A 72,089-nucleotide genomic window follows, 5' to 3' on the forward strand; every position below is an offset into this window, starting at 1 on the left:
TTTTTTCATAAATGACTCATCATCATCATAATCATCTTTGTTTAGATGCAAGAAGAATCATATAGAAATGAAAAAGGTATAAATCTTCTGATCAAACCTGCTGGGACTGTGTGAGGTCCTGAGGCTAAGAGTAAGGATTTATCCACAGGAGAGCTGCGTTCTTACAAACCATCCCACTGTGTAAACCTGACATCTGTGGAACAGCTGAGCTGTATGATGTATACAAGGACACAAAACATTATTTACCATCAGATCCCGAGCCCTCCATGTGTTAATCAAGAAACTGCTGCTATGCTACATCCATAAATAATGAATAAATTAGGAGCTAAAGCTAAAAGGACAGTTTATTTGTACCATCTTCATGTGGACACATTGAAGAACATCACAGATGAAAGAAACATTAAAAACTTCCACACTACATAAAGCAAGAAAAATAGTTTTTCTTTCAGGTGGTTTCAGAAAAAACAAAAACATCAAACAGCTCCAAGACTCTCTTTGAAAGAACTAAAAACCTTTATTCTCATGGTCCAATCATGAGTGAACTCCCCGATGAAGCCTTGTGTGCTAAAACATGTCAGAGTTTTAAAGGTTAAACATGAGTTTCCAAAACGTTTTGCTGGCGAACAATGAACTATTTGACTGAGTTTCAATTATTTACAGACGAGCAAAACCAGGACAGAGAAAAAATGACAAAACTGACTCAGTAAAACGACAGAAAATAAGATCCCATGTAAATCTGTATTATGTAGAAGTTCAGCCCAGCAACCAGTTCAGTTCAACACAAGTTTAAATGATTCTATCTGAACTCTGTGGAGCCTGATCTCAAGCTTTTTGGGTGTAACACTGAAACCAGAGGATCTTTCTGTCTCTTCAGATTCACTGTGATCCAGTGATGGGAGTGATTTCAGCCCTGAGTGATCACGCTGATGTTTGCACAGAGCAGACAATGAGGTGAATGTTTGGGCACATTGGTAACAGTGAAACAGTTTATTAGTAACGTGGGATCGTTTGTGTTCAGAGAATGAACTGAGATTCCTGAAGCTCTTGTCACACTGGTCACAGCTGTAGTTTCCTTCCATGTGTGTACGTTCATGATAGTTACGACTACTTGATTGTGAGAAGCTTTTGTCACAGTGTCTGCACTTGTATGGTTTCTCTCCTGTGTGGACTCGTTTGTGTGTTTTAAGCTCCCATGCAGAGGTGAAGGATGACCCACACTGATCACAGAGGTGCTTTTTAACCCCACTGTGAATCAGTTCATGTTGTTTTAATCTACTTGATTTGGTGAAGCTTCTCCCACATTCTTTGCAGTATTTCAGTTTGTCTCCAGTGTGTCTACGTTGATGTATTTTTAGGGCGGCTTGCCGACTGAAAGTTTTTCCACAGAGGTCACAATGAACGTCTTTCCCACCACCACAGTGATGACAGGGTTGAGAACAGGATCCATCTGTGTCTCTCTGCTTCTAAACAAAGACACAAAGACAGTGTAAGTCAGTCCTTCAACATTTTCATCCTGAACGTCGCCTGAAATAAAGAGCATCTCTGCAGACGTCCAATTACATTTTACTGTTTCAGTTAACACACTCAGTTTACTGGGCTGCAATAACTACAATACTACCACCATAATACTACAGTAATACTAAAATCATAACTGACATGAAAATCTGAATAATCACTCAGAGCTGCTTTTCCATGCAGTAGAATTGCTAACATGCTAACACAGTTTAATGAGCAGAGTTGTTCCAAACAGTCAGGCTAAAATGACAAGATAACAATATAAATACATACCTCACAGTAACTGCACTTGTAGAGTCTCTTTCTGGTGTGGATCTGTTGGTGTTGTCTCAGGTAACGTGGGGCTTTAAAAGCCTTCTCACACAGGTCACATTTATAAGGCCTCTCCTCAGTGTGGGTAAACATGTGTTGTTGTAAGCTTGCGTCTGTTATAAACTCTTTGCCACACTGTTCACAGCAGTACACATCATGTCTGGTGTGAATGCGTTGGTGTGTATTTCGGTACCTTCTCCGGCTGAAAGTTTTTCCACAGATGTCACAGCTGTATGCCTTAATTCCAGAGTGGGCAACTAGATGACTCTGTAAGCTGCTACTTTGAGTAAAAGCTCTGCCACACTGATCACAGCTATATGCTTTAACTCCACTGTGGACGACTTGGTGTTTTTTTAGGGAACACTTCCAGGGAAAAGACTTTCCACACAAGTCACAGCTGAACGGTCTCTCTCCAGTGTGGATGACCTGATGAAGTTTTAGTGAACCCTTCAAAGTAAAATCCTTCCCACACTCGTCACAGGTGTATGTTTTCTCTCCCTTTCTTCTGTGAGGTTTGTCGGCCTCCTGAGAGCGCTGACTTCTCGCTCCATGTTGGTCCTGCAGTGACAGAGATACAAACAGAGGCAGTGAGTGAAATGCAGTCGTGGAACAAACTCAACCTTCAAACTCCCTCCATTAACACTAGTTTTAAACCTGAAGGTGGAGCGTGGCACCAAACACCTTAAAGGTCTCTTATCCCCACCTGCTGGTAGTTCTAACACATTACATCCATCCTGGTGGTAAAAATAATTCATGACTGTTCAAACACTAAAATCATGCCCTTCCCTCCTGATTGTGTACACCCACACACACACACACACACACAGTTCTTGTTTCTAATACATATTTCTATAATTTTTATAGATTTATCCATAACTATAAATAACACCTCCTACAGGGAGGAGGTGGATCGTCTGGCTGAGTGGTGCGACACAAACAACCTGCTGCTTAACACTGAGGAGACCAAGGAGCTCATCGTGGACTACAGGAGGAATGCTGACCCACATCCACCCGTCTACATTAAGGGGACGGCTGTGGAGCGTGTGAGCAGCTTCAAGTTCCTTGGAGTCCACATCTCCCAGGATCTCATCTGGACGACCAACTGCTCCAAGCTGGTCAAGAAGGCTCACCAGCGCCTCTTCTTCTTGAGGACTCTGAGGAAGAACCACCTGTCCTCAGACATCCTGGTGAACTTCTATCGCTGCACCATCGAGAGCATCCTGACCAACTGTATAACAGTCTGGTACGGGAACTGCTTTGCCTCGGACCGGAAGGCGTTGCAGAGGGTTGTGAAAACTGCCCAGCGCATCGCTGGAGCACCACTTCCTGCCATAAAGGACATCTACAGGAAGTGGTGTCTGAAAAGGGCTGGGAAAATCATCAGACCCCAGTCACCCATCACATGGACTCTTCACCCTCCTGCCCTCTGGGAGGCGCTACAGGAGCCTCCGGACTAAGACCACCAGGTACCGGAACAGCTTCTTCCCCACAGCTGTCAGACTCCTGAACTCTGCCTCCTGACATCTGACCCACGTTAAACTCATGGACTGAACATACACACAACCACCTACACACACACACAATGGACAACTGTACCCTCAAACACACAATAATAACATGGACTGAACCACCACTCACAACCACTAGCACTTTATATAGCCTCTGTAGAAATTATCCACATATCTCACTTATCTTAACTGCACCACTGTATAATTCTGTGTAAATAATCATTCTGTATAATACGATAATTTTTAATTCTACAACTGTTTATAACTTGCATATTTCCCATTTCTGTATAGCTGTATATCTCATATTTCTGTATAGTTTTTTTTATTTCATATTCTGTATAGTTTTTCATATTTATATCCTGTTCATAGCTTGTACTCACTACAGCCTGTACATACTTATAGTTATAGCATATTCATAACATACTTCATATCGTGTACATTATAACATACCATAATAGACCCATTTCTGTAATATACTTACATATCTATTTTATTGCTAATTAGGGATGGGTATTGAAAACCGGTTCTTGTTGAGAACCGGTTCCCACTGTTTCAATTCCTTGGAATTGTTTGTCATTTTTGCAAACAATTCCCTTATCGATTCCAGTCGCCCCGAATGACGTCACCACGTTGCGGAGCGTCATTTACCTGGCAGGAAACATGGCGGCTCAAACGCTCAAAAGTTTGGTTATACTTTACGAGAACGGATGGCAACAGGGCAACTTGCAGTACTTGCAAAGTAGATATTTCATTTAAGGGAGGAAACACTACGAATATGCAAAAACATTTGCTCACAAAACACGCGATAACCTTAAATGAATGTCGTGTTTTTAATTCCGCTCCGGACTCGTGAATCTCAACCCAGCAGCAGCGGTAACGTTTGCACGTCCTCTCCCGTTAATGCGGCAGGTAAATAATCAATTAATGGTGCATATTATGTTAGCGCGATCTGCTTTATTACAAAACCTGCCATTACTGTGCATTTAGGTGACCGTGATGAGAGAGACAGACAGAGTCTGGCTGGCTCAGATGCTGGCCGTTCTCGCTGCAGTCTACCGGTAGCGTCTCCTTTCAGGCCAGGATAGATGAATGTCACCGAGCAGTGACTAAGTTTGTGGTAAAAGGCTTGCACCTATTTGCCACAGCAGATGCCCCCGATTTTCGGTAAGTGATTGTGTTTAATTGTAGGCAGGAACATTACTGGACATTCTTGTGTTATTGCTACAGAAGAATATTTATTTTATTGTTTTACATTTAAAAATTTTTTTCCTGGGGAACCTGTGACACCACTTTGAAGAGCCGTAGGCTGTGGATCTCTTAAGATCTCACTGTTGGGTTTGTAAGGCCATGTTACTCCTAAATTTCTATCTTGTTCAAAGAGAAGATATAAAACAAAGTTCTAAGCTAATCGACCTTAGTGTTCTCCTTTTAAAAAAGAATCGATAAGAGAATCGATAAAGAATCGAATTGTTAAACAGAATCGAAAATGGAATCGGAATCGTGAAAATCTTATCAATACCCATCCCTATTGCTAATATATATTGTTATACATCTATATCATAGCTAAAGCACTTCTGGATGGATGCAAACTGCATGTCGTTGCCCTGTACCTGTGACATGTGCAATGACAATGAAGTTGAATTCTATTCTAATCTATTCTATTCTATTCAAATATTTTATAGTTCAGCAACACACATCAATCTAATAAACTTAAAATTGCACCATCCTTCCTATTCTGGTATTTTAAAGAGTACTTATCAGAAATATTAAACAACCCAACTAATAGAGTTGCCAACTCCCAGCAAAAATCTCCCAGAACCACCCCCGCCCTCCACCTCATGATGCTTATTCGACGTAATCAACTTTAATTTAATGCACGTGTACATCAAATGCACAGAAATAATCAATTATGTTTCTACAATAATTAAATACATTCAATATCTTTCTTCAACAGAATTGCAGACTGCACAGATGGTACCTATAGCTTACCAGGGTGTAAATTAGACTTAATAGTTACCATATACAGTAATGGATTTCTATACATTTAATCAGAGGACCACTTTGGTTGTAACATTCAGATAATTATTTATTAAAAGTTAGTCCTTTAAATGAAATAACAAAGAAAAGTATTTTTCGTGCCTCCCTTTTCTTGTTAATGCCCTACCTGCCCCCTGGCAAAGCTTTGCTAGAGCCGCCCCTGCACAGTTACCAGCTGTCAGCTACTTAGAAAACATGAGAGAAGAAGAGGCAGCTGCAGCTTAAGGACACAGACTAACTCCAGTCTTTTTTCCTCCATTCTAGCTGAAGTACGGGACAAATCGCTTCCTTTTCGCCTCAGTATGGAAGAGATTAAGATTAAAAATGCTGCGGTTTGGAAGCATGTAGTGAGGCTCCAAATGCTCCACCAGTTCGCCGACAGGTCTCGCAGACAACAGCCGCTCTATCGAGTGATACATACTTCTCTGATAAGCAAAGCTGGGTTACGCCAAGTAGCGCGTAGCGCACTCCCACATAAAAAACAGCTGCTTGTTTAAGTGAAAATACATTGATGGGTTTTTTTAATAAAGTTGTGGAGTTGTAAAGTATTTTGTCTAGTGTCAATTATATCGTCAGTTATATTGTTATCGCAAATTTTCAAATGTATATCGTGATAAATATTTTTGGTCATATCGCCCTGCTCTGTCTGTCACCTTCTGTGTTGAGCTCATTGTTTTCTCTGTAGCGGCTGAGCTGAGTCCAAGTAGCTGAAAATGTTCCTCTGCTGCTCCGTCAGACTCTTCTCCTCCTGCTGATCAGCTGGGACACAAAACAGATCTTTGTTAGGCTCCACACTGCACTGAAGAGTCAAAGTGTCTCATATGTTCATCTTACAAGAAAAAGAACACATTTTTGCTTCCCGAGGTGGGCAACTTGTTGGAAACAAACACAAAAGGTTTGAGCACTGATACAAAATTTAGCAGTATAGCAGGAGAGACTATATATATATATATATATATATATATATATATATATATATATATATATATATATATATATATAATAGCTTTTTATTGTCACTGTTACAAGAACAGTGAAAGGCAGTTTGGCATCTCTCCATGTGTGTGGAGTACACGATAGCAGACAAATTTACATTAACACAAGAGAGACATGTACAAGTTATACATACACCTGCAAACATACATGCACATTAGGGCTGCACGATTAATCGTTAGAAAATCGCAATCTCAATTCATACTTATGTGCGATCTCATTTCCAAATGACAACGATTTAAAAAAAAAAAAAAGACGCCGACGATTGTACCGCATTTTGATCCAGGACGTAATCTGCATGAAAACAAGCGCTCACTCTTCCTGCTCATTGTTTTCTACAGTCAATGTTCCTGCTCAACAAATGACAAGGGCGGAGCCTTATACCACGTGATACAGAAGCTGTGCCGTGTGATGCTCAAATTGGCAGGAAAAAAAACAACGGAGAACACGTCAGGGATGACGAGAAAGTGATAGGAGAAAATCCGTCCCGGTCAACCACCCAAACATCAATAACGGGAACCTTCTACAGTGCTTCCCTATACACGTCGAACTCCCGCAGGCACAAAGAAATTATGGAGGCTATTACTTATCACCTGACCAAAGATATGGCTCCCATCAACACTGTGCAAAACGAGGGCTTTAGGAAAATGATCAACACCCTAGACAAACGCTACACAGTGCCATCCCGCAACTATTTTTCTATTGTTGCACTACCTGCTCTATACACGCAGTGTCGAGCAACGGTGGAGAAGGAATTTCAAGCAGTACAACATTTTGCGGCAACCACAAAATGTGAGGCATTTATTGTTTTTATGTTTATTTATTGTTTTTATGTTCAGTCTCAACTGTTACGAAGTTGATGTGCAGTTAATAAGTGCAATAAATATTTATATTGGAAAAGAAAATCGTGAGAGAATCGTGATCTCAATTCTAAGCAAAAAAAATCGTGATTCTCATTTTATGCAAAATCGTGCAGCCCTAATGCACATACATACATATATGTATATATACATACATACATCCGTACATACATAGAGGAGACCGGGGATAGTTGTAACGTGGGTCAGTTGTAACACTTCCAATTTCTCCAATTAGGGCTAAGTTTCAAATGATGTGACTCATCCTGTGCGTGCCCAATTCAGTTCTGCTATCACATGTGAAAAATCAGCACATTTTGTCAAACACAGACAATTTAACACGAAAAAAAGTAATTTGTATGCCAAAAAGTAAGTTTTTCTACTTTATTTCAATTTGTAATAGCATTATCTGCTTTGCAGTTAAACTCATCAAACTTAAATTATGTTATTTGTATGTCTATGGGGATATATTCTGTGTAGGTCTTTAGTGCTAATGTTTTAGCTGTTGGCTGTAATGTTAGCTAGTTCATGGCTATAGGAGTCTGGGTCAGTTGTAACAGCAACAGTCTGGGTTAGTTGTAACATAATATATATATATATAATAATGCAGATGTTACTACTTACCACACTATTACTTTAACTTATATTAAACAAGTTGGGGCAAGGACATCAGCAGAGAGAGGTTCACTAGTCACCTTTGTATATGCGGTTAATGCCATTGGCAACACAATTCCTCCACTGTTTGTGTTCCCACACATACATTATGCAGACCACTGTGTCAGAGATGGACCAGTAGGAAGTATTGGTAGTGGAAATAAATCAGAATGGGTGCAAGAAACAGATTTCCTCATCTTTCTGAAGCATTTTGCAAACCACACCAAGGTAAGCCATGATAAAAAGTAATGGAATTGCGATGCTGGTGAACAACTACATTTTTTAGCTTCATTGTTATGTTCAAAATTGGTGCAAGAGTTTTAGGTTACAATGCCCACTGAGCCAATGAGGCCAAACTCAAGGAAGACCAACCAAAATTAATGAAATATTCAGTTGCAGAAAATTCCATAATTTGTCTTTTTGGGGGAGTTGGAATATGTGCAGAAGCTAGATTTCTGCATTCTGTCACACACACACATAGCTACATAAATGGCTCTAAGTGCATTCATGTGTTGAATAAACAAAGATTACATGCTGTTGGAACCAGTGTTGGGTAAGTTACTTTAAATTAGTAACTTAGTTACATTACTAGTTACTTCTATAAAAAAGTAACTCATTTACTTCAAGTTACTCGTTACTTTCAGAGTAACTAGTTACTAGGGAAAGTAACTTTGGTTTTACTCAGAATTCTCTTGTTAAGGTGTTGCTTCCGTAACTGGATACCCAGCAAGATTGCCAGTCTTCTAGCTTGCTTACTTGGCACAAGTGCATTGTGCCACCTACCAATAGAAAGGAAAAAATAATGTGCACATTTCCACGAGAGAAATCCCACGCCTGGACCGTTGTTGACCGCCGCCATGATTCTAGCCTGCTTTTTACATCCAACACAAAAACTGCAGTCGTGGTGCTTTTGATTGTACTCAGAACTTGGAAATTCTGCATTCTGAATAGGAAGATGTAGGCAACACTAGACTGCAGATGAGCTGCATACAGAGCTGGACTGGGACAAAAAAATCGTCCCCGGCATTTTGACTAGAGACCAGCCCACCATTATAGGAAAAATCATAAAGCCTTTGAATGAAAATAAACACTGTTGTGACAGTGATGTACACTGTTCTGATGGTATATATGTATCAATCTATCAATTGTTTGTTGTAAGACTCAGATAATTATTTTTTTAAAAGCTAGACATTTTAAATGAGAATAAGAAAGAAAAGTATTTCTTTGTGCCCCCCTTTCCCTGTTAATGCCCTACCTGGCCCCCTGGCAACACTTTGCTAGACCCGCCCCTGCACAGTTACCAGCTGTCAGCTACTTAGAAAAGGATCCTGGTGTTATTTGTCTCTCAGAAACAGTTCATAACTTCCCTTCAACTCATTCATGTCACCTAAAAGGTAAACCTATTTCTCCATCACCTGTTCAGCTCTGATGATTCAGTAAGGACATCTCCTGGTTTCATCTGCATGTTTCCCTCTCACCAGATAACCAAACTGATATCATGACCAGCAGCTTTACAGCTGTGGCTCCAGCAAACATCAGCTGATACTAGAAATTAATATTAAATAAATTCTAACAACAGCTGATAAAGCTTAAACGTGCTGCTGTTGTTTAGCGCGACATCAGCTGGTTTCCTCTTTCTGGCGCAAAGTGGGCAATAAATAAACAAGAGAACAAAGCCGATCAGCTGATCATTGATCAGTTTCCTGATTGAAGTAGAAACAGGAGGGGAGAGAATGAGAGAGGAAGAGGCAGCTGTGCAGCGTAAACACAGAATAAATCCAGCTTTGTGTCTTTTTCATTGTAGCTGACTGTGTTCCTTTTCAGCTCAATACGAAACGCGTAATATTTTCTCTGAATACGAGACAATTCTGTTTTTTACGGGACGGTTGGCAACTCTAAAAATTAACCTTATGAACAAAATAAAGTTCAACATCAGTAACATAGCACCCACCCAGCTGTATAGAAACTCCGTCATGCTAGCTAGCACGCAGTACGAAAATGTCAGCATAACGAAAATAAACTCCACCTAAACTTGGTTTATATCTGACTCAGACAGACTGCAGGTCATAACTTCTTACCTGAAGTTCACCTGACACGCGGACCGGCGGCCGCTTCGGGTGTCTCCTCTTGCCTCCCTTTTCCTTCATCCACCTGCTGGCCTCCACCACTTGCTAATGTTACTGAATCTGTGGAAGCTCCGTGATAGCCACCGCAAGAAGTAACGAATAACGAGCCTATCTAAATCCCAGTAACGAGTAACGCGTTCCTGGTTTTGGCATAATAACTAGTTACCGTGCTCGTTACCACGATAATAACGTAGTTACTGTAACGCGTTAGTCCCAACACTGGTTGGAACTATACTATTTAATGTTATAATAAATACAGTTTAAAGAGGTAAGGGTGTTGGTTGCATTGAAGTATAAACAGAAATACGATTTATAAAAGAGGTGTAATGTCCATGAGCATTGGCAGTGCAGTATATACATCGATCGATCGATAGATAGATAGATAGAGAGAGAGAGAGCCCTTTTGAATGTTGGCAAGTATGTGTATGTGGTGTTAAATAGGCCTATACTACTGCGCTTTGATGTCGCTCGTAAGAGTGAAACTCATTGTGAAACGTTTGAGAACCACTGCTACAGAACAATGGAGATTTCCATTATATGGTAACACCTGCAACTCACGTGACGCCCAGAATTGTACAATACTGATGCTTGAAAGCGCGCGTGTGATGCAAGTATGTGTAGAGTGTTGAGCGCGTGATCAGTGGTGAGAAAAACAACTCACGAAACTTGACCTTTCTATACTCGTGGCTCACTTGCACTTCTAATCTATTCGTTTGCACACTTACACACACACAGCTGTGGTTTCCTGTTTTGCTACACTCTGGAGAGCCTCGCCTTTAACGGTCTTCTCTCACAGAGAGCAACAGAAAACTTCATTCAGAAAACTTTGAAAAACTCGAGATTGACTGAACTCAGTTCAAAGTTACCTTGACACTTACCTTTAGATGTGAGAGGTAGTGATGGTCCGCTTGAAGCTGACGCTCGGGTGCCTGTGTCAGAAAGATTAACTGCTTCAGAAGCACTGTGTCGAGGCTTGATTCGTTTGGCCAGAGTCACGTGATTAGTGACGTCTGAAGCTTCATTTAGAACGTACCTTTTTTTTTTTTTTTTTAAAGTTTGACGAGCATCTTGACTTTTGGTCTTTGGATATTAACAGTCCTGGGTATGTGACTTCTTGTTTAACAGAAATGTTCAATTCAATTCAATTCAATTCAATTTTATTTATATAGCGCCAAATCACAACAAAAGTCGCCTCAAGGCGCTTTATATTGTACAGAAGATCGCACAATAATAAAGACAGAGAAAAACCCAACAATCATATGACCCCATATGAGCAAGCACTTTGGCGACAGTGGGAAGGAAAAACTCCCTTTTAACAGGAAGAAACCTCCGGCAGAACCAGGCTCAGGGAGGGGCGGCCATCTGCTGCGACCAGTTGGGGTGAGAGAAGGAAAACAGGATAAAGACATGCTGTGGAAGAGAGACAGAGATTAATAACAGACATGATTCGATGCAGAGAGGTCTATTAACACATAGCGAGTGAGAAAGGTGACTGGAAAGGAAAAACTCAATGCATCATGGGAATCCCCGGCAGCCTACGTCTATTGCAGCATAACTAAGGGAGGATTCAGGGTCACCTGGTCCAGCCCTAACTATATGCTTTAGCAAAAAGGAAAGTTTTAAGCCTAATCTTGAAAGTAGAGATAGTGTCTGTCTCCCGAATCCAAACTGGAAGCTGGTTCCACAGAAGAGGGGCCTGAAAACTGAAGGCTCTCCCTCCCATTCTACTTTTAAATACTCTAGGAACAGCAAGTAAGCCTGCAGTGCGAGAGCGAAGTGCTCTAATAGGGTGATATGGCACTACAAGGTCATTAAGATAAGATGGGGCCTGATTATTTAAGACCTTGTATGTGAGGAGCAGGATTTTGAATTCAATTCTGGATTTAACAGGAAGCCAATGAAGGGAAGCCAAAACAGGAGAAATATGCTCTCTCTTTCTAGTCCCTGTCAGTACTCTTGCTGCAGCATTTTGGATTAGCTGAAGACTTTTCAGTGAGTTTTTAGGACATCCTGATAATAGTGAATTACAGTAGTCCAGCCTGGAAGCAATAAATGCATGAACTAGTTTTTCAGCATCACTCTGAGACAGGATATTTCTAATTTTAGAGATGTTGCGCAAATGGAAGAAAGCAGTCTTACATATTTGTTTAATATGTGCGTTGAAGGACATGTCCTGGTCAAAAATGACTCCAAGGTTCCTCACAGCATTACTGGAGGCCAAGGTAATGCCATCCATAGTAAGAATCTGGTTAGATACCAAATTTCTAAGATTTTCAGGGCCGAGTACAATAACCTCAGTTTTATCTGAATTAAGAAGCAGAAAGTTAGCGGCCATCCAGGTCTTTATGTCTTTAAGACATTCCTGCAGTTTAACTAATTGGTGTGTGTTACCTGGCTTCATGGATAGATAGAGCTGAGTGTCATCTGCATAGCAGTGAAAATTTATGCTATGTCTTCTAATGATGCTGCCTAGGGGAAGCATGTATAATGTAAATAGAATTGGTCCTAGCACTGAACCCTGTGGAACACCATAATTGACCTTAGTGGGTGAAGAGGACTCTCCATTTACATGTACAAATTGGAGTCTACTAGATAGATATGATACAAACCACTGCAGTACAGTACCTGTAATACCTACAGCATGTTCTAATCGCGCTAATAGGATATTATGGTCAACAGTATCGAACGCTGCACTAAGGTCTAGCAGGACAAGCACAGAGATGAGTCCACTGTCAAAGGCCATAAGAAGATCATTTGTAACCTTCACTAAAGCTGTTTCTGTGCTGTGATGAGCTCTGAAACCTGACTGAAACTCTTCAAATAAGCCATTCCTCTGCAGATGATCTGTTAGCTGTTTGACAACTACTCTTTCAAGTATTTTTGATATAAAAGGAAGGTTGGAGATTGGCCTATAATTAGCTAAGACAGCTGGGTCTAGAGATGGCTTTTTAAGTAAGGGTTTAACCACAGCCACCTTGAAGGCCTGTGGTACATAGCCGATTATTAGAGATAGGTTGATCATATTTAAGATTGAAGAATTAATTAATGGCAGGACTTCTTTGAGCAGTTTTGTAGATATGGGGTCTAAAAGACATGTTGATGGTTTGGAGGAATTAATTATTGAAGTTAACTCAGAAAGATCAATTGGAGAAAAAGAGTCTAACTTAACATTGATGGTATTAAGAGTAGCTGTAGACGATATTACATCTGTGGGATGATTATTGGTAATTTTTTCTCTAATGATAAAAATTTTATTTGTGAAGAAGTTCATGAAGTCATTACTAGTTAACGTTAAAGGGATGGTTGGCTCAACAGTGCTCTGACTTTTTGTCAGCCTGGCTACAGTGCTGAAGAGAAACCTGGGGTTGTTCTTATTTTCTTCAATCAGTGACGAATGGTAAGATGTTCTGGCTTTGCGGAGGGCTTTCTTATAAAGCAGCAAACTATTTCTCCAGGCTAAATGATGATCCTCTAAATTTGTGACACGCCATTTCCTCTCCAGTTTACGAGTTATCTGCTTTAGGCTACGTGTTTGAGAATTATACCACGGAGTCAGGTACTTCTGATTTGAGACCTTAGTTTTCACAGGAGCTACAGTATCCAGAGTCGTACGTAGTGAGGAGGTAAAATTTTTAACAAGATAATCGACCTCTGTTGGGGTAGCGTTCAGGTAGCTGCTCTGCTCTATGTTGGTACAGGGCATTGAAGATGATAACAGTGGGTGGATTATATTCTTAAACTTAGTTACAGCACTTTCAGAAAGACATCTACTTTGATAAAGTCTACTCTCCACTGCTGTGTAATTAATTATTGTAAATGTAAATGTTATCAGGAAATGATCAGACAGCAGAGGGTTTTCAGGAAACACTGTTAAATGTTCAGTTTCTATGCCATATGTTAAAACAAGATCTAGAGTGTGATTAAAGTGGTGGGTGGGTGCTTTTACATTTTGACAGAAGCCAATTGAGTCTAATAACAGATTAAATGCGATGTTGAGGCTGTCATTTTTAGCATCTACATGGATGTTAAAATCACCCACAATAATTATTTTATCTGAGCTGAGCACTAAATCAGATAAAAAGTCTGAGAAATCAGAGAGAAACTCTGTGTAAGGCCCAGGTGGACGATAGATGATAACAAGTAAGACTGGTTTCTGAGTTTTACAGCTGGGGTGGACAAGGCTAAGCATCAGGCTTTCAAATGAATTAAAAGTCTGTCTTGGTCTTTCGTTAATTAATAGACTGGTGTGAAAACTTGCTGCCACACCGCCCCCTCGGCCTGTGCTTCGAGGTTTCTGGTAGTTAGAATGACTCGGGGGTGTTGATTCATTTAAACTAACATAATCATCGGGCTGCAACCAGGTTTCTGTAAGGCAGAGTAAATCGATTTGTTGATCAATTATTAAGTCATGTACTAACAGAGACTTGGAGGAGAGAGACCTAATATTTAATAATCCACATTTCATTGTTTTACTCTTTGGTTCAGATGTGGATACTGTATTGTTCTTTCTTTTTGATTTTTTATGTTTAAATTGTTTATTGCTGGATTTTAGTTTGTTTTTTGTCTTTTTGGGAGCTGACACATCCAAATGGAGATGGGTTTTTGGGGGGGTAGCAGGAGGAGAGAAGCTGCAGAGAGGCGTGTAAGACTGCAACTCTGCTTCCTGGTCCCAACTCTGGATAGTCATATTTTGGGGGGTTTAATAAATTGGTCCATATTTCTAGAAATGAGAGCTGCTCCATCCAAAGTGGGATGGATGCCGTCTCTCCTAACAAGACCAGGTTTCCTCCAGAAGGTTTGCCAATTATCTATGAAGCCCACATCGTTTCTGGGACACCACTCAGACAGCCAGCAATTTAAGGAGAACATGCGGCTAAACATGTCACTCCTGGTCTGATTGGGGAGGGGACCAGAGAAAACTACAGAGTCCGACATTGTTTTGGCAAAGTTACACACCGATTCAATATTGATTTTAGTGACCTCCGATTGGCGTAACCGGCTGTCATTACTGCCGACTTGAATTATGATCTTACTGTATTTACATTTACCCTTAGCCAGCAGTTTTAAATTTCCTTCAATGTCGCCTGCTCTGGCCCCTGGAAGACAATTGACTATGGTTGCCGGTGTCTCTAGCTTCACGTGTCTGCGAACAGAATCACCAATTACCAGAGTTTGACCCCCGGCGGGTGTGTCGCCGAGTGGGGAAAAACGGTTAGACACATGAACAGGTTGGTGGTGTACCTGGGGCTTCTGTTTAAGACTATGCTTCCTCCTCACCGTCACCCAACCGCCCTCTTTCCCCAGCTGCTTGGGGTCTGCCGGGGAACAGCTAGCGGGGCCTACGCTATCTTCGGCTGCACCAGCTACAGGGGCCTGGCTAGCTACGGGTGAATGAAGGGTGCGAAGCCGAGTCTCCAATTCAGTAATCCTGGCCTCCAGAGCTGCAAATATGCTACATTTGTTACAGGTATCATTACTGCTAAAGGAGGCCGAGGAGTAGCTAAACATCTGACACAATGAGCAGGAAAGTACAGGAGGGACAGGTGAAGAAGCCATGGTGCTAACGAGTCGGCTACGAGCTAAGCTAAGCTAGCGAAACAGTACAGAGACAGTGAGTGAATACTTTAGCTATAAATTAGGTAGTGAGTACACAGAAAGGGTGCTTCAGATGAAGCACGTGAAGATTATACTATGAAGAAGGAATGTATCTAAAAGTTTTTAATTAAATTGCTAAGCAGAAAAGCTACTCAGAAACACCACTGTGTTTGAGCAGGAACAGGAAGTGATACTACACCACAAAGCGAGCGAACACCACGTTGTTCAGATAGTTACAGATAGTATTTGCAGTACAGCCTTTAATTGCTAGTAATTCATATTTTTTAGATTTAGACATAAACCAGATGCCTCAGAGAAATCACTAATAACACTAAGGGCTGGACGGATTTGATTTGCATTCTTCAAGAAGAGTGGTGTCATCAGCTAGCTGGCTGATGATGAGTTCCTTATCAGCTATGGTGATTCCTTGTAAAACAGGTCAAATCGGAAAAATTAAATAAGTACAACCCTAATATTCCAGACACCTGTAATAAATGTAATGAAGATAAAGGTAATTTTTGGCATTGTATTTGGGATTGCAGGAAGATAGGATCATTTTGGGTTGCAGTAACACAAATTATGACACAAATATTATCCAAAGAGGTTGTTCTGGATCCTGGCTTCCTTATTTTGGGATTGTACCCAGAAAACATGAGGTACACAAAAAGTGACAGAATGTTTATTGATATGGGGTTATTACAAGCGAAAAGGTTAATTGCACTAAAATGGAAAGACACAAGGGAACCGAGTATCACACAGTGGATAAAACAAATGATGGCGACTTTGCCATTGGAGCGGATAACATGTATACTGAAAAGGAAATTGGATGTTTCTGAGAAGGTATGGAGACCGTTTGTGAACTTTGTAGAGGGATTTGTATTATCTGAGGAGGACGAGGACTGAGGACAATGACATTTGATTTGGGATAATGAAGCTTTAGGCCTTTAATGGAGTGATAAAGGTGATGATTTTTTTTTTGTTTGTTTTCTTTTTGTTGTCTGGAGGAGTGTATGTTCATGTAGTATTTAGAGTGTTGGACTGTTTGCAAGTCACTAAAATGTAAGAAAAAATAATAAAGATATTGTTGTAAAAAAAAAACAGGTCAAATCTTGGGGTGGAGTCTTAATCATTTTAATTGAGCTATTGCTATTTGTGTACAAGGTTTTGAAGCTTTACAGAAAAATTATCCAAAGCCAAATTTTTTAAAAGAGCGGAAAATAAATTGATGTTCAATTGTATCAAAAGCCTTTTAAAAATCCAGGAAGAGAATGAAGCTATTGTCAGATACCAAATCAGAGTAATCAAGTAGATCCAAAAGCAGTCTAATGTTATTAGAAATGTGTCTGTTTCTCATAAAGCCTGATTGTGTCTCATCGATAATTGTACCCAAGAACTCTTTAATTCTGTTATCAAGTACTAAAGCCATAATCTCATAGTCATTATTGAGCAGACAGATGGGTCTCCAATTATCAATAAGAAGTAAGTCTTTGTTTGGCTTTGGAATAAGTGTTATGAGACCCTGAGTAAGAGTAGGAGGGAGGGTGTTATTCTCTATACTTTCTATGAAAACCTGCAGTAAGAACGGAGCACTTCCTCTCCATGGCCTTATCAACATCCAATCTCCAGACTTCAGACTCTGCTCCTGAGGAGAAACAGAATCATCTGGCAGATCATTTGTTCTCATGACTTCTTTACTTTTAAACATTTTGAGCATCCAATCTGCTAATTTTCTCTCTCTTCTGCGTTTCTATCATCACTACAGAAGACTAAAACTCTAAATACTCTACCATATATAATCTCTAAGAGTCAGACCGTTCTCTGTTGGAGTAATCCTCATGTACATCTTAACTAGTTCTATACAGTCTAACCATGTCCTGCCTGTCTCTTCCATTGACTTCCTAAGTCTTAGCTTTACTGTGCCGTTAGTTCTCTCTACCAACCCTGCACTTTGTGGGTGATATGAACAATGATGTTTTAGTGTTATCCCTAGATGCTGTGCCATTAATCCAATCACTTCATTTACAAAGTGTGGACCATCATCACTATAAATAGTCTCCGGAATCCCATGTTCCAGGATGATATTCTTGCATATTGCTTTGGCAACCGAAATGGCATCTGCTTCCCTAGTTGATTGATTGATTGATTGATTGATTGATATATCTTTATTAGTCCCACACGGGGAAAATTCATGTTCAGGCTGCCGACCTATTGCACGCAAGGGCGGCGCCATCTTACCCTCCAACCATACATACATTACACAAAAACATAAACACCACACATGGTGAAGACAGGTCAGAGAGGTATAACAAAGGAAAATGCACCATATGTGGAAAGATAAGGAGACACATCTGGAAAACCAAACAACCTCTGGCAAAGCGGATGGCACAACACAGAAGAGCTGCCTCGTCAGGCCAGGACTCTGCAGTCTATTCACACCTACAGGCCAGTGGACACTCTTTCAATGATGAGGATGTACACATACTGGACAGGGAGGAACGCTGGTTTGAGGGCGGAGTCAAGGAGGCCATTTACGTGAAAAGGGAAAGACCATCTCTGAATCGAGGAGGGGGCCTAAGATTATTAGACACCACCAGAAGGCAGCAGGTTCTGTAGCAGGAGTAACTGTGTTTAGAGTGTTTTATAATGTGAAAGTATAGGCAAACTTTTAACATCTCTAAAAACTTCTCCTTCTGTTATCACAGCCCTCATAGATGTCTGAATAGTCTAAACTCACAAGTAACCATAATAGACCAGAAAAAGAAATCTTATTGATGCAAATCTTCTCTAACACCTTCACGTAGCAGGTATCAAACTGATGAGACACTTTTTCTCTTCCCGTTGACAAGAACTTGAATTTTCCATACTTACTGTTTGTTTTGTTGAGGATGTCCAAATTACTAAGGTAAATGGCCTCTATTTGTATAGCGCTTTACTAGTCCTTAAGGACCCCAAAGCGCTTTACACGTTCAGTCATCCACACATTCACACACTGGTGATGGCAAGCTATATTGTAGCCACAGCCACCCTGGGGCGCACTGACAGAGGAGAGGCTGCTGGACACTGGCGCCACCGGGCCCTCTGACCACCACCAGTAGGCAACGGGTGAAGTGTCTTGCCCAAGGACACAATGACCGACACTGTCCAAGCCGGGGCTCGAACCGGCAACCTTCCGAATACAAGGCAAACTCCCAACTCTTGAGCCACAATCGCCCCAATGGGACACAGCTTTGTTTCACAAACAAGTGGAGCTGGGTACAGGGGGATGGCATGAGCTTGCTTGGGGTCAAGGGTTCTTCCAGGTCCAGGATAACAGAAGTTCCATAAAAATTCTTATCCAGTCTAATTCATGCTCCTCAAAGTCTATTGATTTATTGGGTTGTGAACATTAGAGTTCAGAGGGTTTCAGGGCTGCTGGGCATTCGTAGAGAACAAAATATTTCATCTACACTAATGAAATTTATTTTTTAATATTTGTCACATAGAGCATTGCACAGTGCTTTACATGATACACAAGTCCCCCCAAAATAGGTCCACTTGCAGGGTTGTTGTTGGTTGTTGCTGTGTGTCTGTTCTGCTCCTGCTGTCCTCTATATATCACAATGAGTACCACCTCATAAAATATATGGCTCTTGAAGTACCGCCCTTATTGCCGACATTAAAGTACAGTAGTTTAGGCCTATTTAACACCATATACAGTTTACTTGAAACAATTTCATTTCATATATGAATGTTATTCATTTTAACTGCCAGAATGTGACAGGAGTTTAATAATAACAACTGTACTGCATTAAAACTCCACAGCAGGTGGGATATCCAGTCTTTAAGTGATGACCTGATGAAACTTGCTTCCGGGTCCAAACTACATTTATAAAGGCTGTTGTGTTTATAACATTTTTTAATGCTTTGTATTTTGTTCTATTTTACAGTGGTTTGCAAAAGTATTCGGCCCCCTTGAACTTTCCCACATTTTGTCACATTACAGCCACAAACATGAATCAATTTTATTGGAATTCCACGTGAAAGACCAATACAAAGTGGTGTACACGTGAGAAGTGGAACGAAAATCATACATGATTCCAAACATTTTTTACAAATAAGTAACTGCAAAGTGGTCCAAACTGCATTTATAAAGGCTGTTGTGTTTTTAACATGGTTTAATGCTTTGTATTTTTTTTTCCCTATTTCATATGAACAAACACCTCCTGGCATTCTCCTGGCTACTGGGAGTTTCGCCTGGATGGCAAAACTCCCAGTAGCCCCAGTAGTAATAGTTTCGACTCACCAACGGTATCTCCCGGGCCATCAGCGTGACAGCGCCGTGCCGGATTTGCAGTTTTAAGGCTCAGGGAAACGCTCTTTAGCGGCCACGACCGCTGGCAAAAAGGAAAGGCTACTCTTTATAAAAAGGCAACCGTCATCACACTTTCTGACCAATCATAACAGCCCATTTCACACACATCTTTAAATCATCCTCTGCCGAGCAGCCTCCAAACCATGAAGAAACTTTCCTGAACTTTACACTGGTGTATAGTGTTACACAGCATGATGTTTCACTGTGAGTCTGAAGTTTTGATCACAGTAAACCTGCATAACTCCTGTTGTTTTTTTAATATAGAAAATAGAAGCATAGGTGGGAATAAAAAAAAGACTCCCCCCCCCCAAAAAAACAAAAACAAAAACAAAAAGACAAAACTCATCTGTTATGAAAAATTGTATAGTGCAGGTGGAGCGGTGCTGCCTTCAACATCCTCCTTTTATTATCTCACACTGTAGAGACTGTAATAAAAACACAGGGACCAGACTTGGTTTTTAGAGAGAAGTTTGGCAAACAACGAAAACTGAGAACACTTTTTATTTTCATTACTTCACTTTTGTTTCATAGCAGCCACAGGATGGCACCAGAGTCCAGTTAAAAAAAACAAAGTTTAAAATCAGTTTTTCTTCACACCCCTTCACGCTCTTCTTTATGTTTACATCCAAAATGTAATTTAAGGTTCCCACAGTTCCCACGGACAAACAAATCTAACTAAAATCTGCAGTGATGAATGAGCAGAGAACCCAACCCCAAATCCTCCAATCATGTACACCTGACATCAGAGCGGTGACAATGAACAGACCAACCAAGTTTTTTTTCCTTTTTTTCACGGATTAGAGCTGAAAGAAGAAATTCTTCTTGCTGGGAGCTATTTTCAGAAGCAGATTACATACTGCACTAAAGATTTCTTGCAGGTAGAAGGCTGGATTAACTCAAAATAAACTACACTGCATGTGTTCATTGTAATAAGACAACGTGACCACTGACTGAGCCCACTGACACAGACTGCCTAAACAAATAGTCCGTGTTTATTTCCAAGAAACCTTTTGACATAACCTCAAAAAAGCGCGAGCTGGCAGGGGACTCCATAATTGGTCATAATGGCTCATTACCTGTGTGGACTCAGACTGTGGAGGCAATAGTAGATACAAAGAGTCAGCCACGCTGTTCAGCACAGAACTTACGGAGCACCAAAACTGCACACATTCCCTTTATCATGATGGCTCATTTGAAATTTATTTAAAATAAATTATTAGTTAAAGTTTAATTTTCTGAGTTAAACTTGGCTACACCTGACCGTGTAAAATCTGACATTAAAAATCTGAAATTAATTAGATGTTAAAGATAATTTTCAAAAATGATTATCTAATAATTATCTAATAGAGGCAGTATCTTGGTTACATCTCTTGGATGAATGGATGACAGGGTGCTACAGCAGAGGCTTTCATCTGATTAATGCCAGATATTCATGGACTCATGCAGGGTTTAATTTTTACTGAAAGAATGTTAAATATCCAAATCCAGCTGTGTGGGTCTTTGTGCTGTCACTGTGAAATGTGGACTGTGCACCCCGCAGCTATGCAGGAGTTTCTTAAAGTGTCGCTTCAGAGACGTCTATAGCTTGGACACATAGTATTTGCACACTGTTATAATGATTATTTCTTTGCATCTCTGCAGTGTTTTATGGTTAAATAAAAATCAAGTGCAAAACCCTTGAAATTGATCCAGTGGTTTGTGGTTAAAAAGTTTTATAAGCTGAGGTTGTCCATTTTCTGACTTTCTTTATATTCTGATAGTTTGTAACAATCTGAAGTGCAAGAAGAATTGTGAAGTAATTTTAAAATATTGTTCCTAATTTGGGAACAACACCAGCTGCTTCCATGTCTTGCATTAATATTTTAATAACTTCTCTGCTTATTGACAATTGTTCCTCAGATAATTATATTATCTCTATTTGTACGATACGACGAAGGGAAAAACAGGGTACCCTTTTAAAGTCTTGAAACACTTATGTAATTATTTATTTTTGCAAAATAGATGCATTATACTCTGTGCTTTTTCAAAGACAATGACACTTGGGGTTCAAATGAAAGCACTGGGGTGTAACATTATTGGAGATTATGAAGATATTAACAAATTGTACAGATATGTGTGTTTCGATATCTATATATAAATTTAGATGCACAGAAATGCCTGAAAGCAGTGGAATAAAGGAATAAAAAGATTTCAGATGATTAATTCAGGGGGTCCATCTAGCCATCCATCCATTTTAATATGAATTAAAATAGAGTCATGCAAGACTCAAATGCAACGTCGGGAATAAAACACAGTGAGACATGATCAAAGAAAGACACTCTATAAGAAGTCCCACGATATGAGCAAATGTATGTAAGGAGATACTGTAGCAGGAAGGCAGCTTCACATCTTCGCCATGTTGGCGATGACTGGAACGAAAAAACAGACAAACAAGAGCTTTAAGCTTTTCTGCAAATACTTTTCATGTGTTTGTGTTTCCACGTATCTTTTATCTTCTTTACTGTCAGACAGTTAAACACCAGCGAGGCTGCAGCTGAAAGAACAAACGAGAAATGTCTTTTAAACATTATTTTAATGAAATGCTCAATCATGATGAATCAGATTCTCCTGCGTCTTAAGAAAGTAAAAATAAACTAAAAGTAAACTTACTGAAAGTAAAAAAAAAAGGGTGAAAACTAGCGTATGTGGATAAATCTGGTATATTTACACGATGAATTCAATACACATTCATATCTGACTCTGCTGCTTTGTCAACAGCAGCTGTGTTGCTTCCAGTCAGTATCACGTGCTGAGTTCTTGTGCCCTCCTCCTCCTTTGCATCTTTTCAACATCTTCATGTACAAAAACGTTGATGCACAAAATCTGCCATAAAAATCCTCATACAACAATATTGTTTTTTGCTTCTTTTTTCATAAATGACTCATCATCATCATAATCACCTTTTTTAGATGCAAGAAGAATCATATAGAAATGAAAAAGGTATAAATCTTCTGACCGAACCTGCTGGGACTGTGTGAGGTCCTGAGGCTAAGAGTAAGGATTTATCCACAGGAGAGCTGCGTTCTTACAAACCATCCCACTGTGTAAACCTGACATCTGTGGAACAGCTGAGCTGTATGATGTGTACAAGGACACAAAACATTATTTACCATCAGATCCCGAGCCCTCCATGTGTTAATCAAGAAACTGCTGCTATGCTACATCCATAAATAATGAATAAATTAGGAGCTAAAGCGAAAAGGACAGTTTATTTGTACCATCTTCATGTGAACACATTCAAGAACATCACAGATGAAAGAAATATTAAAAAGTTAAAAATATTAAAAACACTACATAAAGCAAGAAAAATAGTTTCTTCCTTCAGTTCAACACAAGTTTAAATGATTCTATCTGAACTCTGTTGAGCCTGATCTCAAGCTTTTTGAGTCTGACTCTGAAACCAGAGGATCTTTCTGTCTCTTCAGATTCACTGTGATCCAGTGATGGGAGTGATTTCAGCCCTGAGTGATCACGCTGATGTTTGCACAGAGCAGACAATGAGGTGAATGTTTTGGCACATTGGTAACAGTGAAACAGTTTATTAGTAACGTGGGATCGTTTGTGTTTGGAGTATGAACTGAGATTCCTGAAGCTCTTGTCACACTGGTCACAGCTGTAGTTTCCTTCCATGTGTGTACGTTCATGCCTGTTACGATGATCTGAACGTGAGAAGCTTTTGTCACAGTGTCTGCACTTGTATGGTTTCTCTCCTGTGTGGACTCGTTTGTGTGTTTTAAGCTCCCATGCAGTGGTGAAGGATGACCCACACTGATCACAGAGGTGCTTTTTAACCCCACTGTGAATGAGTTCATGGCGTTTTAAGTTACGTGATGTGGTGAAGCTTCTCCCACATTCTTTGCAGTTTTTCAGTTTGTCTCCAGTGTGTTTACGTTGATGTCTTTTTAGGGTAACTTGCCAACTGAAAGTTTTTCCACAAAGGTCACAACGAAACGCTTTCCCACCACCACGGTGATGACAGGGTTGAGAACTGGATCCATCTGTGTCTCTCTGCTTCTAAACAAAGACACAAAGACAGTGTAAGTCAGTCCTTCAACATTTTTATCCTGAACGTCGCCTGAAATAAAGAGCATCTCTGCAGACGTCCAATTACATTTTACTGTTTCAGTTAACACACTCAGTTTACTGGGCTGCAATAACTACAATACTACCACCATAATACTACAGTAATACTAAAATCATAACTGACATGAAAATCTGAATAATCACTCAGAGCTGCTTTTCCATGCAGTAGAATTGCTAACATGCTAACACAGTTTAATGAGCAGAGTTGTTCCAAACAGTCAGGCTAAAATGACAAGATAACAATATAAATACAAACCTCACAGTAACTGCACTTGTAGAGTCTCTTTCTGGTGTGGATCTGTTGGTGTCGTCTCAGGTTAAGTGGAGATTTAAAAGTCTTCTCACACAGGTCACATTTATAAGGTCGTCCCTCAGTGTGGGTAAACATGTGTTGTTGTAACTGTGTGTCTGTAGCAAAGTATTTGCCACACTGTTCACAGCAGTACAAATCATGTCTGGTGTGAATGCGTTGGTGTGTATTTCGGTTTCCTCTCTGGCTGAAAGTTTTTCCACAAATCTCACAGCTGTATGCCTTAATTCCAGAGTGGGTAACTAGATGACTCTGTAAGCTGCTACTGTGAGTAAAAGCTCTGCCACACTGATCACAGCTGTATGCTTTAACTCCACTGTGGATGAGTTGGTGTTGTTTTAGGTGACCCTTCAAGGAAAAAGACTTTCCACACAAGTCACAGCTGAACGGTCTCTCTCCAGTGTGGATGACCTGATGCTGTTTTAGTTTATCCTTCCCAGTAAACTCCTTCCCACACTCGTCACAGCTGTATGCCTTAATTCCAGAGTGGGTAACTAGATGCTTCTGTAAGTTGCTACTTTGAGTAAAAGCTCTGCCACACTCGTCACAGCTGTACGCTTTAACTCCACTGTGGATGAGTTGGTGTTTTCTTAGGGACTCCTTCCAGGAAAAAGACTTTCCACACAAATCACAGCTGAACGGTCTCTCTCCAGTGTGGATGACCTGATGCTGTTTTAGTTTCTCCTTCACAGTAAAACCCTTCCCACACTTGTCACAGGTGTATGTTTTCTCTCTCTTTCTTCTGTGAGGTTTGTCGGCCTCCTGAGAGCGCTGACTTCTCGCTCCATGTTGGTCCTGCAGTGACAGAGATACAAACAGAGGCAGTGAGTGAAATGCAGTTGTGGAACAAACTCAACCTTCAAACTCCCTCCATTAACACTAGTTTTAAACCTGAAGGTGGAGTGTGGCACCAAACACCTTAAAGGTCTCTTATCCCCACCTGCTGGTAGTTCTAACACATTACATCCAACCTGGTGCTAAAAATAATTCATGACTGTTTAAACACTAAAATCACGCCCATCCCTCCTGATTGTACACACACACACACACACACACACACACACACAAACTTGTTGTTTGTAATACATATTTCTATAATTTGTATAGATTTATACATAATTATTCAGTGATAATAAATCCTATATTTGTTTATTTGTTTATTCAAAAGGAACCCCATTAGCTTCCACAACAGATGTTGCTCGTCTTCCGTCAAATACAATCACATAAAATATTATACAATAAAGTGGATTCAAGATATCCACATAATTTGGCTCTTACATCCACAGTGAGGTTTGTGAGATTATTATCCTATCATTTGTTACCTTATATCTGTTGAATTAACATACTGCTGTAGGTCATATTATATCCCTTAATCTAGATTGTGTGACGTGTATGTAGTTTCGTTTCCATTTTACTTCTGAGTTAAAAGAATGTGACAGTTATTAGATTTGTTAGATAGGTGTGTATTATCCTGTACCATTGATCTGCTGTGAATGTGTTACATTGTTTCTTGACATTTCATACTGCTGAATCATGAAGAGAATATTGTGTGCAGAGGGCCTTGTTGTGCTGATAATAGAAGAGACACACAACATTCCATACCCCCACCTTTACAGAGAGCAGATAAACAGGGAGTCGAGGTCATAACTTAGGCGCCGTGTGAGAGAAAGAATGTAAATGTTTAAGCTTTTACGACTAGGTGGGGGCCACTAGAGGCTATAAGAGGCTCAGTAACCCTCCACCATTTTGAGATTTGCTGTGACCCTCTTCATGCATTTCTCCCCATCCGGATGGTTTATGCTCATAAAGTGTTGAATTGTATGGAAATAAATAATTGTTGACTGAGCATTTATACACCGAGTAATGTCCTTCCTTCAGCCCAAAGATGAAAAGAATTGGGAGATTTCAACAGGTTTCACAATTAAAATATAAGCAATCAATAATAACAATAATAATAATATCAATAACATTGAGGCACATTACACAAATATCAAAAACAAATCATCTCTTAGAATATTACAACAACTAAAAGTTCTGTAAATCGGCTTTTAAATGTTCATTGAAGTTTTGAATAGTTGCTAATTCTCTAATTTTATAAGATAAGATAAGATAAGATAAGATAACCTTTATTAGTCCCACACGTGGGAAATTTGTTTAAAGCAATTTATTCCTCTTGAAAGTTGCTCTAAATATAACAGTTTTACAAAAAGTTACTTTTAACTCGAGGATTTACTAAATTGCAGTTTGTTGAAAATCGTGTAATATGATTATGCATTTCATCTGGATACTGCAGCTGAGCAGAAATAAATGGGGTGTGTTTAACAGAATTGCATTCTTTATAACTACAAGGAAGCCATAGAATATTTGAGCCTGTACAGGAAGCCAAGAAAGTTGATAATGCATTTTATCGATATTAGTATTAGAGATGGCACGATGCCACTTTTTAATGTCCAATACCGATTCCGATATCATATGGATATCTGCCGATACCGATATGAAGCCGATAAAGCGTTTTTTGTAATCAATAAAACTGTTTTTTAAATTAATATCTTGCTGCATTTTGTATAAGTTCATACTCAAGTTTTAAAAACAAGACACTAAAGCTATTCCGTTATACCAAATGAGCCCTTTGCTCTACTCCCTCTTCACCCACGACTGCAGACTTGCTGATGGTTCTGACACCATCATTAAGTTTGCAGATGACACCACGGTGATTGGCCTCATCAGTGACAACGATGAGGCCGCCTACAGGGAGGAGGTGGATCGTCTGGCTGAGTGGTGCGACACAAACAACCTGCTGCTTAACACCGAGAAGACCAAGGAGCTCATCGTGGACTACAGGAGGAATGCTGACCCACATCCACCCATCTACATTAAGGGGACGGCTGTGGAGCGTGTGAGCAGCTTCAAGTTCCTTGGAGTCCGCATCTCCGAGGATCTCATCTGGACGACCAACTGCTCCAAGCTGGTCAAGAAGGCTCACCAGCGCCTCTTCTTCTTGAGGACTCTGAGGAAGAACCACCTGTCCTCAGACATCCTGGTGAACTTCTATCGCTGCACCATCGAGAGCATCCTGACCAACTGTATAACAGTCTGGTACAGGAACTGCTCCGCCTCGGACCGGAAGGCGCTGCAGAGGGTTGTGAAAACTGCCCAGCGCATCGCCGGAGCACCACTTCCTGCCATAAAAGACATCTACAGGAAGCGGTGTCTGAAAAGGGCTGGGAAAATCATCAAAGACCCCAGTCACCCATCACATGGACTCTTCACCCTCCTGCCCTCTGGGAGGCGCTACAGGAGCCTCCGGACTAAGACCACCAGGTACCGGAACGGCTTCTTCCCCACAGCTGTCAGACTCCTGAACTCTGCCTCCTGACATCTGACCCACGATAAACTCATGGACTGAACATACACACAACCACCTACACACACACACAATGGACAACTGAAATAACAAAGAAAAGTATTTTTCGTGCCTCCCTTTTCTTGTTAATGCCCTACCTGCCCCCTGGCAAAGCTTTGCTAGACCCGCCCCTGCACAGTTACCAGCTGTCAGCTACTTAGAAAACATGAGAGAAGAAGAGGCAGCTGCAGCTTAAGGACACAGACTAACTCCAGTCTTTTTTTCCTGCATTCTAGCTGAAGTACGGGACAAATCGCTTCCTTTTCGCCTCAGTATGGAAGAGATTAAGATTAAAAATGCTGCGGTTTGGAAGCATGTAGTGAGGCTCCAAATGCTCCACCAGTTCGCCGACAGGTCTCGCAGACAACAGCCGCTCTATCGAGTGACACATACTTCTCTGATAAGCAAAGCTGGGTTACGCCAAGTAGCGCGTTTTGTGAGGCGAGGATCGGTCCATTTTTAATTAGTATAGTATGAACATCTAATCTGGATGCCTTATTCTGGACTAACTGAAGTCTGTTAAGATCTGTCTTATTAGCTGCTGACCAAATGATTGAACAATACTCCAGATGAGACATTACTAGTGCATTAATGACATCTTTCATAATTGAAGAAGTGATACAGAAAGAGCATTTCATAGCCATAGCTATGCCTTGTCCCGTTTTCTTAAAAACAGAGTCGATGTGCTGAGACCATGAAAGGTCGTGATTTATGTTAAGGCCGAGTAGTTTAATCTGGGTGACGTGTTCTAACACTGGCGATGGAAAGACTCAGTTGTGGGTTGTTGACTAATCTGCTTCTAATTAACATAGATTTGGATTTAGATACATTTAAAATCATGTTGTTTTTACTTATCCAGTCAAAAACATTCAGCAAATTTTGTTGTGACATGCTGATCAATTCAGAGTTGTCACTGGCTGAATAAAACATGGTGGAATCATTGGCATACCCAAGATTAAGCCAAGACATATTGCAGATCGTTTGTGAAAACTGAATAGAGAAGTGAGGCAGCTGCCTTGGGGTAGACCACAGTTCATGTCGCAGCTCTCGGAGAAATAAACATTATAATAAACCTTTTGCCGTCTTCCAGACAAATAACTTTTCATCGAGCACAGAGCAGCTGGTGAAAATCAATAAGATTTTAGTTTATCAATCAAAAGATCAAAATGTATCAAATCAAATGCAGCACTAAAGTCCACGAATACCACTTTCCCATCATCTAGATGTTTATACCATATGTTATCCGTCATATGAATTAGAGCTGAGCTGGTAAAATGACCAGCTTGGTTCTGTTAAAGTGAATTGTTAAATGTTGTCATTTTTATGCTACCATCTCTACATTGTTTTAACTCTGTGGTGAAAGGAATTTATTTGTCCCCCTCCCCAGCCTCTCGAGGTTCTGGGGGGGGGGGGGCTAATGAGATTCGAAGTGCGTTTCTGAGATACCAACGAGGCCTCCCTTGCAAGTAAATCGATTGATCGCTGTTGCCTTGTTTTTCTTTCATGGGAATAAGTCCTGGAGACAGCGGGGTCTGAGTTTAGACCCAACAGGTCCAGTTAAGAAAAATGTCTGATTGTAACCTGAGGGGGTTTTTTACATTAAGAAAGAGGCACCAAACTAGAGATGGCTCGATCTGATATTACGTATCGGTATCGGTCCGATACTGACGTAAATTATTGGATCGGATATCGGAGAGAAATAAAAAATGTAATCCGATCCATTAAATATCAAAAAAGCACCTCACAAAACTTGTGACACGACGTAACTCGGCTCATAACCGTAGGGTGTCGGAGCAGTGTGCTCACGTGATAGAGCGGCTGTTTGTATTTGTAAACTCAAACCAGCATTTCATCTCTGATGAAGTTATCCCAGAGAGAAGTAAAGCAAGTGTGTAAGTTCGTCTCTGAATGTTTGTAAAGCATTCCCACGTTAAGCTTAACAACAGAGCGAGTACCTCTTCTTGCTGCTACTTCAATCGTGAAACTGCTCAATGATCAGCTGATCGGCTTTTCTGTCGCGAGTCCGTCTCTCTTGTTTGTTTTTGGCCCACTTCGCAGCAGAAAGAGGAAACCAGCGGCTGAACAACAGCAGCACGTTTAAGCTTGATAAGCTGATGTTAGAATTTATTTAATATTAATTTCTAGACCAGGATCCTTTTCTATGTAGCTGACGGCTGGTAACTGTGCAGGGGCGGATCTAGCAAAGTTTAGCCAGGGGGGCCGATAGGGCATGAACAGGGAAAAGGGGGCACAAAGACATACTTTTCTTTCTTATTCTCATTTAAAATGTCTAGCTTTTAATAAATAATTATCTGAATCTTACACCCAAAGTTTTAATCTGATGTAAAATATATAGAAGTCCATTACTGTATATAGTAACTGTTAAGTCTAATATACCCTAGTAAGCTATAGTACTTTTTCCTTTGGGAAGGTACCATCTGTGCAGTCTGCAATTCTGTTGAAGAAAGATGTTGAATCTATGTAATTATTCTTTAAAAATAATTTATTTCTGTGCATTTTCTTTTCACACTGCATCAAATTAAAGTTGATTACGTCGATTAAGCATCATGAGGTGGAGGGTGGGGGTGGTTCCCTTTTTTTTTTTTTGCTGGGAGTTTGCAACCCTATTAGTTAGTTGCTTAATGTTTCTGCTAAGTACTCTTTAAAATACCAGAATAGGAAGGATTGAGTAGGTTTAAGTTAATAGATTGATCAGTATTGCTGAACTATGAAATATTTTGGGTGCAGTGTATTTTTTTACATACAGGTATAAAAGAATAGCTTTAGTGTTGTTGTTTATTTAAACTTGAGTATGAACTTATACAAAATGCAGCAATATATTAAAAGTTTTATTGATTAAAAAACACTATATCGGATTCATATCGGTATCGGCAAATATCAAAATTTATAATATCCGTATCGGACATAAAAAAGTGGTATCGTGCCATCTCTACACCAAACATCAAACCAATTTAAGCCTAAACAGTAACACATGAAAGTAGAGCAGGGCGAAATGACCAAAAATATTAACAGTGCAAATGCAAATTCCTCGGAGCAAATGTCGGCCAATTTCCACTGGAAATGCCTTTTGGTTAAACTGTCAGCAAGGAATTTGCATTTGCACTGTGAAATTTTTATATAACTTCAATACACATAAAAAAAGCTGTTTGTTTAAGTGAAAATACATTGATGGGATTTTTTGCACTAATAAAGTTGTGGAGTTGTAAAGTATTTTGTCTTGCGTCAATTATATCGTCAGATATATCATTATCACAAATTTTCAAATGTATATCGTGATAAATATTTTTGGTCATATCGCCCTGCTCTGTCTGTCACCTTCTGTGTTGAGCTCATTGTTTTCTCTGTAGTGGCTGAGCTGAGTCCAAATAGCTGAAAATGTTCCTCTGCTGCTCCGTCAGACTCTTCTCCTCCTGCTGATCAGCTGGGACACAAAACAGATCTTTGTTAGGCTCCACACTGCACTGAAGAGTCAAAGTGTCTCATATGTTCATCTGACAAGTAAAAGAACACATTTTTGCTTCCTGAGGTGGGCAACTTGTTGGAAACAAACACAAAAGGTTTGAGCACCGATACAAAATTTAGCAGTATATATATATATGTATATGTGTGTGTGTGTGTGTGTGTGTATAGATAGTTAGAGAGAGCCCTTTTGAATGTTGGCAAGTATGTGTATGTGGTGTTAAATAGGCCTATACTACTGCGCTATTATGTCGCTCGTAAGGGGGAAACTCGTTTGAGAACCACTTCTACAGAACAATGGAGATTTCCGTTATACGGTAACACCCTCAAATCACGTGACGCGCAGAATTGTACAATACTGATGCTTGAGAGCGCGCGTGTGATGCAAGTATGTGTAGAGTGTTGAGCGCGTGATCAGTGGTGAGAAAAACAACTCACGAAACTTGATCTTTCTATACTCGTGGCTCACTTGCACTTCTAATCTATTCGTTTGCACACTCACACACACAGCTGTGGTTTCCTGTTTTGCTGCACTCTGGAGAGCCTCGCCTTTAACGGTCTTCTCTCACAGAGAGCAACAGAAAACTTCATTCAGAAAACTTCGAAAAACTCGAGATTGACTGAACTCAGTTCAAAGTTACCTTGGCACTTACCTTTAGATGTGAGAGGTAGTGATGGTCCGCTTGAAGCTGACGCTCCGGTGCGTGTGTCAGAAAGATTAACTGCTTCAGAAGCACTGTGTCGAGGCTTGATTCGTTTGGCCAGAGTCACGTGATTAGTGACATCTGAAGCTTCATTTAGAACGTACCTTTTTTTTTTTTTTATTAAAGTTTGACGAGCATCTTGACTTTTGGTCTTTGGATATTAACAGTCCTGGGTATGTGACTTCTTGTTTAACAGAAATGTTACCACTGTAACAAAAGTCAGTAAAATATACAGCAAAACACCGTCAAATTCCAACGGTAATGGAGCGTAAAACCAAAAACTTCCTTTTACTGTATTAAATAGATTGAATAACCGTTAATTGTGAGACTGGATAAAACTTTGTTTTTTACTGTAATAAAATGTTGAAATTACAAATATTGTCTGTGAAAACAAAAAAATATGCATACATTTTACAATTAAATATTGTAATGTTGAAAATGTCTGAAAAACTTAGATTTTACGGTATTATTTGAGTAAAACTACATCTTTTGGGGTTGTGCACATTGGAATTCACAGTATAAAGCTGTAGATTTTTAAGCAAACAAAAACATTCATTTTGACAGAAGCAAGATGTTAAAAAATAGGGTCCACCGTAATAATACAACCAGTAAATACCATTTCAAAAAAAAAAAAAAAAGCAAATATCAGCAGTGAAAGACAATAAAATTGATAGTATTTTTTTTTATTTTAAAATTCAGATACTGATATACACATTAAAAGTTAGGCCTGCAGTATATCATTGTTAACCTTCTGATAAAAAAAAGATGTTAAAAATAACGTTCATGGTTGTGAATAAAATTGATTTCAATAATCTTTTTTAATTATTATTTTAAAACAACTTTATGTTGTGTTTCACGCCATATTATCAGACCACCTTAAGTGGGTCCGCCTTAAATTTTGAGTTTGTGTGATCGCTGTTGATTGGTAGCTAAACTGCTGGTAAACTGTGTACAGAAAAAAAAATTCTGGTAGCAACATTGTGCAGTATGAGCGAAACCTTTCACCAAAAAAAGGGGAAGCAAGGCAAGACGTGGCTGCAGCGGTCTGCAGACGTGACTTCTGATCAAATTCGAGCCTCCTCCTAAAGAAACAAAGAGCGACATTACATTGCGGGATGACGTCACCTGAAAATGACCAATAGCGCGGCGCGCTGCTGAGCTGTGTGCCAACCGCTCTTTTTTTCATGCAGGAGACTCAAGTTGGCTAACGGACACAGTTTTGAACTCGTATATTAGCGCCATTTATTGCTGCTTGGACCACAGCATCTTCGGAATTTGTAGACATCCTGGCAGCTTACAGTTAGTTCGAGGTGAGGTGAGTACATGCAACTTCAAGTTATCTCTGTTATAAAAATCCACCAGCCCAGCGTTTATAGATAATTTTAGCAGTTCGTTTTTTATGAGTGAGGTTGTGAATTTAGTTAGCATTTGTGAGTTGAGTTAGCATTACTGTCGCGAGGGAAGCATTGCTCTGGATTAGTTTCTGTGTTTGGCGTGCTTAATTCGCTAGGGAGGAATTACCAAAGTACATGGAGTTATGTTAACCTGTAATTTCTGTGGTAAGGTAGTTCAGTCATCAAGGGGCTACATGCTTCATTGTAAATTGCATCGGAATGAGCCACGTTGTTTCTTTCGGTGTAAATATTTTACACATTTCTTTGTTGTCTGTCTCTAAATCTTATTTTGTCTTTATTATGATTAAAAAGGTTTGTTTTGTTCCTGCCCTTTTCAGACACTGAATTTGAGCAGAAACCATAAGGATACTCAAAGGACCTGTGTGTTAGAGTGGATTGTTAAATGTTTGTCATTTTTATGCTTGCCAACTTTGATGAAAGGGATTCCACTGTCCTTCCCCCCAGATTCTCGGGGTTCTGGGTAGGGGGCTGTAAGGTTTTATTGCAGATACATCCTATCTGGAGGATCTACTTCTTTTGATCTAAGCTTCCTGAGTTTATGACCCTTTGATCAGCAACACACACACACACACACACACACACACACACACACACTCCTACTTACATATAGAAGTTCACACATATACATACAATGCGGGGGGCGTTGCTTTGCTGTGTTTTGTGTGAACTGTCTCTCAATAAAAGCCAGCGAGAGGAGGCCATCATGGGGGTCATTTTCGTGCTGGACACAGATGAGGCCTCCCTTGCGCAAGTAATCGATCGAACGCTGTTGCCTTGTTTTCTTTCATGATGAATAAGTCTCTAGAACTAGCGGGGTTTGTGGGAACAGACCCAACACTGTGACTCTCAGGAAATGGTGAGATTTCAGGTCATAATCTTTTTTTCTTTTTTTTTTTCCATTAAATTCATTTTCCTTTTTCCCTTTACAATATTGCTGTTTTGTTTTTGTAAACAGCATCAAATGAGAGGGACAGATGAAACAGTTTAAAGACAATGGCAGGAAAAACATGCTGAAGATTGAAACAAACCTTGGCTGGAAATATTTGGTATGTGTTTTACCGTAAATCAAATTGTTGAAAAACATTCAGCTACACTGCAACACAGGGAAACTTGATTTGCACTTATTTTGTTACTTTAATTTCTTGTCTCATTATTTTTGTCAGTTATTATTGTTTATGGTGTATGCCCTTCTTGTTTTCTTTCTGAATGCAGAAGGTATCTAGCCAGTCCACAATGAAAGCTTCGTTGCACCCCATGAGTCTTCTGGCAGAAATGATGGCGCCTGTATTCTTTGGTTTCCCTAAACATCACACCCTGCCTGTTTATACGAGGCTCTTCAATTAAGTCTGCACCCAAAGATTCAATAAGAGGTAAGCAGTGGTATTATTCAAGTTTTGCTAAAGAAAGATGGACAGGAGACGCTAATCTTAATCAGCCGAGCTCAGGTTCATGTCCAGGTGAGCAGTTTCATACGCTATAAAATGTAGATTGAATGATAGGTCTCATCACCATGCATTCAGCCATTAACTTCAAGTTCTATGATTAGGGCTGTTCGATATAACGATATATATCGGATGATTTACGCTATCGTTTGTTTCGTGGTGTCGCAAAATAAACTGTTTACGGCAATATTTTTTCATCGTTTTGACGGTCACTGTAGTGGCTATATTAATTTCTTAAAGTTCTCTCTTTCTCTTATATTTAATATAACCACACTACAGACGGACAAGCCCCTGTTTTTATGCGTTGTGGTTAGCAACAACGACGTTAACACCATCGGGTGTCCGCTTGTTTATGTTCCACATAAACCTTTCACAATAAAGCTCAAGATCCTGTTGAGACTTTTCAAAATAAACTGAATCACGTGAAAGAGCAGATTATTCACGGATGAGAAGTAAAAAAAGAGCCGCCAGGTGTTTAAAAAATAAACCTTAGACTAAAAGGTTAGAACAGGCTTTTCCCCGCAGCACGCCGTGTAATAAATACAAAGAAAACGGCGGCCGTTACAACTTATATCTAAAAATGTATAGTTTCATGCATCGGTTAAAACACTCGACTCCAAGTACATGACGCGCAGCTGGAAACACTTCCCGCATGACGAGCTGCCCGAGATTCACAGAATTTACAGAAAATGTTACATTTTTGTGATTTATATCGTTATCGGGACGATAGAATTCTTATATCGGGATATGAGATTTTGGTCATATCGCACAGCCCTATCTATGATAAATCAATAGGAAACTTAAATACGTTTTCCAACAAATTATGATTGTGATTAGGGCTGGGTTGTCTATGTATCACTTTTACATAAGTAGATTTAAAGGATAACTATTGCCAAAACGCAACCTGGGCTGTTTTTTTTTTTACTGTATCGATTTTGATGCGCTCAAATTTATGACCCGGCCCCCTAGTATTCCCATTCACTGGCTATTGACCACAAAACAAAATCAAGGTCAATCTCAAAAACGGCTCGTTTGTCGTAATTATGCTTTTAGATATATGTTTGTCTCGTTTACAGTAAAAAAAAAAAAACAGCCCAGGTTGCATTTTGACAATAGCTATCCTTTAAGAACTGTATATTTTACACTTAAGAAATCATTTATCATTAGATCTGTTTTTGGCAGCACGTTTTGTTCATTTCTGTGCATTTTGCTCAAGCACTGATCAAACTTTGTCCATTTTTTGCTGCAGAGGGGATCCTGCCAGTCCAAAGTGAACTCCTGATGGACATTGAAGTATTCCTGTAGAGCTTGTATCTTCGACACCATGCGCATTAGAAACTCCACTGAGTCCTTTCCTTCACCAAGGCAGGACCCAGTGACTCATTACTGTTGATAGGTCAGGGGCAGGTAATATTTTGTTTCATGTTTATTCATTCCTCCATGGATTACCAGCCATATATATGGACACATGCTGTATTCTCAAGATCTATGCTGTTTTGTAGGAATAGAGAAAATGATATGTTTAGTCTGTTTTCAAATGGTATGTCAAATTTTCTCATTGTTTATCAGTAATATTCACTACCTTGGTTATATATGAGCATCTTTAGGTTTTTCTATATTTAGCGGTTGCAAATGTAAAATGTACGGTAAACCATTTATGTTCCTCATATTGTACTGTATTTTTAGCGGTAAAATACCAGCAGCTGTGGTTGCCAGGAATTTACCATAAAATGTATCTGGTCAAATAAAATGCTGTAATTTGTTATACAATTTCACTGTGTTTTTTACTGTCAAAGGTTTTAACCCTTTAGAGCCGAGCGTAGCGCCCCCGCTCCGATTTGCGTAACTATTTTTAAATCTCGGTAGCTCTGCAACCACGTAAGCTAGAGCAATAATTTTTTTTACATATGAAACTGGAGAAGTTGTACTTACATCTTATGCCATCAGCTTGTCCTAGGTCACATTTTCCTTCCACATATAGCTTTGCAAAAACTGCATAAAAAGCGCTTGCAGCAACAAAAACATAATATTCCAGAAACACGTTTTGCCGATCCGATCAGCTGTTCATAACACTTCCTGTCACGGACTGCGCTGGCAGACCGTGGGGAGATGGGGAAATAGGACCCAAACGCTGGACTCTTCAATGCGACAGTGTTTATTTACAAAGGTGGTGAAGTAAACAACAATAAATCCCCTAGTGTCCCTGACTCCCGTGTAGTGTCTTCTTTCCCAAAAAGTCCCCGTGTAGTGCTCTCTGCTCCAGTGTCTCGAGCACTCCTCGTGCTCACTGCTCTCTCTCGTTCCACATTCCTCGTGTAGTCAAACGCAATAATCCCGCGTCGGTGGAAGCTCCATCACTCCTCTAAATAGTTCCACCGACGAGCCCTGATGAGGAGCAGGTGTGTGGCAAGGGCTTCGGGTGTGGCCAATCCTCGAGCTAGGCCACGCCCCTCAGGCCTGAAGATGCCTGTAACTTGGCCACAGAAACAGCAACACACAAACACACACAAACCTGCCTACATACAGATGAGGATAGATCAGAGGCAGTGCAGACAAGACACAATAATAATAATAATAATAATAATAATAATAATAATAATAATAATACTAAAGGTCCACACTGTTCACGGACCCCGAGTCCCCGGAACCGGGTCCGTGACAGTACCCCCCCTCTAAGGGTCGACTCCCGACGACCCGAAAACAAAAACCAAAAACCACAGTACAACCAACCCAGGGCGGGCGGCGGGGGGTCCAGGACGGAGGGCCCCAAAACCACTCCAACAACTCCACTAAACAACAAAAAGGAACACCTCAGTTCAATAGTCCAACCCCAGCCCTAATGGCAGCGGACATAGTTCTGGCAACCGACCCGGTGGGCGGCAAAACAGGTGAGATCTACTGTAGGCAGGCAGAGGCAGAAAACAGTTCCGGAGGCCTACCTCTAGTCCATCGGAGGGAACGCTGGACCTCCGGCGGACGGCCATGTGTCCGGTAGCAACGACAAAACAGTTCAGGGGGCCTGCCACTGATCCAGTGGCGGCGAAGCTTCAGCTCAGGCGGCCTGCCACAGGTCCGGTAGCAGCGGCGAAAAGGTTCCGGTGGCCTTCTCCAGGTCCAGTGGCGGCGGCGGCGGCGGCACTGCTGCTTCCCCGGCGGCTTGCCCCGGGTCCAGTGGCGGCGGCGCTGCTCCAGTGAGCAACAGCGAGGTGTGGCACATGGCCGATGACGCGCTGGTCGCTGACGTGGACACGCTGGACGTGGATGGTGTGGAGGGCGCGCCGGACGTGGACGGCGTGGAGGGCGCGCTGGACGTGGACCCTGCACACTGATCCCCCGCGTAGACTGATCGGATTCCTCCCGCCCGCCGACCTTCGATGGCTGTGCGCGCTCCTCCGGCCTGCCGAGCCCCTCTCTCGATGGCGGGCACTCCTCTCGCTCTCCGAGCTCCTGCTCCTGCTGCAGCTCCGGCCCCTGCAGCTCCAGCTCAGGCGGTGCGCGCTTCTCCGGCCCGCTGAGCCCCTCTCTAGACGGTAGCCGCTCCTCCCGCTCGCCGAATCCCGGCTCCGGCTCACAAAGCTCCACAGTCGGCGAGGCGGGCTCCTCCGGCTCGCTGAGCTCCCCTGGCTCGCCGAGCTCCTGCTGCGGTTCGCTAAACTGCTCCTCCGGCTTGCTGAGCTCCACAGCTGGCGAGGCGGGCTCCTCCCGCTCGCTGAGCTGCTCCTCCGGCTGCGACGCGGGCTCCTCCCGCTCGCTGAGCTCCGCCGGCTCGCCGAGCTCCACAGCTGGCGAGGCGGGCTCCTCCCGCTCGCTGAGCTGCTCCTCCGGCTGCGACGCGGGCTCCTCCCGCTCGCTGAGCTCCGCCGGCTCGCTGAGCTCCACAGTCTGGCGAGGCGGGCTCCTCCCGCTCGCTGAGCTCCCCCGGCTCGCCGAGCTCCTGCTGCGGTTCGCTAAACTGCTCCTCCGGCTTCGCTGAGCTCCTGCTCGGGCAGCGCGAGCCTCTCCGGCTGCGGAGCGGCTATAGATGGATGAACCGGAGGTGAAGATGGCGATGCGGTAGCTGCAGGTGGTGAAGACGATGGCCGAGCGGGTGATGTGGAAGGTGAAGCCGAGAGTGCCGCGGTCGCTGCAATCAGATGGAACGCTGGTGGAGAAGTAGCTGCAGAGGGCGGAGGCGATGATGGTGTGGCAGCTACTCGTGGTAGACTGGACAGCGATGCAGGAACAACAGACTGGTGAAATAGTGGCAGAGTAGGTCCAGCAGACATATCGGCCTTCGACTGAGGACGAGGATGAAAGGCTGACTGGACTAAAGACGGTGTTTCGTGCTGGGCAGCAGACTGAGTTTCGTGCTGGGCAGCAGACTGAGTTTCGTGCTGGGCAGCAGACTGAGTTTCGTGCTGGGCAGCAGACTGAGTTTCGTGCTGGGCAGCAGACTGAGTTTCGTGCTGGGCAGCAGACTGAGTTTCGTGCTGGGCAGCAGACTGAGTTTCGTGCTGGACAGCAGCATTAGCATTCACACAGTCCGAGACAGAATTGACAGATGGGGTGTGTAAAGAAAAATTGTCCAAATGACCCACCACAGCCGACTGTTGAGAAGTCCAGAAATCCGGCTGCGGAGAAGAGCGCCGGCGGCGCGAGCGTCGCTTCTTTGACGATGCCGGGGCCGGCGCGAAAGGCTGAGATTCCACCAGTCGGCCGGGCAGGAGAGCAGCTGTGTGGTTTGGAGCAACTGGTCCTTTGTCTGCCGACTCAGCAGATGCCGCGGAGGTGAGTGGAGATGTGGTGAGGTGCAGAGGGCGTGTGAGCCGTTTCCCCCGCAATGGAGGGTCCAATAGGTGAGTCGCAAACGACGGTGGGGAAGCTATCTGCCTATGAGAAAAGAAACAGGCAGCAAGGGCTCCCAGGGAGGTCGCCACATCCTCCTCGCCCGGACAGCCCAAACCGAAAAGCTCAAAGCTGGAACTTGCCCTCAGCATGGTTATGATAGAAATTAATTTCTTAATGTCCAAAAAGCTCCCAGAAAAGGAGGTTGAAGACAGGAAAGCATCAAAAAATACGACCTGTATGTGTCTCTGATGTGGATCTGCCGCCTGGATAATGCTCCGACAGTAATTCCAGAGCTGGGCGAGCAACCCCTCCTGTGAAACGGTCCTTGAGTCCGCTGGGCCCATGATGGCGGGATTATTCTGTCACGGACTGCGCTGGCAGACCGTGGGGAGATGGGGAAATAGGACCCAAACGCTGGACTCTTCAATGCGACAGTGTTTATTTACAAAGGTGGTGAAGTAAACAACAATAAATCCCCTAGTGTCCCTGACTCCCGTGTAGTGTCTTCTTTCCCAAAAAGTCCCCGTGTAGTGCTCTCTGCTCCAGTGTCTCGAGCACTCCTCGTGCTCACTGCTCTCTCTCGTTCCACATTCCTCGTGTAGTCAAACGCAATAATCCCGCGTCGGTGGAAGCTCCATCACTCCTCTAAATAGTTCCACCGACGAGCCCTGATGAGGAGCAGGTGTGTGGCAAGGGCTTCGGGTGTGGCCAATCCTCGAGCTAGGCCACGCCCCTCAGGCCTGAAGATGCCTGTAACTTGGCCACAGAAACAGCAACACACAAACACACACAAACCTGCCTACATACAGATGAGGATAGATCAGAGGCAGTGCAGACAAGACACAATAATAATAATAATAATAATAATAATAATAATAATAATAATACTAAAGGTCCACACTGTTCACGGACCCCGAGTCCCCGGAACCGGGTCCGTGACACTTCCTACGTTGGAATAGACGTCAGCGCGAACTTTCGCATATCCGCCATTACCTGCCCGAAACCGGAAGTGACGTCATTTTCGCGGAAATGTAGTTTTTTTTACTGCCAGGGCCTCAGAGCCTATACTGGTGTTTTTAAAAGTTATCTTTGACTTTATGACTTTCTGTGTCGTTTCTGGGATGCTTAGAACTCTAATTGCACTGTTGGAAATAGTTTATTTTGATGCATATGCTGCTTTTTTGCAAATTTGCACTATAATATTTATTTTCGTTTTTCCTGCAGTATATAAAAATTGGTGTATTTCAAAAGTAAAACTATGAAGACACTTCAAATAAATTTCCTGTGGTGGGAAACTAGTTTGTGCAACTTTTTTGTATTTACAGTTTTGAGGGATAAGCCTCTTAAATTTCTCTAACTAGAAATATTTGTTAAAAAAACAAAAACGATTTTCAATTTTTTGTAGTTTATTGCACTTTTTTGCAATTTATGTAATTACTATGCACTTAATGCATACATATTATTAAAATTTGGGCTATAATGGTTGTATTGATGTATATCAACTTGAAATGCTCCCAAAATTGGCACTACAGCATGTAAAAATATAATATAAGCTCTGGCGGACTTGGTTCTATGGTAGGTCTTAAAGGGTTAATAAGGTTTAACATATTTCTGTTATTTTTACAGTTATTTACAATAATAGGGTCTATCCTATTACTGTTAAATTAACAACAAATTACTGTAAATATTATTATATTATAACTTTTTTTTACTGCAAATATCCGTAAAAAGCTATGGAAAGTTGCATTTTTTACATTAAATTGCTGTATAATTGACAAAGATATTTGTTTTTTCTATCATGATATTGGTAAAATAATACGTTGTCTACCTTAAAATTTACGGTTACAAAACCAGTATACCGTATTGTCTTTTACAGATTCCACATTTTTTTCACGGTACATTCCTGGCAACCACAGCTGCCGGTATTTTACCGTAAATTTGACAGTTTTTTTTTTACAGTGCAGATAGCATTTGCAGTGCAGCCTTTAATTGCTAGAAATTCACATTCTTTAGATTTAGACATAAACCAGATGCCTCAGAGAAATCACTAATAACACTAAGGGCTAGACGGATTTGATTTGCATTCTTCAAGAAGAGTGGTGTCATCAGCTAGCTGGCTGATGATGAGCTCCTTATCAGCTATGGTGATTCCTTGTAAAACAGCTCGTCTTGAAGCTTTACAGAAAAATTATCCAAAGCACAATTTTTTAAAAGTGTGGAAAATAAAATAAATCCAATGCATTATTATAAAAGCCTTTTAAAAATCCAGGAAGAGGATGAAGCTATTGTCAGATACCAAATCAGAGTAATCAAGTAGATCTAAAACCAGTCTAATGTTATTAGAAATGTGTCTATTTCTCATAAAGCCTGATTGTGTCTCATCGATAATTGTGTCCAAGAACTCTTTAATTCTGTTATCAAGTACTAAAGCCATAATCTCATAGTCATTATTGAGCAGACAGATGGGTCTCCAATTATCAATAAGAAGTAAGTCTTTGTTTGGCTTTGGAATAAGTGTTATGAGACCCTGAGTAAGAGTAGGAGGGAGGGTGTTATTCTCTATACTTTCTATGAAAACCTGCAGTAAGAACGGAGCACTTCCTCTCCATGGCCTTATCAACATCCAATCTCCAGACTTCAGACTCTGCTCCTGCGGAGAAACAGAATCATCTGGCAGATCATTTGTTCTCATGACTTCTTTACTTTTAAACATTTTGAGCATCCAATCTGCTAATGTTCTCTCTCTTCTGCTTTTCTACCATCACTACAGAAAACCAAAACTCTAAATACTCTACCATATATAATCTCAAAGAGTCAGACCGTTCTCTGTTGGAGTAATCCTCATGTACATCTTAACTAGTTCTATACAGTCTAACCATGTCCTGCCTGTCTCTTCCATTGACTTCCTAAGTCTTAGCTTTACTGTGCCGTTAGTTCTCTCTACCAACCCTGCACTTTGTGGGTGATATGAACAATATTGTTTTAGTGTTATCCCTAGATGCTGTGCCATTAATCAAATCACTTCATTTACAAGGTGTGGACCATCATAACTATAAATAGTCTCCGGAATCCTGTGTTCCGGGATGATATTCTTACATATTGCTTTGGCAACCGAAATGGCATCTGCTTCCCTAGTTGATTGATTGATTGATTGATATATCTTTATTAGTCCCACAAGGGGAAATTTCATGTTACGGCTGCCGACCTATTGCACGCAAGGGGGGCGCCATCTTACCCTCCAACCATACATACATTACACAAAAACATCACATGGGGAAGACAGGTCAGAGAGGTTGTCAGTGGCAAGACATTTTTAAAACACATTGAAAGAATACAAAGACAGTCAGAGTTAGTTCGCAGAGCTACGTGCACGGGTGAGTGATCGGATGATACTCACACCCTGCAGCAGTTGTCAGCCTTTATTTATACTCAAGCATGTTTGCGTCACAAACACATGTAAGAAGAACATACAACTCCTTACAAGGTGATAAGCATAAAACATATACGTTCAACTGTCACAACAGGAACTGGTCCAGCCTATCTTAAGGGAAACAGAAGCCAGTTGGTTCCTGTTTCCAACGGCAGAATAGGGTTACGTGTTTTTCTTAGAAGTCAGTAAGGGCTCACGTGCATGTGTAAGTGACAAGATACATGTAGTATAAAATATGTGAACATCATTGTACATTCACAAGCCTGTTTGGGGAAAGCATGTAACTTGACAAAACATTAAACGGTTGAATTAAATAAAATCTCTTAACATTCCCTGCTGTTGTTCAAATATTTTCTACCTACTTCAACTTCCAGTCACTTGTGTATACATTTTCAACCAGAGTATCATTTAGCAAAATTAATATGATCAACATTTAGGTTTGTTTTCACTTTGTTGACAATAATTAAAAATTGTCTTCTTCTTCAAAGTCTGTGTTTCGGTCCTGATGTGTAAGCAACATCATCGTCTCTTGGTGAAACGTAACATGTGGTGTGATGGCAGTGGCTATGAGTCTGTTGATTAATGCTCTAATGCAGGGAATACAACAACATCCACATAGAGTGAGTATTGCTACAAATACAGCCATGGACACTAGAATTGATGACACCAGATGTGTGTTTGTCTTAGTCAGATTCAGCTGTTTAGACAAATTTCTAGCAGATCCTTGTGTTGGCGTTGGTGTCCAGTCGTTTCCAGTATAGGTGAAGACTGTGTCCCAGCCTGGGTTGGTGGCATCTGAGCTTGACAGGTACCAGTCATATCCAGGCCACTGGCTCCCTAAGTATCCTCCGATATGGAATGAGTTCAGGGGAATCCATACTGTTGACGAGAAGCTAGTTTGGTTGTAGCACAGGTACAGGTCTGCTGTGGTTTTGACCTGTGTTGCGGCCGTTTCGTTACAGGGGTTGAATCCATTCACCTGGCTCTTGATGGCCACCAACCACAAGAGTGTACATAGTACTGTGATGACAGGTGTCATTGCAGCACTTTTGGTGTCTTTAGATCTTCTTTGTTTTGTGAGTGAGTTTCTTCTCGACCCCTTGTCACTCCCAGGGCCCCTGGTGAGTAGACCTCAGCCAGAGGAGTGGGATCCCAAGTGTTGCCACTGATCACCCTACTCCCCACCGAGCGAACACCGGAGGTTAGGGAGGACTGGAATCTAGGCTGTTGCTCACTTTAGGCTGACGTCGATGAATCCTGGAGTAGTTCGACCTTCTTCGTGTGGCTTTGGTGGATCCAGGAGGGGCGTTCAGCAATTTTGCAGGCTGTTGGTGTGGCCAGGAGGACTTGGTAGGGTCCTTCCCACCTCGGGGAGCTCCAGTTTTTCCTCTGGAGCACTTTTATCAGGATCCAATCCCCTGGTGTCAACCTGGAAGAGACTGAAAAAGAATCACTCGGCAGTTGATTGTTCAAAACTATTTCCTTGTTTTCCAACAGTTTTGTCATCCATTCTGCCAGCGTTGTTTCTCTTATGGATTTGTCTATCGGTTCACTTGTAATGGGTAGAGGAAAGGGTCGCCCATGTACTATTTCGAAGGGTGTTAATTTATGTGATCCTTGTGTTAGTCTCATCCACATTTTGACCAGCCCTACGCATTCGGGCCATGGGCGACCAGTTTCTTCCATACATTTCCTTAGCCTTTGTTTTATAGTGCCATTGGTTCTTTCTACCAGCCCTGCACTCTGTGGGTGGTATGAGCAGTGATGTTTTATGCTGAAACCTAGCGCTTCGGAGACTTTTGATATTACTTCATTTACAAAGTGTGTGCCATTGTCAGATCTTATTAGATGTGGTATTCCATATGTTGGGATAAAATGATTACACAAACATTTTGCCACCGAGATTGCATCATTTTTCTTCACTGGGTAGATTTCTGGCCACTTTGAGAATACGTCTATGATTACTAGTGCATATTCTACTTGTTGGTGTTTATGTAATTGGATAAACTCCATGTGTATTGTGTGAAAAGGATGTGGCGGTGTTGGGAAATGGCCTCTCTTTGGCCTTAAATTTCCCTGTGCATTATGTTTTTGGCATATCATGCATGTTCTTATATATGCTTTAGCTGAGTTTTCAAAATTTTTTGAGTAGAATTGTTTAGAAAGAATATCTACCATCCCTGCTGTTGACACGTGGGTATTCCCATGTGTCACTAATGCTGCTGTTTTATGTAGGGATTTAGGTAGAATAGGTTTCCCATTACATGTCATGATATCATCTTTCAGAATTGCGCCATCTTTTAACCACGAGGATTTTTCATTTTGCGGTGCCGCCTTTTGTTCGTCTTTGAGGACTTCTATCGGTATCAGGGAGCACGAGGTTAATGTGAGAACATTTGTTTTTTGCTGTGCAGCTTCTTTTGCTGCGTTATCTGAAAAGTTATTTCCTTTAGTGATGTAAGAGTCATCTTTTTTTTTTTTTTTTTTTTTTTCATCTACATGCACTAATTTGTCCGGCGCCTGGACATTTTTTCTCCATCCACTGTTCGTCGGGTGTTAATTCGGGTTTTGTGGATTTATTTCCCATTTCTAATTTTATTTAGTCGATACAATATTTATGTTTTATATTTTATTTATTAGTACTATTTTATTGATTTATTAATACTGCCAGCACACACTGTGAGACGTTCTGGTACTAGAGTCAGAGAAGGTTATTAAGTCAGCCTTCTACCCTGAACTAAATTCAGGGCGGACTTAATTTTATGCGTTGATGCGCAATCTTTCTCTTCCTCACCATGCAGTACTCACAGGAAAACAATAGGAGTAGTGCAGGAGCCTAGAGTTCCTATTCAATGAAGCACTTACTCCTCAGCAAACATTCAGCGCGCTTTAAAAAAATCCTATTTTTATTTGACACTCTCGTTATTTTCACTCCCAGAGTGAAATAAACCACTAGCTACCAACCTTTACTTTTGTTGCGGAATGGGCCCACACAGGGCGAATTATCCCGTCTTACACAGGCGAGCGTTTACGTGCGGGTCCACACAGGGCCCGGTCCACACAGGACGTTTTTTATTCAGACCTTTTGCCCACACAGGACACGTCTATTCTGAGTAGTGTCAAACTAAAATCGATTATTCAATCGCGAAGTATTTCTGGCTGTTTTATATTCACCTTCAATGTTGCGCTGTGTTCTTTTTTCCGGCGTCACCGAGTCCTGTCGTCGTGTACCTGTATAAGACACTGGCCAATAGGCGAATTTACGACTCTGGGCTTTTCCTCGCTTCGCTAGAAGCGGTGGTTGCAGTGCAGGTAGTCACGACGTCAGGATCCGGTGGCTCCGTCTGTGAATAGTTAGATGATATAATAATATCAATCAAAAATCCGGCTCGAAGGACCAATTAAATGTCAGTGGCAAGACATTTTTAAAACACATTGAAAGAATACAAAGACAGTCAGAGTTAGTTCGCAGAGCTACGTGCACGGGTGAGTGATCGGATGATACTCACACCCTGCAGCAGTTGTCAGCCTTTATTTATACTCAAGCATGTTTGCGTCACAAACACATGTAAGAAGAACATACAACTCCTTACAAGGTGATAAGCATAAAACATATACGTTCAACTGTCACAACAGGAACTGGTCCAGCCTATCTTAAGGGAAACAGAAGCCAGTTGGTTCCTGTTTCCAACGGCAGAATAGGGTTACGTGTTTTTCTTAGAAGTCAGTAAGGGCTCACGTGCATGTGTAAGTGACAAGATACATGTAGTATAAAATATGTGAACATCATTGTACATTCACAAGCCTGTTTGGGGAAAGCATGTAACTTGACAAAACATTAAACGGTTGAATTAAATAAAATCTCTTAACAGAGGTATAACAATGGAAAATGCACCACATGAGGAACGATAAGGAGACACATCAAATTCAGCAGGGAGGATATGAAAAGTGGCAGGTTAGCCTTCTTAGACTGTGAGATTTCCATCAGCAATAGGGGACATCTAAAAGCTGATGTGTACCGTAAACCTACACATACGGATCAGTATCTAAGGTTTCACTCTCATCATCCACTGGAGCACAAACTGGGTGTCATCAGGACGCTACAACACAGAGCGAACACCATCCCCACTGACACAGCGACCAGGGAGGCAGATGAACAGCACATCAAGAAGACCCTGAGTAAATGTGGCTATCCCAGCTGGACTTTTGTCAAAGCGGGAAAGGCACCTAAAGAAAGCTCCGGCCGATCCAGGAGAGAAGGACAACCGCTGCCCAAGCGAAAACCTGTAGTGATCCCATATGTGTCAGGAGTATAGAGCAGGTGAGACGCATTTTTTCTAAACACCGGGTCTCTGTGGCTTTTAAACCCCAAAACATGCTGCGCCAAAAAGTGGTCCACCCTAAGGATCGGGTCCCCCAACACAAACAGAGTAACATAGTGTACGCTGTTAAGTGCCAGGAGGATTGCCAGGATTTATACATCGGGGAAACCAAACAACCTCTGGCAAAGCGGATGGCACAACACAGAAGAGCTGCCTCGTCAGGCCAGGACTCTGCAGTCTATTCACACCTACAGGCCAGTGGACACTCTTTCAATGATGAGGATGTACACATCCTGGACAGGGAGGAACGCTGGTTTGAGGGCGGAGTCAAGGAGGCCATTTACGTGAAAAGGGAAAGACCATCTCTGAATCGAGGAGGGGGCCTAAGATTATTAGACACCACCAGAAGGCAGCAGGTTCTGTAGCAGGAGTAACTGTGTTTAGAGTGTTTTAAAATGTGAAAGTATAGGCAAACTTTTAACATCTCTAAAACCTTCTCCTTCTCTTATCACAGCCCTCATAGATGTCTGAATAGTCTAAACTCACAAGTAACCATAATAGACCAGAAAAAGAAATCTTATTGATGCAAATCTTCTCTAACACCTTCACGTAGCAGGTATCAAACTGATGAGACACTTTTTCTCTTCCCGTTGACAAGAACTTGACATGGACTTGAATTTTCCATACTTACTGTTCGTTTTGTTGAGGATGTCCACATCACTAAGGTAGATCAAACAGGAGAACCAAAGGGACACAGCTTAGTTTCACAAACAAGTGGAGCTGGGTACAGGGGGATGGCATGAGCTTGCTTGGGGTCAAGGGTTCTTCCAGGTCCAGGATAAAAGAAGTTCCATGAAAAGGAGACAACTTTTAGATCCAAATCCAAAGTGACTGCTGATAATGGCGAGAGAGAATTGACAGGTGAGTTTGAGCTTACTTTGAACATCCATAGGGGAAGTATTGCAGAGGGGAGGACCAGGGCACAAGCTGACATTTCAGGGCAGTGTTACTGTTGGAGGCAGGTGGATCAGCTGAAGTAAGTCATCCATGTTCGGTTTGCTTATCTTTACAATGAGGATAGACGGCAAGATTCTCTTCAGCCATCAGGAGGAAACCTGGAACAAGATGCTGCATCCACAGAAGTAGTTATGTGTTACAAATAAAGTTCAGATGTTACTCATTTTATTGACTGATTGATTGATTGATAATATTTTATTTATCCCGAGGGAATTTGTTTGTTTGAAGACGATACGGAGTCTTTAGAGGATGATCTAAAAATATAGTCAATATGTCTGAAATAGACAATACACAGTTACAATTGGTCAGAATTAGATGATGAATCTTTACATTAATTAACTATAAAATAAAAAGCTATGCCAGTTTCTAGCTTTGCTTCACATTTATAGACCTGATGACACAAAATCTTTAAGTGTAAAAGTTAAACTCATCTAAAGTCTGATGGCTGAAGGCTGGCAAGTCGACTGAATCCCAGAACAGCTGAAAGCCTGTGGTTATAACAATAAACATAGCAGGATTTTTTTTTGTTTTATTTGACAAGCTGAGCAGCTGATAAAACCCCACAACGGTTAAAAGTCACAGCTTGTTCTCTACTACTACTTTAGTTTCCTTATTTGTACGAGGACTTCTCCAAAATTTATGTTGATCACAATTACTAATAGTCTGGTATAATGAGTATCTTTGGAAGAGATACTGCAGGATAATCTACTTGGACGAGGCAGAGAAACTAAACAAACCTACGCCCATCATGACAAATATATGCTAAATGTGCAAAAATATTAGGCCACATCTCTTAAACTTAGTGTTGGCGTTTTCGGTCGCCTTGCCACAGATTCAGAGCACACATCATTCATGCATGATGCTGTAACAGGATGCACCACTGCAATAAATCAGTTCATGAAATTTATTCCAGCTAAGATATTCCGAGATCAATCATAAAACCTATTATTGCAACGTGAAGTATTTAGGAAGCATAGAAATTACATTGAAGTTACAGTGTGTAACAGTACTGACTTAGTGACATGTGACTTAGCACAGAATCTATGAACTGGGAGCTTTGTGGTGCTCCTGTAGGTGTTATTTTCTATCTGAGGTTATACTGAGTGTAGCATGATGTAGACTGTTCTGTTTTTTCCTCCTCTTCATCCTCAGCATGCACTTATTTGCTTTGTTGGCACAGGAAATGGCAGAGCTCATAAGTAGAAATGTTCCATAAACATTTCACACGTAAGCAACAAGTATAGATCTTCTGAGTTTGCTGATGATGCCGTGTGCTATATTTGACTCATCTCAGGATTCACTCTGTAAGAACTACATTTTTAAGTCTAATTCAAACGGTCAGCAATAATGGGAAAATGTGTGGCTACTAATTTGGCCTGAATCCAGAGTTAACTCTGAGACTATTCTGAGCACCCCAAAACCCTGTCAGTCCTGTCAAATGTTGAAAAATTACTTAAGAAGTTAATAAAAATCAATTATAGTTTGTTATTGCAACCAAATAAAGAAGCTTTCTGAAGCCGTTCTTTAGCAAGACGCTGAATGCTGATGTCAGCTGTAACATCTGGATGATGGGAATATGGGTGCATCACATATCTTTACTTCCTTCTTCTTGCAATTTTTTCTTAAAAAAACAGATGCTCATGGGAAAACAAAAAGGTTGCAAAATAATCCTTTTAAGAAAACATTGTCCTTTCTGGCCTGTAATGTTTACACTGTAAACCAGCGGAGTGCAAATGTTTTTAAATAGTAACTATCCTCCTAATATGAATCATGTCCGAAGCCTAAAATACTTAGTCAGTCATTTGTTTAATAGTAATTTAACATTATATAATTCACATATAAAACTATGAATTGTAATTTTAAACGGTTTAAAAACATGTAGGCTCATTCCAAAATTTTGGAACGAGCTTCCTTTAGAGATTAGACAGATTAGATTAGATTACCCTGGCCTTGGACACCACGTGAGATGCTGGTTTTTATTTTTATTTCAGTTGTTTTTAGGTGATTCTGTGCTGTTTTGTTCTTGTTTTTGTTTTAATGTAGGGCTCTTTTAATTTTATGTATTATGTGTTTTATTTATATGTTTTTGCTGTTTTCTGTTATTCTATTGTTTTAACTTATTTTCTGTACAGCACTTTGTTCCTGTGCTGGGTACTTTAAAGTGCTTTATAAATAAAGTTGGATTGGATTGGAAGTATATTTCTCCTTTTGTTATGAAGAAGCAAAGACAAAAAGGGAAAAAAAGAAAAAAGAAACAGGGCAGGGTTTGGTAGTTGAATCATCCGTCCCTGTCAGGGCTCTGTGTGCGGGCAGGCGGAGAGGAGGATCCAAACGCAGGACTCTGACACTGAATTGTAACTTAAAACCTCAGCTTTATTGCTGGCACGAAAACAAAACATAAACTGAGCAAAGGTACTGAAATACTGAGTACTGAAATACTGAATACTGAAACACTGACACAGAAACACACAGGCATAGTCTGACGGTACGACGCGACACCGAGCACGGGAAAACACAGGGCTTATATACACAGGGTAGTAATGAGGGAATCGGCAACAGGAGGGAGACACAGCTGGGAGAGATCAGGGCTAACGAGACAGGGGGAACAAAGCTGCACACACTAATATAAGACAAAGACTTTCACAATAAAACAGGAAACATGAATTACTAAACAAGCACGCAGACTTGACACTGAGAGACAGACAGAATGACACATGGAACCTGAACTCACACAAACATGAGAACACAAATCCTAAATATAAATAAACAGAAACATGAAACTCTAATAATAGACATCATCATAACCACAACAAGAGAACAATAAAACAATCCCAGATGCAAAATAAACCAAAGCATAATAAACTCAAAATACTGGGTCCAACGGACCCAGAACCGTGACAGTCCCCACCAAAGCCAAAACCAAATCTACGCCCTTGATGCAGGCTCCTGTTTCACTGCAAGACTGTCAGTTTTACTTTGCTTGCTCATTTCTACTGATTTAGAAATGTTACATTTTTGTTTTGCTTTTATTGGTTTAAATACAACAGTAGTTGTAATTTGGTGTAGTGAGAGTTAAATCATTTGAATGAATGTTATTTTATTACTAAAAAAAGAGTCAACACAAGTTGAGGGCTGTTGTATCCTGGTAAAATCAAAGGAAAAAAAGTGAAATCCTGTTCTTGTATTAGAATATGTTTGTTTTTTGTGAGTCTGGTGGGCACTACAAGAAAATATTTGCTCAATAATAATACACAAATAAATAAATTGACATATAAGGAAGAAAAAAGAGAAGAAAGCCAGAACTCAAGTCAACCGCAAGATTTAATACAGGGTTACTCCAACAGCTATGAGTAAAAAGCAATCTGCAAATGTGAAAGAAAGTTTTAAGTTAGACTAAAAAATACTTTGGTTTGAACAAGCATTTTAAAGTGATTGAAATACTGGAAAAACTGATGCAGCAGACAGGCCTCACTCCTTTGTCGGACAATGACTGAAGAGGAAAGACAGAAACTGAGGAGCTTTTATTTCAGTGTGTGTTTCTTTTAGTATAACTTAAAATCCTTGATCATTGGGCATTTGGATCAGCTCAAAGCATTTTCTGTTAAAACTGGTCATTAAAAAAAACATAGTTATACATATCATACGACCTTCACACAGGGTGGTCTTGCAGCCTGCTCACGATGTGTTTCTCCTCCACGTCACTATCAGGACCGTTTACCTAACACAGCATTGTCGTCATTTGGAGGACAACGATTAGCTCAGAAGATGGAGAAGTGTAAGATTTATCCCTGGCTGGAAATCTGATTGATTCTTAATCTGGTTGAAAATGAAAGCTGTGTTTGAAATGTTGGCTGTTACCTGACATTAAAGGCCTTTTTTCCCCCTAACTCTGTAACCAATTTACTCAAATACAATGTTGTTTTTGAACATTGTAAAAATCTTCAATCTCTGCTATATTTAGATTTAAAAGGATGTCTTTTAAAATGTCACGACTGACCATAAAACCTAAAAAAACACTGCATCCATGGACATCTGGTACTTGGTGCGTAAGAGTGTAAATGCTGGAAAAAGTGTTTAAAATTATAGACTGAACATATAGACTGGTGATGTCTTTTTATATAGCTTCACAGACACTCAAATATGGTGTACGGACTGATACCAACAGTTTGTGTATTGTCACCAATGGTCAGTCTAAATCAAACATTCATTTTTGTTTTTCCATTTTGACTTTCTGTGACTCTTGAACTTAAACAAAACTACGCAGAACCACATAATAATTGTTGTACATCAGGCTGCAAGTGAAAATGAAAGTGATGATCCTGATGCACATTTATCCACAGTTGCATGACTTGTTGCCTTTTGGTTGCTTTTTTAAAAATTTATAGACGCCCACAACTTAAACTTTTGCTTGTAATTTAAACCATTAAATTAAATCGTTTAAGGTTTCTTGTTTACATCAAGCCGTTTTACTGCTGGAAACTCAAAAGAAGACTCTCTCACTGTTTATTTTATTTATGTGTACTTTTGGCAGATGATCAGATAAGTTCAACACTCTGCTCTGGAGGGGGGGCTAACCCCCCCCAGCTGTATTGGCTGTCCCATTTGTTTTATGTAGGCTTTAATTTGAGGACATGGGTGCTTTGGATCATTGCCCTATTGCATGATGTAATTTGGGCCAGGCTTAAGCTGTCAGTCAGTGGGCCTCACATTTGACTGTAGAATATTTTGACATACAGAAGAGTTAATTGTCGACTCAATGACTGTGAAATGCACAGGTCCTGTGGTTGCAAAGCAAGCTCAAATCACCCCTCCACCCCTGTGCTGACATTTGGTATGAGGTGTTTGTGCTCATATGCTGTATTTGTTTTTGTTTTGTACATTACGGGCAAACATCTCCACTCCCTGAGTAAGGAGCTATTCGTTGCTGAAGTGGGATTCTCCAACTACTACAGTAACTGCAGCTTTGACCTCTATGGGTCACACTTTACTTAATTTTGGATTATATGCTTTGAGCTCAATTAAAAACACTGAGGAAATCCTATTGTGGGAATGTATTAGGAGACGTGTGTGACATTTTATGTGAGTATGGTGGTCATTAAAACAACAGCGAGGAAACATTTGGTCAGTAATGCAAAACTTTATTTTTATATTGATGTAGCAGACAGGCAGAAATACTGCAAGCTTTGTGCTTCACTTGGCCACCTTCATCATTCTGGCAGTGACTGGAGAAGAAAGAAAAGCAGGAGACTCACTATTTTTTCTCTCACACTTTTTGCATTTATTTCTCTGTGTGTTTCTTTTAGTATAACTTACAATCCTTGACCCATTGAGCGTCTGGATCAGCACAAAGTTGTCCATTTTTTGTGTTGAAACTGTTAATGAAAAAGAGAACATTTTGGAGATTGTATGTATGTGTGATTGTAATTGCGTTTGTTAGTTTGTATGTAGGACAACATGTGCTGACTTACATTATAGCCTTCACACAGTGATATCTTGCAGCCTGCTCACGATAAGTTTCCCCCACCTTGTCAGCACTCACATTGCCTTTGGTCAGGTCAACGCAGCACGGGCGTTTACTTCCAGGAAAACGAGCATCTGAGAGATAGAAGGTTAAAGACTGATTTGTCTTATCTGAGAAAAGTTTAATTAGAAGGAAAATCAAAGTTAAATCTATTTTTAAAATATGAAACCCCTTAAAATGGCTTTTGAAATGTGACCTGGAATCATGTGGCATTGAACAGGTTTTTATTTGTGTAATTCAATCAAGTAAGTCAAACAAATCAACATGTTTACCACTTGGGGCCCTCTGAGTACTTTGTTGGGCAGTTAGGTGATGCAATGTGTTAATTAACTTTAAATTTTACAGTCACAAGCTTACAGTCCCCGATAGGACATGTGACTTTCCCAAAGAAGGAGCTAGAGGATGCGACCAATGGGGTGAGGGCTTCCATCGGTGAAAGCAGACCACAGGTAATCTGCTCCCGGCCATGAGTGTCAGAATCACCTGCAGGCAGGGGACCACCTGTGCAAAGCTGCAGGGGAGGCAGTGGCACCTGAGCTGAGGGCGCTGAGTCTACATGATATCATCAAATCTGGTGGCCACTTCCACTGCTTGTCCAGGGAGGGCAATATAATAAAAAATGGACTGCATTTATAAAGCGCTTTACAATTCCAATATTCATTCACTCTCACATTCACGCACTGGTGGAGGGAATCTACATTAGTAGCCACAGCTGTCCTGAGGACTGACAGAAGCGAGGCTGCCATATTGCGCCATCGGCCCCTCTGGCCAACACCAGTAGGGTAAAGTTCAATCCCCGGGCTCTCTGTCCCGGGGATTGAACCGGCAACCTTACAGATGTGCTTCCCAACCCCCTGAGCCACGGTCGCCCCAGATCCCTGGATGCCCTGCCCACCATCATCATTATTATTTGCAAACAAAGCATGTTGATTTCTTTTCCAGATGATGATAATAGGAACAAACATTAAGCTCCATTTGTTAGTAATCAATTATTTAATGACAAATTAGAAAATTCAGATGTGCTGATAACGAATGGTGAAAAAAAATCACGTAGCTGCAAGATTTTATCTTATATTCTCTTTGCATCTCTCTCATTTCCTGCTTTCATGCCTTATGCAATGAGTCACAATGTATGCAGCCCTCTAAAAGCCCACTGAAATAACAACTTTGGTAGAAAAGTAAAAAACAGTGAAATTTAGTGACAGAGTGAATTTGTTTGAAAGAACCCACTGCACCCACTCTGCCACACTAATAAGCTGGCAGTTATGATAGTTGCCTTACTGTCATGGCTGCCAGGAGAAGCCATGTGGTGTTTGCAGAAAAAGGACCCAATGTGCAGAAAACGGCTAGATGCAGGTGAGCGTTTGTTTACAAAGTGGAAAACAGAAAATGAGGCACGAGAAAGTACTAAAAACCTAAACTGGAAAAACTAATAACGAGACCTGAAATAATAACAAAGCAGGACGAAGAGCAGAGAGACACCGGACGAATGAGGAGAACAACATGATTTGCAGGAAGGACACGGAGAAAGGAGAACAGACAGCAGCGGGGGATACCAAATTGCACAGACGGAGCGACAACGAACACAGGCAGGCAAAGACTATAAATACACACAAGGTAACAATGGAATGACACACCGGAGGGGAACACAGCTGGACCTAATTAGACACGATGAGACACAGACCTTCAAAGTAAAACAGGAAACACATGGACTGTTTTACAACACAAATCAAGGACAAGGATAGAGCACAGGGGGAAGGACACAGGTCGGAATAATAGAACACTAAACACAGTAACTAAAATCCTAAGAACAATCCAAAACATATGTTGATACAAATACTGGACACAAAACGCTGGGTCAAATGACCCAGAACCATGACATTTACATCATATGCCTGGCATGCAACGCAGCGTGAGACATAACCCCATAAGTGACAATGGTAAGCAGTATAGCATGAATGGATATGGTGTGGCTGTTAATCAGTCCAGCAATCGAACACAAAACATCAGGTGAATGTTGTACTTGAAAAATAAAAATCTCCAAGACTTCTTCTAAATGTAGACGTAAAGGACGCCTTTAAAATTCCATGACTGACTAACGAAACTTAGCCCAGAAAACAGCTTCCAGGGTGTCTGGAGCTTTGTGGGTAGAAGTTGAGTGTAAATGCTGGAAAAACATGTGCAATTAATTATAGACTGAGCAGATACCAGAATATGACTGATGTAAAGGTTTGTGGTCTTTACACAGTGGTCCTGCACAATAAAACACCAAAATGTCAGAAGTGCACATTATTCACAAACAGGTAGAAGCCATTGTTGGAGATAGTCATTGCTGTGATCAAATAATCTATTTTATCTCTTTTTTCCCTCATTTTTCTTTATAAAAGTATGAGCACAGTTACCTTCAGAGGAGTGGCAGCACACACACACCGAGAGCAGGAGGAGAGTGATGGAGAGGATCTTCAAGACATTTCCACGGTGGTCTGGCTCACTGATCAGAGTCAAAATCTACGAGTTGATTTGTGTTTGGTTATTTATTGGTAAGTGCAGGAACACATGCAGGCACAACTGATGAGGTGTTTTTATAGGTCTGTGTATTTGAGTGTGAGGTGTGGCATATCACACCTCCGCCTCTTATCAGGGAGACTTCAGTATTTCAACCTATCAACACCTCACTGAGAGCTTTCTGAGAAACAGTCTCACATACACAAAGTTCAGAGACACTCAGATATGGTGATGATTATGATAGAGCCTGATGACTGATAACAACGGTTTGTGCATTGTAATGAGTAATGAATCTAAATCACCCACTGACTTTTGTTTGTCAGTGACTCATGATGCCACTTAACAGTCTTGATGCACATGGATGCTTATTTTTTTTATATAAATTCCCACGACTTAAACTTTTGCTTGTAATTTCAATTAACTTGTTTAAGGTTTCTTGTTTGCATCAAGCTCTTTTACCACTGGAAACGCAAAATAACTCACTCTTACTGTTTATTTTATTTATGTCGACTTTTGGCAGATGATCAGATAAGTTTCACACTCTGCTCTGGAGGAAGCAGACACACACATGCAAAGAACAACAGTTTCTAACACAAACTAAATGCATCACATGAAAAATGGTTTGTGAATGCATTGATAATTTCCCCCCTCATAGCTGCATTAGCCATCCCATTTCTTTTATTCAGATTTAAATATACATAAAGCATAAACTTTCCGACAGATGGCCTCATATTTGACTCTAAAATACTGTTCCTGTGGTTGCTGTGCTCTATTTGTGCTCACCTGCTGTGTTTAGTTTCAATAGATGTGATGCTGTGCATTATAGCTAAAAACTGTCTTCTCTGGTCTCATTGGTTCAAAGGACAAAGTTCCAGAAGTGTTTATTGCAGAAAGTCAAGGTAGAAGGTCTCCCTTGAAAGAGAGGTTTTTAATCTCAATGGGATCTTCCTGGTTAAATACAGGTTAAAATAAAAGAATAAGTCCCCTCACCAAACCTCTGGTGAGGGTGACACAGTGACATTTAATGGGTAAGAATACCAAATCTATTTGTTCAATATTAATTAAGTTTATTTGCAAAGCATGTGCAGTTTTGCAACAATTTCAACTTAAGGAATAACTTAAGAAATCCACTGAGCTTTGATCCATTTCCAGCATTAGGTAGTGTCAAGAGGAGAAATATTTTACTGCTATTATTTGCTGCTATTTTTATAATCATCATTACCATTTCATTATTAATAGTGATGTTGCATGCGGATGCATTCAGATGTTCAAACATATTGGTATTATATTAGTCTTTATTACAGGTCCAAGAAGAACCACTTTAAACTGTTGAGTTGAATCTATAATTTTAAAGGCTTTTGAATGTTTTTATATTCTTACACTGAAGTCTTCAGTGGGTGAGAAACTGAGCTGCAGGGACAGGAAATACTCTGTGCCAAAATGAGAAAGGAAACACTTCTGCAAGGCATGCTTCTGCAGAAGCGAAACTGAAACCAGAGTCTAAGTGCAAGTTAAGAGTAGGGTGTCTTTTATGCATTTATCGCTGATTAAGATTTAAGTAGTTGTATTAGATTGGAACATTTGTTTTATACATTTTACATATAAGTCAAGATCGGCACACACATAGTTTCAGTTGTGCTGGCCTTCTGTCTAGTGGAAAGGTTACAAGGTCTAGCTGGGGAGCTAAGAGGTGAAACAAAGTGCAAGCAGAAGCTGACACACACATACACCCACATACACACACATCGTAGATAGACTCAGTTATATAGGTAAAAGTTAATTATGTTTTGCTTGCAACTGCAAAAATTGTGCGTGCATATGTGACTGTTTGATGAAGAAGCAGGTGCAGGATGTTCCAGAGACAAGCGACAGCGAAGGCGAGCGTCCGGGGACAACAGGAAGGCACCTGGATGGAGACGCGACGATGTTCTTTTTAAACTATGTTAAAAGTCATTGTGATTTTGGTTTCTGCCTGGCAACAGAAAGGGGGGCTGTACTGTTTCACCCCTATAAATATTGGGTTCTGACTATTGTAAGAGAGTTCAACACTGAATCTGTACAGTGTTGGCTCCACGCTGCGTGTATTCATTAAAATGCCGTCTAATTGCACACGGCCGGATCAGTGGTGGTTATTTTGGATTCCTCCTCAATATCTGGACCTTAACAGTAGCAATTTAAAAAGACCAATGCAAGAGTCAAATGTAACATAAAGAATATAAGAAAACTCATAAGAAAGCCTTTTGATATGATGAACAACATGATGAAAAACTATAAGGAGATCCTGGTTTAGCAGAAAGGCAGCGATGCTTCTCCACAGAATCTAATCTCTGTGTTTCACACCTTCGTCTTGCTCACAATGACTGGAGAGGAAAACGAGTCAAAGAGGAGTTTCAGTTTGTCTCTGCAAATACTTTGTGTGTGTGTGTGTGTGTGTGTGTGTGTGTGTGTGTGTGTGTGTGTGTGTGTGTGTGTGTGTTAGTGTGTGTTAGGTCTGCACTTCCAGGCTCCACTGGTTCAGAGACTTGTCCCCATGAACGAAGTAAGACAGAGCTCGATCGGTTTCCACTTGCAAGGGGAGCCAGTCGGATCAGCCTCAACACCTCAGTGATCATATCGAGGTTGGTGACCTCAGTGAAGCACAGATGTTTCTTTCTAGGACCAGCTGGACCTGAGAGGTAAAGGGTTTAAAATTGATTTACTTTTCCTGAGAAAAGTCTGATTACGAGGAAAACCACAGTTAAATCTACTTTAAAGTGGAATTAGATTCTACACTTGATTATCATTCTCACTAAACCCCCTACCAAACATACATGAAACTCCTTACATCACAAAAAAAAAAAAAAAATCGCTTTTGAAATGTTACATGAAATCATTTGACAGTGATCAGGCTTATTTTGTGCCTCACTCTGTAACCATTTTACACTTTGAAAGAAAAACAAGCCAGTGTTTTCCCTTATGATACAGTATGCTGTTCATTGTTTTCTTTAACAGTGCTGTCTTATCTAAAATGAAGAGGATCCACTTTTTCCAATATCTTTAAACCCTGAATGGCAGGATGCAGCACACAGTTATCAGTTACAGTCAGATTTCTATCAAACATGTCTCCTAATTTTTCCACCACAGAATCAGGAATATGTCAGAAGGAACTTGACGTGTGCAGTAGGCAATGTGTCAAGGCTGAAGTAAAGAGCAAATAAAAGACATTTATGAGCATTAATACAAACGTCCTCACAACAGACTGATTCGATATTCAGACTCAGTGGACAAATTAGCTCCAAGGTGTGCCCACCACTATATCCACGTTCAGATTCTCCTAGAATATTCTTGAAGATGAGGAAAGTCCACTAAACTCATCCGAGTGGTCTATAAATTAAAATTGTATTCTTATCCAGTCTAATTCATGCTCCTCAAAGTCTATTGATTTATTGGGTTGTGAACATTAGAGTTCAGAGGGTGTCAGGGCTGCTGGGCATTCGTAGAGAACAAAATATTCCATCTATACTAATGAAATTTATTTTTTAATATTTGTCACATAGAGCTGTGCACAGTGCTTTACATGATACACAAGTCCCCCCAAAATAGGTCCACTTGCAGGGTTGTTGTTGGTTGTTGCTGTGTGTCTGTTCTGCTCCTGCTGTCCTCTATATATCACAATGAGTACCAGCTCATAAAATATATGGCTCTTGAAGTACCGCCCTTATTGCCGACATTAAAGTACAGTAGTTTAGGCCTATTTAACACCATATACACAATGAACAATGAACAGACCAACCAAGTTTTTTTTTGTCTTTTTTTCACGGATTAGAGCTGAAAGAAGAAATTCTTCTTGCTGGGAGCTATTTTCAGAAGCAGATTACATATTGCACTAAAGATTTCTTGCAGGTAGAAGGCTGGATTAACTCAAAAATAAACTACACTGCATGTGTTCATTGTAATAAGACAACGTGACCACTGACTGAGCCCACTGACACAGACTGCCTAAACAAATAGTCCGTGTTTATTTCCAAGAAACCTTTTGACATAACCTCAAAAAAGCGCGAGCTGGCAGGGGACTCCATAATTGGTCATAATGGCTCATTACCTGTGTGGACTCAGACTGTGGAGGCAATAGTAGATACAAAGAGTCAGCCACGCTGTTCAGCACAGAACTTACGGAGCACCAAAACTGCACACATTCCCTTTATCATGATGGCTCGTTTGAAATTTATTTAAAATACGTTTTGAGTTAGAAATGTGAACTGTGCACCCCGCAGCTTTGCAGGAGTTTCTTAAAGTGTCGCTTCAGAGACGTCTATAGCTTGGACACATAGTATTTGCACACTGTTATAATGATTATTTCTTTGCATCTCTGCAGTGTTTTATGGTTAAATAAAAATCAAGTGCAAAACCTTTGACATTGATCCAGTGGTTTGTGGTTAAAAAATAGCATTTTCATAAGCTGAGGTTGTCCATTTTCTGACTTTCTTTATATTCTGATAGTTTGTAACAATCTGAAGTGCAAGAAGAATTGTGAAGTAATTTTAAAATATTGTTCCTAATTTGGGAACAACACCACCTGCTTCCATGTCTTGCATTAATATTTTAATAACTTCTCTGCTTATTGACAATTGTTCCTCGGATAATTATATATTTTTTCAACATTATGTTTATTAAAGTTTTACATATATACATATATAAAGTACATACACAAACAAATTTACACAATAAACGAAACACAAGGTACATTCAATGAAAGCACTTGAGTCCATGAGACTTCTGACAGATTTTAAAGAGTAATTTTCAGGTTGCAGCATATGGTTGTGGTCCTGTACAGGGAATAGTTAGGCTGTCCCTGTCTCCCGCAGTAAACCAGATAGATCTTTATTCTCAATATACTGGATGTAGCGCCCCCAAATTTTCTGGAAAATTTCTTGTTTATCTTTTAGACTATATGTAATTTTCTCTAATGGTAAACATAAAGACAATTCTTTGAACCAATGTGAAATACTTGGTTTGCCAAGACTTCTCCACGTTAGAGCTATCACTCTCTTTGCTTGCAGTATTCCCATATTTATGAAGATTTTTTCAAAATGATTTATGTTACATCCTGCAGGATATAATCCCAGTAGGAAAAGTTTGGGATCCATCACAAGTTTAATTGATAAAATCTCCTTTATCATTACTCTAACCTCTTCCCAAAACTCCTTTATTTTTGGACACGACCATAAACAGTGGAGCAATGTGCCCTTATCTTCTTCACATCTATTACAGATGTCAGGGATCTGCATATTAAATTTGTTAAGTTTTTCTGGTGTTATGTACACTCTCATCAACCAATTAAATTGTAGCAATTTTAGACGTGTGTTACCTGTCTGTGTTTGGGCTAGCTTACCTGCTTTACTCCATTGTTCCACTGTCAATTCCTCCTGTAAGTCATACCTCCAAGCTTCAAGCTTAGCAGCAGATGAATCAGGAGAGGATGTCATCATCAAGTTATATAATTCAGATATCATTCCACTACCAGTGGGGTTTTTGGTTAGGATTTTCTCTAATGTGGACAGTGGGGGAATTTGTGTAAAATCATTATGATAAGACCTGATAAAACTCCTAAGCTGTAGGTATTTGAAAAAGTGCTTTTGGGGAATATTAAATTTAGAGATTAGTTGTTCAAAACTTAAAAGTCTTCCATCACCCCCGAAAGCATCTTTCACCAGTCCCAGCCCCGAGTCTGCCCATATTTTAAAACCACCGTCCGCTCTACCTGGGGCAAAATAATTGTTGCCCCAAATCGGGCTAAAAACGGAGAGGGGAGATTTTACGTTTAAATATCTTTGAGTGACATGTAAGATATAAATCATGTTTTTAACTATAGGATTAAGCGTAATGTCTTTAAGTTTATTATATTCATCAGAGTATACATATGTAGGAAGTGGAAGCCTAAGAGAGAGAGACTCAATAGTTCTCCATGCGGGGGGCTTTTCTGCAGCATAATAGAACATTATAGTTCTTAACTGGGCTGCCCAGTAATACCAAACCATATTAGGACATTGCAGCCCTCCTGCATCAAAGGGCAAGTATAAAAGTGATAAGCGAAGTCTGGGACGCTTGTTATCCCATAAAAACTGATTAAACAGTTTTCTTATTTTAAGGAAAAAGTCTGAGGGAGGTGGCAAGGGGATATTCTGAAACAGATACAGAAACTTAGGGAGCACGTTCATCTTTAGTATATTTATTCTACCAATCAGTGAAATTTGGAGACTCGACCATCTCTCCACTGATTTGGATATGTCAGTCATAATTGGACTATAATTATGGTTCACCACCTCTTCCAATTCCGGGGCAATCTGAATACCTAGATAAGTAAACTGATTCACATTTCTAAAATGGCAGGTGTATTTAGGTGGATTCATCCTTTCTTCTGAGTTCAAAAGCATTATGGAAGATTTTGATTTATTGATTTTATAACCAGAAATATGTCCAAATTTTCCAATTAGGTCTAAAATGGCTGGAATAGATTTTCCCAGATTTTTAAGAAAGAGGATCACATCGTCAGCATAAAGAGCTATTCGATGGTCGAGCCCTCCGATCTCTATACCCGTGATCATACCGTGTTCTCTTATAGCAATAGCAAGTGGTTCAATTGCAATTACAAATAAAAGGGGGGATAGGGGGCAACCTTGTCTACAACCTCTTCCAATCTCAACTGGTTTTGAGACAACATTATTGGTAATTATTTCTGCATATGGGTTATTATATAGAAGCTTGACCCAGTTACAAAATCCCTCTCCCAAACCAAAGCGACCAAGAATCTCAAGCAAATAGGGCCATTCTACCCTATCGAAAGCCTTCTCGGCGTCTAGTGCTAAGAAAGCTGTATCTGAAGACCCCCCTTTCTCGTGTAAAATATTTAACACTCGTCGAACATTATGGAATCCCTGACGCCCAACCATGAACCCATTTTGATCTTCCTTGATGATAGCTGGCAAAAGGCACTCCAGTCTCTTTGCTAGAATTTTACAGAGTATCTTTAAATCTGAGTTTAAGAGGCTAATTGGCCGCAGGTTTTCACATTTATCATTCGATTTTCCAGGTTTGGGAAGAAGTGTAATTAAGGCCCCTCTCAGAGTGGGTGGGAGTATCCCCTTTTGAGCAGATTCAGAAAACATTTCCAAAAGGGGTACCTTTAATTTGGATGCAAACTTTTTATAGATATCAATTGGCAGACCATCTGGCCCTGCAGCCTTTCCAGAATTCATACTCATTATTGCCTCTGAGATTTCGTCCAGAGTCAATTTAGCCCCCAGTCTCAGGGATTCCTCTTCTTCTATTCTGGGGATATTCATATTGTTAAGAAAAGAGAAAAAATTTGGGTCTGGTTCACCTGGGTTTAATTCAGAACTGTAACCTTTCATAATAGACCTTAAAAGAGTCACTTATTGCAGCAGGGTCAGAGATCGTTTCCCCTTTATCATTTTTAAGTGCAGTGATTGACCTTTCTAATTGGAATTGTTTTATACGCCAAGCCAGAATTTTACCTGATTTCTCCCCTTGATCAAAAACGGACTGCTTAAGTTTTAATAAGTTAGCTGTAGCTTTTGAAGCTGAGATTTCATTATATTGGGCTCTTAATAACAGCAAACTTTGGTGCAGCTTGGGACAGGGGTTCTTAAAGTACATAACCTCAGTAGCTTTAATTTTTGATTTCAGTAATTTCAGTTTTTGTCTGGCCTTCCTAGATCTTGAGCTCGTGAAGCTAATTATTTGGCCTCTAATGAAGGCTTTGAATGCTTCCCATCTAATACACGGAGATGTTTCAGAAGTATTGAGCTCAAAGTAATCAGTAATTTGTTTGTCAAGGTACGGCATTAGGTCTTTGTCCTTTATCCATTTTTGCTGAAATTTCCATTTTGGGGGATCTCGTACTAGCCCTGGATCCAAATAGACCAGACTGGCTGGGGCATGGTCTGAGATAAGGACACTGCCATAATCACAACCGTTCACTTTATAGGACAAACTTGCTGAGATTAAAAAGTAGTCTATTCGTGAGTATGATTTATGTGTGCTTGAATAACATGAATATGTAGATACACCAGGATTCCTGTCTCTCCATATGTCCATAAGATTTAATTCCTTAGCAAACTGAAGAATGGTTTCCCTACTCTGGCTATGAGATTTGTCTAAATGTGATGATTTATCTATACTTGGGTTCAGAGTGCAATTGAAGTCTCCCGCTAAAATATATTGACCCCTAAGTGCTGACAGCGTGCAGAACAAGTTATTAAAAAAAGATGGTTCATCCTTATTTGGGGCATAAATATTAACTAAAATCAGAGGTTCTGTATAGAGAGTACCCTGAACAATCAAATACCTTCCCATCTTATCTGCAATTACCTTACAAACATTAAAGGGGATGGACTTGTGTATTAGAGTCAGAACCCCTCTCGCTTGGGAGTTAAATGGTGCTGAAAAAACCTCTCCCTGCCACCTCCGCTTAATCTTTAAGTCCTCTTTTCCAGTAAGATGAGTCTCTTGGAGAAAAATTATTTTGGAATGCATATCTTTTAACCTTCTCATCACTTGTTTAACTTTTTAAAGTTTTTGCAGCCCCCTACAGTTCCACGATGTCATCTTAATTTCTAAGACATTGGACATAGCTGCTATTTTCAGATGATCTTCTCATGCTAGTATATAGAAGTGTACCTTGAAACAACCAAAACATTGCAGACAACACAGATGCTTCTAACTGCATCAACCATTGAACACAACCCCTCTGACCTAAGGGCCAGTTTCCCCTTCTCCTTACTACACACTCCGGTAATGCTAATGACCAGTCCACAGTTATTGAGGAATGATCCAACATGACTTATCCTAAACTTAAACACTCCCTCCATTGTTAGCTTTTACATACAAATAATAGTTACTTTGCCAGGAATATATTGCTATCCCAAATATACTCATGTAAATAAATTAAATGTTAGGGGTCTACTGTGCTTTAACTCTATTTAAATATAACTATAACTCAGAGAGTCCTCCTAGAAAACAAAAAGTAATCAATCCCCCCCCCCCCCCCCCCCCCAAAAAAAAAAGGGGGGGGTATACTCACAAAACAGGTAATCACTAGCGTCTTTAACCCCCGTACAGATATAATGGAGGCATGTACAGATGGTCAGTGTGAATAAATTTCTTTTTTTTTTTCTTTTTTTTTCTGGTTATAAATTAGGCAGTGAGCACACAGAAAGGGTGATTCAGATGAAGCACGTTAAGATTATACTATGAAAAAGGGATGTATCAAAAGATTTAAATTAAATTGCTAAGCAGAAAAGCTACTCAGAAACACGACTGTGTTTGAGCAGGAACAGGAAGTGATACTATACCGCAGAGCGAGCGAACACCAAGTGACAGCGCACAATGTGCTTTGAAGTAGCAGCTAAGAAAGGTGTAGTTTATGTCTACGAGCAGTGAACACCCGTGTGCACACCTGTGTGGATCAGCGCACTTGTATACAGAAGGTTTCCCCATGTAACGGTGTGCTAGAGGGTGTGGAGGGCCATAGCCCCGTCCCCCAGGGCATGAAGCAGGCATGGAGGAGATTAGAGGATCACCAGGGGGTCCTTTGTCCCTCTTTGGGGGGATACTCCCACTGGGTTTAAATCTGGGACTCTCGGCCATTTGACCTTAGAACTGAAGAAGCTTCTCGGATGAGAGGTGAAACGTCTTCAAGCAACTTTAAGAAGTCCAGACGCTTTTCTTTCCAAGCTCCTTAGACTACGATGACCTGGATGACTGAGAACCTTCACAGACATGGAGGAGATCCAGGCTCCAGACATCCAGGGACCCCAGAGTGCGAGAGCCCAAGGAGTACCACCAGAGGGGCATCCGTGCCACCCTCCTGGGAGGGCTGAGGAGATCCCCAGACGAGGGGTCACCCAGTAGCCACGGAGCAGAAGCCAGAGGGGGCTGCACTGGCGCGCCCGCCGGCTCTGCCGGCAGCCAGCTGTGCCAGAGTGAACCGAGCCACAGGCCCCGAGGCCGGAGGTTCGAGGGCCCCCTTTGCCCCGGAAGAGGCCTGACCGAGCGACAGGCACCAGGCCCCGCCAAGTAGCCACCGGGAGTGAGCTGGTGCATACCTGAGCGCCCAGCCCCGGACACCAAGAACCACCAATGCACCAACCCCTGAGGGCATCAGTTATCGGCAGGGAGTGTGGTGAGGGGAGATAGGCCTCCACACTTTGGAGGGCCTGGGTGTTCCCAGGGAGGTGGAGTCTAAGACCCGACCTGACATATAAACACAGACAAACAAGCACACACAGACACAAACATGCATTCCCACCCTCGTGCACACATATACAAACACTCAGCACTCACCCAACGTAGGAATAGACATATATGCACATGTACACACAATCGCACTCCCCAAACATACTCTATACCCCGGGTCCAGGGTTAGGTGTGAATAAATTTCAATGTTCAGTTCACAGTAGCCCCAGGAATTAGCTGCCAGGCAAAACGTTCAATTATTTTACCAACTCTATCCGTACCGCTATTCATCCCGCTCTGCTTGGATCCGCGTAACGAAAGTCTCTGCGTCCTCCGGTTTGCCAAAAGTCAGTGTTTTATCCTTGTACGTCACCAGGAGCCTGGCGGGGAGAAGCATCCCGTGTCTTATCCCCATGCTGCGGAGCTGTCGTCTCACAGAGTCGAACTCTTTCTGCATCTTATGTATGCCGGCTGCCATGTCCGGGTAGAAACGCACTGGTTTGTCCGGTGCGTTTCTATTTGTACGATACGACGAAGGGAAAAACAGGGCACCCTTTTGAAAGTCTTTAAACATTTATTGTATCATTTATTTTTGCAAAATAGATGCATTATACTCTGTGCTTTTTCAAAGACAATGACACTTGGGGTTCAAATGAAAGCACTGGGCTGTAACATTATTATGTAACATTATTATTCATTATTATGAAGATATTAACAAACTGTAAAGATATGAGTGCTTTGATATCTATATATAAATTTGGATGCACAGAAATGCCTGAAAGCAGTGGAATAAAGGAATAAAAAGATTTCAGATGATTAATTCAGGGGGTCCGTCTAGCCATCCATCCATTTTAATATGAATTAAAATACAGTCATGCAAGACTCAAATGCAACGTCAAGAATAAAACACAGTGAGACATGTTCAAAGAAAGACTCTCTATAAGAAGTCCCACGATATGAGCAAATGTATGTAAGGAGATACTGTAGCAGACAGGCAGCTTCACATCTTCGCCATGTTGGCGATGACTGGAACGAAAAAACAGACAAACAAGAGCTTTAAGCTTTTCTGCAAATACTTTTCATGTGTTTGTGTTTGCACGTATCTTTTATCTTCTTTACTGTCAGACAGTTAAACACCAGCGAGGCTGCAGCTGAAAGAACAAACGAGAAATGTCTTTTAAACATTACTTTAATGAAATGCTCAATCATGATGAATCAGATTCTCCTGCGTCTTAGGAAAGTAAAAATAAACTAAAAGTACACTAAAAAAAAGGGTGAAAACTAGCATATGTGGATAAATCTGGTATATTTACATGATGAATTCAATACACATTCATATCTGACTCTGCTGCTTTGTCAACAGCAGCTGTGTTGCTTCCAGTCAGTATCACGTGCTGAGTTCTTGTGCCCTCCTCCTCCTTTGCATCTTTTCAACATTTTCATGTACAAAAATGTTGATGCACAAAATCTGCCATAAAAATCCTCATACAACAATATTGTTTTTTGCTTCATTTTTCATAAATGACTCATCATCATCATAATCACCTTGGTTAGATACAAGAAGAATCATATAGAAATGAAAAAGGTATAAATCTTCTGACCGAACCTGCTGGGACTGTGTGAGGTCCTGAGGCTAAGAGTAAGGATTTATCCACAGGAGAGCTGCGTTCTTACAAACAGTAACAATATAACACACCACATATAATAAAATCACAGCATGGAGGCCTGTGGGCCCAGCACAGCTTGCTGCAGGGGAATCTGCCCGGCAACAGGTGACTCGGAAGGGGTTCATTGAGGACAAGACACACAAGACACACACAATAGGGCCTGTGCATACACACACCATATCTTAACTTGTTTTGCTCAAAACTGCTACGTGACTTTTCCGGTGTAAGTGACCGTTTAGCAATAACAGGGAACATCTGGAGTAGGGAGTGAAGGGTCTCCAAGGTCCGATGTACTGGAATGTTCTTGGATTACGGGAATTGATACTTAGATTTCCAGTAAATCCAACTGTTTTGACGCATAATGTTCGTCATCAACTGTTATAAATACAACTGTTCATCTGTTGTTCTGGGGAGACTGGCTTTGAAAGTCTGATGATGCTCATCTTCCCCACATATATATGTGCTTAATAAAATCACTATTTTGACATCTACTGGGACTCTGCAGTCGTTTGTCTCTTCTTCAAAGTCCGAACCGTGACACATCCCACTGTGTAAACCTGACATCTGTGGAACAGCTGAGCTGTATGATGTGTACAAGGACACAAAACATTATTTACCATCAGATCCCGAGCCCTCCGTGTGTTAATCAAGAAACTGCTGCTGTGCTACATCCATGAATAATGAATAAATTAGGAGCTAAAGCTAAAAGGACAGTTTATTTGTACCATCTTCATGTGAACACATTCAAGAACATCACAGATGAAAGAAACATTAAAAACTTCCACACTACATAAAGCAAGAAAAATAGTTTCTCTTTCAGGTGGTTTCAGAAAAACAAAAACATCAAACACCTCCAAGACTCTCTTTGAAAGAACTAAAAACCTTTATTCTCATGGTCCAATCATGAGTGAACTCCCCGATGAAGCCTTGTGTGCTAAAACATGTCAGAGTTTTAAAGGTTAAACATGAGTTTCCAAAACGTTTTGCTGGAGAACAATGAACTATTTGACTGAGTTTCAATTATTTACAGACGAGCAAAACCAGGACAGAGAAAAAAGGACAAAACTGACTCAGTAAAACGACAGAAAATAAGATCCCATGTAAATCTGTATTATGTAGAAGTTCAGCCCAGCAGCCAGTTCAGTTCAACACAAGTTTAAATGATTCTATCTGAACTCTGTGGAGCCTGATCTCAAGCTTTTTGAGTCTGACACTGAAACCAGAGGATCTTTCTGTCTCTTCAGATTCACTGTGATCCAGTGATGGGAGTGATTTCAGCCCTGAGTGATCACGCTGATGTTTGCACAGAGCAGATAATGAGGTGAATGTTTGGGCACATTGGTAACAGTGAAAGAGTTTATTAGTAACGTGGGATCGTTTGTGTTTGGAGTATGAACAGAGATTCCTGAAGCTCTTGTCACACTGGTCACAGCTGTAGTTTCCTTCCATGTGTGTACGTTCATGATAGATACGATGACCTGAACGTGAGAAGTTTCTGTCACAGTGTCTGCACTTGTATGGTTTCTCTCCTGTGTGGACTCGTTTGTGTGATTTAAGCTCAACTGCAGTGGTGAAGGATGACCCACACTGATCACAGAGGTGCTTTTTAACCCCACTGTGAATCAGTTCATGGCGTTTTAACGCACCTGATGTGGTGAAGCTTCTCCCACATTCTTTGCAGTATTTCAGTTTGTCTCCAGTGTGTCTACGTTGATGTAATTTTAGGGTGTCTTTTCGACTGAAAGTTTTTCCACAGAGGTCACAACGAAAGTCTTTCCCACCACCACAGTGATGACAGGGTTGAGAACTGGATCCATCTGTGTCGCTCTGCTTCTAAACAAAGACACAAAGACAGTGTAAGTCAGTCCTTCAACATTTTTATCCTGAACGTCGCCTGAAATAAAGAGCATCTCTGCAGACGTCTAATTACATTTTACTGTTTCAGTTAACACACTCAGTTTACTGGGCTGCAATAACTACAATACTACCACCATAATACTACAGTAATACTAAAATCATAACTGACATGAAAATCTGAATAATCACTCAGAGCTGCTTTTCCATGCAGTAGAATTGCTAACATGCTAACACAGTTTAATGAGCAGAGTTGTTCCAAACAGTCAGGCTAAAATGACAAGATAACAATATAAATACATACCTCACAGTAACTGCACTTGTAGAGTCTCTTTCTGGTGTGGATCTGTTGGTGTCGTCTCAGGTAATGTGGAGATTTAAAAGTCTTCTCACACAGGTCACATTTATAAGGTCGTCCCTCAGTGTGGGTAAACATGTGTTGTTGTAACTGTGCGTCTATAGCAAAGTATTTGCCACACTGTTCACAGCAGTACACATCATGTACGGTGTGAATGCGTAGGTGTGTATTTCGGTACCATCTCCGGCTGAAAGTTTTTCCACAGATGTCACAGCTGTATGCCTTAATTCCAGAGTGGGTAACTAGATGCCTCTGTAAGTGGCTACTTTGAGTAAAAGCTCTGCCACACTGATCACAGCTGTATGCTTTAACTCCACTGTGGATGAGTTGGTGTTGTTTTAGGGAACGCTTCCAGGAAAAAGACTTTCCACACAAGTCACAGCTGAACGGTCTCTCTCCAGTGTGGATAAACTGATGACGTTTTAATTCAGCCTTTGCAGTAAAATCCTTCCCACACTCGTCACAGCTGTATGCCTTAATTCCAGAGTGGGTAACTAGATGACTCTGTAAGCTAACACTTTGAGTAAAAGCTCTGCCACACTGATCACAGCTGTACGCTTTAACTCCACTGTGGATGAGTTGGTGTTGTTTTAGTTTATACTTCCCAGTAAAACCCTTCCCACACTCGTCACAGGTGTATGTTTTCTCTCTCTTTCTTCTGTGAGGTTTGTCGGCCTCCTGAGAGCTCTGACTTCTCGCTTCATGTTGGTCCTGCAGTGACAGAGATACAAACAGAGGCAGTGAGTGAAATGCAGTCGTGGAACAAACTCAACCTTCAAACTCCCTCCATTAACACTAGTTTTAAACCTGAAGGTGGAGCGTGGCACCAAACACCTTAAAGGTCTCTTATCCCCACCTGCTGGTAGTTCTAACACATTACATCCAACCTGGTGTTAAAAATAATTCATGACTGTTTAAACACTAAAATCATGCCCATCCCTCCTGATTGTATGTACACACACACACACACAGTTGTTGTTTGTAATACATATTTCTATAATTTGTATAGATTTATACATAATTATTCAGTGATATTAAATCCTATGTTTGTTTATTTGTTTATTCAAAAGGAACCCCATTAGCTTCCACAACAGATGTTGCTCATCTACAATCACATAAAATATTACACAATAAAGTGTATTCAAGATATCCACATAATTTGGCTCTTACATCAACAGTGAGGTGTCACAATTAAAATAAAAGCAATCAATAACAATAATATCAATAACATTGAGGCACATTCCACAAATACCAAAAACAAATCATCTCTTACAATATTACAACAACTAAAAGTTCTGTAAATCGACATTTAAATGTTCATTGAAGTTTTGAATAGTTACTAATTCTCTAATTTTATAAGGCAATTTATTCCACTTGAAAGTTGCTCTAAATATAACAGTTTTACAACAGTTACTTTTAACTCGAGCATTTACTAAATTGCAGTTTGTTGAAAATCGTGTAATATCATTATGTATTTCATCTGGATACTGCAGCTGAGCAGAAATAAATGTGGTGTGTTTAACAGAAT

The 72,089-nt window shown here is 40.8% G+C and overlaps 3 protein-coding genes and 1 long non-coding RNA gene across 10 annotated transcripts in view; 1 reads left to right on the forward strand and 3 right to left on the reverse strand.

The window, feature by feature from the left end:
* Positions 1–490: 490 nt before the first annotated feature.
* Positions 491–10,931, reverse strand: LOC134634040 (zinc finger protein 271-like). 4 transcript variants are annotated; one of them, XM_063483075.1, is made up of 4 exons: positions 10,881–10,931; positions 6,026–6,131; positions 1,789–2,385; positions 491–1,460 (listed from the first exon to the last, which is right to left on the reverse strand). In XM_063483075.1, the coding sequence occupies exons 2-4, from the start codon at positions 6,041–6,043 to the stop codon at positions 771–773; spliced, it is 1,305 nt and encodes a 434-aa protein (XP_063339145.1). In that variant the 5' UTR covers positions 6,044–6,131; positions 10,881–10,931; the 3' UTR covers positions 491–770. The 4 variants fall into 4 exon arrangements, with proteins under 4 accessions (XP_063339145.1, XP_063339142.1, XP_063339144.1 ...); XM_063483072.1 differs by having other exon boundaries at positions 491–1,463; XM_063483074.1 differs by lacking the exon at positions 10,881–10,931 and adding an exon at positions 9,955–10,100 and having other exon boundaries at positions 491–1,463.
* An 11,172-nt stretch (positions 10,932–22,103) lies between these two features.
* LOC134634035 (zinc finger protein OZF-like) lies at positions 22,104–31,977 on the reverse strand. 2 transcript variants are annotated; one of them, XM_063483065.1, is made up of 4 exons: positions 31,917–31,977; positions 31,120–31,225; positions 24,327–25,175; positions 22,104–23,998 (listed from the first exon to the last, which is right to left on the reverse strand). In XM_063483065.1, the coding sequence occupies exons 2-4, from the start codon at positions 31,135–31,137 to the stop codon at positions 23,309–23,311; spliced, it is 1,557 nt and encodes a 518-aa protein (XP_063339135.1). In that variant the 5' UTR covers positions 31,138–31,225; positions 31,917–31,977; the 3' UTR covers positions 22,104–23,308. The 2 variants fall into 2 exon arrangements, with proteins under 2 accessions (XP_063339135.1, XP_063339134.1); XM_063483064.1 differs by having other exon boundaries at positions 22,104–24,001.
* Positions 31,978–34,343: 2,366 nt separating this feature from the next.
* On the forward strand, positions 34,344–36,507 carry LOC134634044 (uncharacterized). Its single transcript, XR_010094801.1, has 3 exons — positions 34,344–34,428; positions 34,595–34,752; positions 36,074–36,507. It is a non-coding gene; the product is annotated as an uncharacterized LOC134634044 (long non-coding RNA).
* A 30,897-nt stretch (positions 36,508–67,404) lies between these two features.
* Positions 67,405–72,089, reverse strand: part of LOC134634036 (gastrula zinc finger protein XlCGF7.1-like) — a 10,326-nt gene continuing 5,641 nt past the window's right edge. Inside the window, exons 3-5 of one of the 3 annotated variants that reach the window (XM_063483067.1) lie at positions 70,508–71,272; positions 69,996–70,179; positions 67,405–67,708 (exon numbers count right to left, since the gene is read on the reverse strand). In XM_063483067.1, the coding sequence (XP_063339137.1) occupies positions 67,683–67,708; positions 69,996–70,179; positions 70,508–71,272 (975 nt within the window). In that variant the 3' untranslated portion in view covers positions 67,405–67,682. Of the gene's footprint in view, positions 67,709–69,046; positions 70,180–70,507; positions 71,273–72,089 lie in introns of those variants that run through there. The other 2 variants (XM_063483066.1, XR_010094800.1) reach the window with 2 other exon arrangements.

This window comes from Pelmatolapia mariae, linkage group LG9 (assembly GCF_036321145.2).
Source record: "Pelmatolapia mariae isolate MD_Pm_ZW linkage group LG9, Pm_UMD_F_2, whole genome shotgun sequence".
Lineage (NCBI taxonomy): Eukaryota > Metazoa > Chordata > Actinopteri > Cichliformes > Cichlidae > Pelmatolapia > Pelmatolapia mariae.

Excerpts from the sequence above, each read along its gene's own strand:
- LOC134634040 (XM_063483072.1), bottom strand. Across the intron at positions 1,464-1,788 it reads ACAAGTGCAGTTACTGTGAG|AAGCAGAGAGACACAGATGG; the intron begins GTATGTATTTAT and ends GTCTTTGTTTAG.
- LOC134634035 (XM_063483064.1), bottom strand. Across the intron at positions 24,002-24,326 it reads ACAAGTGCAGTTACTGTGAG|AAGCAGAGAGACACAGATGG; the intron begins GTTTGTATTTAT and ends GTCTTTGTTTAG.